A 72,089-nucleotide genomic window follows, 5' to 3' on the forward strand; every position below is an offset into this window, starting at 1 on the left:
CATAAGTACAACTAAAAGGATAATGATGTCAAGTTGTGAAGGTACTAGGGTATGCTTGTCTTCCTCTTCAAACATGAGTATGGAGAGGAAGAGGGCGAATGACAAACAGCCGGACTGTGGTGGTGTTCTTAGAGACTTGTCTTGTTTGAGCCACTTGGCTTTTCAGTCTCCACAGAGAGAAGGGAGGGAGGGAGAGAGGAAGTGAGAGAGAGAGAGAAAGAGAGGAAGCTCATCCTACAGCTCGAGAGTATTGATCCGTGAATCCAAGACGACATTTGTTAAAAAAAAAAAAAATATTCTGAGGCATCTAGCACCCACTGTACCATTGGGCCGATTCAGTCAACTAAGATAAAAAAAATATCAGGTTGTGCATAAAACATGAAAAGCCAGTGAACTGCCTTGTCTTTTCTCCCCTTTCTTTCCTTTTGACTGCAGCATTGACTGGGAGCGTCCAGACCCTGTTCTAATAGATACGGTTCATTTCAGAGTGATTTCTGTGCAGAAGGTAATGAGAATGACAAACAGCGACTCAAATCGCCACACAGGACGGGAAGACTGTCAGGAACTCTACTGCTGCAGCACCAAACCCACAGGGGACGACATGGCGAAAATGTTTGACGGTTTCTTACAACTCAACAACACATGTACTACTGTACACGATACAGGGTTCTTGCATGCATAACCCAGTGAGTGCATAGAAACCAGCACCATGTCGCCTAAATAACAGAGGCAAGCAACATCGACAATGATCAACGAGGGGCAAACTCAATCATTTATCCATACATTTGGAGGTAACTGATGACATCATTAAGCTGTTGTGGAACATTAAATGAAAAACAAAAACAATATCAAGACATTCTTCAGATACCCTTGATACAAATCACCTAATAAAAATGCCAGAAGGATAACAAATAATTGCTTCCAATAATGGCACCACAACCGTATGAGGCAAAAGCAAAAGAATCCATATGTTCAGCGTTGCTGGTCCAACGAATGGTATACTAGATTGAAAGTTGTTGGCATATTCTTAGCCAATTCACCTGAAACTGACTATTGCACAAATAATGCATCACACAAAGCTTGCCTACAGAGACAAAGTAACGGCTAGTGTACAAACAAAGCTTACAAACAAAGGCTGGAAAAGAAGACTTTCAATTGTAGGCAAACCCAGCATTGCTGCCACACATATAGTAAATAATTTGCATTTGAATTTGATTTATGATTTTTCTAAAAAGCAAAAGTAAGAGACTGAATGGAACAATCTTTATAAAACAATCATATGCGTATATGAATAGGGCCTATAGAGCAACATCCCCCCCCCCCCACACACACACACACACACACACACATACACAGCACCACATAATAAATGTAATTTCTCAATGGAATAATGTCTTGCATTTTTTTCTATTTGAATATGTGTGGTGGTTTAACTGGCAACATATAGCCATAGTTCATGAAAGAACTATTCAACTGTTACTGCACCTGATTATCAATATCCTTCACCTGTGTGCACTGCGTTGAGTTGCGTTCATACAACGTAGATGACCACTATGGCCGTCTACTGAGGCCATTTAATGTGTTAACACATCTTTTTTGTCAAAGAAATATTGATATTAACTTTTGTATCAATGCAACTCTTCACAAATATGCGTGTAGGCCTACAGCATTATTTTTACAGAACTGTTTAAACGGATAGTTATAAACTAAATGAAAAAAAAAAAAAACACTTCAAACTAAACAAACGTTAAAAACTAGTCTAATGAGTGAAGGACGTTATTGATGATGGTTACTTTACTATATGTTGTTATGTTACTGTAATGTAATAACAGTGTAAATAGGTATAAGTGCACATTTATAAGCTAACTGTTTGGCTGTTTTCTTTTTTGGAAGTTCACGTCAGGATAGCAGTGGAGCAATTAAAACCTTTTGGATCCAGATGCTGCCTACTGCTGGAAACAATTCACGTCAGTAGCCACTGTAACATCGGAGCAAGTGCCACTTACCCCCAATTTCTTACTCCGTATTTTCACGTAGCCTTGTTTCACTATGTCATTGAAGTTAGAAGCCATAGTAACAGGTTTTAGTCCGTTTTCCTTCTTTCGCCTCCTCCTCCTGAAGTCTGCCTTGCATTCAGAGACCACAGACAACCTGCCTCCTGTGTCAGCGTTCGGGCACCCGGCTCGGGCGGGTTGTTCCATCCGCGGATGGGGAGATGCTGTTCGTCAGCTGATGTGATTCAGTTGCAGCGCGGCTTCCTGGATCACACCACCCTGTTCCCCACGAGAGGGGGTGAAGTGAAAACTCAGCTTTATATGTGACTGCAGAGCCGATTAGGTTTGAATGTATTAGGGCGATGCAGAATGTGAAAGTCGAATCTTTCTCATTCTGTGCGAGATTAAAGCACCCTTCAGTAAACATGTAATCTTTCAGTCTGTGTATTAAGGAAGAGCTTAAGCTATTTACACCAAGGCGGGAAAAAAAGCAATTAGTGAAAGCAATAGAGGACCATTTTTGTGCTCTCACAAATTTGTTGACAGGTGAGAATTCATGATTACTGTAGGCCTACAGTTTGCATTCCTTATAGCTTACCCACCGGAGTCTGTGACATATTTTACAGATAACAAGGTGTTTGTTCTTCAAAACAGCAACTGCTGTCAAAAATGAACAGAAACTCAAAGATAAAATCTGAAACATTTTCAATCTGTTCTATACCCTGCCCATATAAAACTAAACCCACTAATCCTGGTTTGGGATTGAGAGATGCCATGCTCATAATAGAGCATGCCAACCAAAATCCACAGTATTAAATCAACAGATGGTTCAGGTGTATAGGCATAAGAGCTTTGGGTATGTTCATCAAATGGCAACAAGCCGACAGGATTATTATGCAATAGGTTACATAAACACTAGGACCAGACCGCAGTCTTGAGTCATTTGTTCTCCTGTGTTCGACACTGTTTAGGGCTTTTGGGATAAGTCACATCTGACACAATAGATGATCCCAACTGACTAAACATTGTTTATTTCTCAAAGCGTTGTGGGCAACGAACCACCAGGTCCTGTTCCATTATTGCATCACAAGGTATTCCCTCTATATTGTTTACCCCACAAACCCACTCCCATCACAAACACAAACACACACACACACACACACACACACACACACACACACACACACACACACAGAGGAATACTGTTGAAATACGACAAGTTGTTTATTTGTTTTACCGTGGATGATGGACACTTTGATATCTCTTAGTTGTCAATTTTCCACACTGCCCCTGTTTCTGCGGTATTCCCCCAGTTTGTCTGGTAGCAAGAAAGCATGACAAACAAGTGACATGTCTTTGAGATCTGTCATCTCTCTCTCTCTCTCTCTCTCTCTCTCTCTCTCTCTCTCTCTCTCTCTCTCTCTCTCTCTCTCTCTCTCTCTCGTTGTCCTAAAGCTTCAGACCGGCATCAGCCTCCTCTCTGACTCCTAAATTCCCCTGTAAATTAGCTGGAGACGCCATCCCAGTTCAACTCATGACAAACGACTGTCAGGTGCCCTCCCTGTTCATTTTCCATGGATGCCGTCTGTAATTCTAATATATTTACACAGACAAATTCACAGCCCTCTCAGATATAACTCCCCAGACACAATAAAGAAACATCATTACTGAGAGGCAGACAAAGAGAGAGAGTGTAAAATGATAAAAATCGATTGAATAAAAACAAAAATGTGATGGGCATTATAAATGTTGTTCTAGAAGATCTAAATCTATACATAAAGAAAATGAATCATTTAGGCATTTCATCTCTCATTGGCCTGTCATGGCAACCATTTGTCATGGCTACTCTACATGACAATCCATGTCCTATATGTCCGCAGTGATTTATATCGCAATTTAAACTCCCCTCCCAGGGAACTGCCACATTCATTTGTGTAGTCTAGTATACATAGACCAAGACCACACACTAACCCAGCCCGGCAACCTCCTCTTTATATGAGCCTGACACTGGGAGAAGCAGGTCCATCTTGCTAGAGATGGGGACGAGACCGCCTATGCCGAGTCCAAGACAAGACCAAGTCTTTGAAGGGTCGAGACCGAGTCCGTTGGTTTTCAAATACAGTCGAGTCCGAGTCAAGACCGAGCCTTTGAGGAAGCAAGTCCGAAATCGACCGAAGTCGAGACCAAGACCATAAAAACATGTCAGTTTTCATATGATTTAATATCACCCCAATTAATAATCAACAGTTAGGCCCAGGCTTGAATTTCACCATTTTAGGGCAAGGCCACTTGGCCTTCAGTTGGGCATATTTTGGTGGGGGCACAAAGGCCACATGTCAGGGCACCAAGGCCAAAGTTAACTATACAGTAGTAGGCTATAAAAATAATCAAAGTTGTATTTAGCCTATTCACAGCAGTAGACCTGAATCACTGTATGAAACATTACAAAAACATGAAACATGACATATTACATAGAACTGTAAATCATCTGATCATCTAATATTTAGATTTCTAGGCTATTTTTAATATTTATATTTATTTTATATTTGGCCTGTTATGGAATCGTGTATTGAACAATTTAAGCACAGCTCAGCTTTAAGAAACTGATGCAACCTAGATGCATGCTTAGCATTTTTTGATCATTAAGACTCCTTTCACAAACTCTTACTCAGCTGTATATCCTCTGATTTTAATATTTACTTATATCTAGGCAATATTTGTAACTAGTGATGTAGTACTCGAGTCCGAGACCGGTCTCGAGACCAATTTCTGCTTTCTCGGTCTCGTCTCGGACTCGTTCCTTCAAAGACTCGGTCTTGACTCGGTCTCGGACCACAGTGGGAGGAGAAAGACTCGTAATTTCAGATCGAGTCCTCGAGACCAACGCATTTTTTATGTTCATATAAAAAAAACACACAACACATAACAACAATAACAATAACAATAACAGACTCGGTCTCGACTCGGTCTAGACCCTTCAAAGACTCGGTCTTGACTCGGACTCGGCATAGGCGGTCTCGTCCCCATCACTATTTGTAACATTTATTTTGTATTTGGCCTGTTATGAAATCATGAAGAACGATTTAAACACATTTTGAAACCTAAAGACCAAAGTTGGAGACATGAATGTAGATCTTGCTGCAGATTACATTTTTAATTTAACCGGAATACTCTGGAACGGCTTACTGTACAGGGGACTGCTTTACACCTTTGTGTTCGGTAAGGTCTGCTGTTTATTCTGATATATGGTTTGTAATGTGTTGAACGAAGGTGAATTTGGACGCACTTTCTGTCTTGCCATGCGCTGTCATTTTCTCCACTGTGTAAGACTGAATTAGTTTGCGCTGTGATGCTAAGATTATTTTGACAGGCTATAGGCTATATAAAAATCGCTATTAAACGGACGCAAAGCAGAATATTGAAAGAAGGGGGCACCAAGGCCAACAAGGGTCAAAGACATGGCCGCCGTGAAATTTCATTTGGATTTTTTTTTTATATGAACATAAAAAAATGCGTTGGTCTCGAGGACTCGGTCTGAAATTACGAGTCCTTCTCCTCCCACTGTGGTCCGAGACCGAGTCAAGACCGAGTCTTTGAAGGAACAAGTCCGAGAAAGCAGAAATCGGTCTCGAGACCGGACTCGAGTACTACATCACTGCGTCTTGCGGTGGAATATTGATATCATCTGTATTGCGGTCCTAGCCACCTTTGTGCTTTGTCATGCGTACTTTCCATTACACATGTGAAAAAAATAATTAATAGATTGAAAAGGGAAAATGCCCCGACTGTTTGCCTCGTAAGCAATTAGATATGGGCCCACGCTGTCAGAGTTATGGTAATGTCGGAGGGGCCGGTGAGTGGCTTTTATTGTGCAGCGCATGAGGCCGATGTGAAAATGAGCACGTTGGGACTTGGGTTTGATTAAATGTCAATGCCTTCAGGAGTGCATGGAAGAGTGAAGTGAAAAGAGGAGAGGGAGGCAGGGAGAGAGAGAGAGAGAGAAGGAGAGAGAGAGAGAATGTGGGAAAAGGATAAAGAGAGATAGAGAGAATGGGAGGGAGAGATAGAGAAAGAGGGAGGGAGAGAGAGAAAGGGAGAGGGATACAGAGAGAAAAGGAGAGCAAGACAGCTGGTGGAGGAAGTGAGAAAGAGAGCAGGAGGGAAAGAATGCGAAAGATGAAAATGAAGAGAAAGATGGAAAAAGAGAGAGAAAGAAAGGAGAAAAAGAGCAGGGTTAATGCCAGTTCCTTGGCCCTCCATAGAGGACACTGGGTGAGGCTGAGAATGGCACAGAACCTCCCTCAGGACACCAGTGTCATATTTATGATTTACTCGTAAGCATTACATGAGGAATGGTTTGCGGCCATCTTTGTCCTTCACTCTCTGCCTTATCTTTTTTTAAAAATCACTGAATTGCCTGTTATGAGACAATTACACAGAGAAGGACATTGGTGTGGTTTGAAATGGTCAAATGAGATGGTGGTGACTGAGTTTGATACTGTCCTTTTATACAGATTCAGTTTCTGTTATCTGCTGCATTGACACATTTATGAGAAATCACCCTTTTCATGACCGTGTCATGAAATTATAAAATGACCTTTATTTTGGCCATTTCCGGTGAAAAAAATTATGGAAGCTATTAAATGGAATTATTAAGGAGCTCCGCTTAAATGATGCATTTTCATGCTTGCATCTAAAAAATTCAGCAGGGTCAGAAATCAGATGGAAAACTTTATGGACATGCAGGCTTTCACTCGCTGAGCCGAGGACGCCTGGCCGCCCGGCTGGCTGGCTGGCTGTGCCCTGGGAGAAAGCTCCGGAATAGAGGAGCCAGTGGCTGGAGCGTTGGGATCCAGATGGCGATATAAAGTTCAGTGTGATAAATTTGGGCTCGTGTTGTCAGGGGTGGAATCCGAAGGCTCTCTCCCTGGGGTGTCAACAGTTCTGCAGCAGTCACCTTCTTATCCCCGCAAAACAGGAAGGAGGTATCAGAATGTGAATGACCCAGTCCACATGAACGCATTCAGGACGGCCAACTAGGCACCGGTGCACTGTTATTCTAAACATAGAGCAGCGAATGTGTCAGTGAGAAATATATGTACTGTATATAACAACCACAAGAGCAAACACCCGAGTCCTGCTTTTTCAGAGTACACCAGAAATACCAAACATAAATACATATAAATATTTGATACCTAGCTGATATGAATGCAGTTTGTGTGAGGAAAATAAAAAAGCCTGGAAAGTAACTGTGTGTTATTATTAATTCAGGGTGGGAAAGCTAGTCTACAGATGAATAATTGTTTAAATTAAGACTGGGAGTGGAGAGACAACTTGTGGTTGTGCAACAGAATTTTAAATGTGAATGCTTCAGTCCCTGCCAAGTTGAAATCTAGTAGAGAATTTAAATGGAAATGGTCTCCCAAAATATTGAGCTAATGCAATTATGAACAGCAAAATGTTTTTGGTTGTACATAATTAATCAAAACATGTTTCTCCTTTAGGTTTCAGAAGGAGATTGATATTCTTTAGTCGTTGTTGATGCATGGACAGTATACTCCTTGGTTGGTTCTCTCTCTTGCATCGCAACAGTCAGCTTGTCAGCATCCCTGACATCCCAGAAGTTCACTGTTCCTGATCAGTGTATAAAAGAGACAAACGTTTCTGATGGTCAGGATCTTTGGAATCCAGATTAGTTATAAATCCAGTTATATATATATATATATATATATATATATATATATATATATATATATATATATATATATATATATATATATGTGTGTGTGTGTGTGTGTGTGTGTGTGTGTGTGTGTGTGTGTGAGTGTGTATATATATATATATATGTGAGTAAGTAAGTGACCCCAAACGTTTGGTCTGGTCAGTAGTCAAAGCCAATTCAATGTCAATAGTTTCCCTTCTATTGGGCTTTAGGCTATGACTCACTTTAACTATTCCCTACTATTGGGCTTTAGGCTATGACTCACTTTAACTATTCCCTACTATTGGGCTTTAGGCTATGACTCACTTAAACTCCCACTTTTCCACTCGCGTCCAGTGACAGGTCTCAGTGAATGGCAGAGTTATTGTCCTTAGAGATACAGATAGCAGTACTCTGAGCAATGATATACTGTATACACATCATTTTATTGATAGCCCAGTGGAGAGGATGAAAGTGAGTGGAAGAGAGATGGGGAGTGGGGTCAAAAAATGACCTCAGACTTGAACCTGCACTGGCCCACTTGCGCCTGCACTTGCTGCTTGCATCACAGCTCCCCCATTAATAATATAGGCCTATTAAATATCTTACAAACTTTAACCATATTAATCTGAGGTGGCTATCTTAAGCAGTGATTTATATTACTATACATGTAGGACTCTGACAATAGGTTGAAATTAAGCAACACTGACACCTGCTGTTTAGATGGAGAACAGTTCCAGTTCCAGAGTGCAGACTGTTTTGCCCTTGTTTTTATCAGTGCAAAATGGGGGTGAGGGAGTAGGGGTCATCATCAGTTTGTATGTGTTTACCTCACTTAATCTTTATGCTGCAGTCCTCTCTTCCCTGTGTGTTTCTGACCTGTTGTCTTACCACTGGGACACAGTGAGTTATGTGGGGGGTCACCCAAATTGTCCTTTAGAGGGCAATGTTGTCCTTCAGGCTCTCACTGGGTTTCTCAGACTATCCATCAGCAAGCCACTGATGGCCAACAAAAACTGGTTGACCCCTAGACACTTGTGTGAGAGTGTTACATAGGTTATTGTTATAGATGTGTCTTGTGATAGTGCAAGAACCATTTAGTTGCATTAACCGCAAGAATGTTATCTGGGAGGAGATGGGGTAAATCTGAGGATTAAAAAATAAATCCACCATCCACCTCAAGATTTCATCTGTGAGTTTAAGTAGAGTGAGAGGAAGAGGGAAGCGTACATTCACTCGGCCCAGTGCTGCAGTTTTACTGCCTTTCCAAGATTAATATGACAAGTTTAATATAAAACAGGTGAGACTTGTGTATCTATGAATGGACTCACTCCAGTGCCAGGGACGGTCAGCTCAGGATTTGGCACTGGCCCGTGCGCTCTTGCAAAGCCACTTCATCAAGACAAAGCCACTCTTTTACATCCCCGCGGCCCGCCACAACGGCTTATGTGTGAACGCCGACGGTGAAAAAAAAGTAACGAAACGAAAGCCCTTCGGTAAACAGAGAAAGGTCAGCCATGACGTGGACCGGCAGAGGCAGCCTCTCACGACCGCGGGCCAGTGGAAGGACGCTCGATTTGATCCCAGACTCTTCTGTTTGCGCTCCATGCATGCAAGCCTACTGTAAATCCCTTCTCAAATAACACAGGGCGAGTGCAATGTACTGTACAGAGCCTGTGACATAAGATGTGCTATAGAAAAGTTAATTTTGATGAATTTAAAAATGAAGAAAAAAAGTCTCTTTTTTGCACCAAACTTTAAAGTCTTTTAAAATAACTTTATTTGTTTTGCTGTGTTTTTTTTTTTTTATTATTGCTATTTATTTTTTGCCTCGACTTTGCCTTGATTGCAAACAAGGCAATCTGCTTCTCCATGATTGTACTCTTAGACTGACTGCAGCTCTTTACAACTGAAGCCATTTCCTCCCCTTTTGAGTTCCTGAGTGGTGCTCTCGTCCAAATCACCATATTTTGTGGTACTACAGCCACTCAAAGGTAGAGCCCCATTTTCACTGACTGTTGTTTGTAGTGTTTTTTAATGCTTTTCAGTCCATTTTCAAAAAAATCCAAAACTTTCAGTGATTGCAGGTGCCACAGCTGACGTGTTTGCAGTTTTGTAAATATTGCATTTTGTATTTGCACAGAGTGCCTCATTGTGTAAGCACTGTCGGCCATATCTATTCCTTCATTCTAGTTTGGAACAATAAAACAGTCATACTGTCCCAGCATTAAAACATAGTGTGAAAAATGTCTCAAAACAATATGTTTGGACTCTCTGGACTCTGTTAGGAAAAGTCATCCACAGACTGCAGTTTTGATTCGTAACAAACTTTAGCAAGTAGTGGAACTACCTGGTCAGTATTGAAAGAGAGAGAGCGAGCAGGTCTTCCCCCCAGGCAGTTCCGTTTGCTTGTTTTAAGAAGCCCTCGTACATATGGTGCACATCTGAATCCCAACCTTGTAACAGTGTCTCTGACGTCCATTGAAGGAATGCTACATTACTTTCAGTACAGTGTAAATGAACAAATGTGTCTGTATGTTTTACGCTTATTGCAAAAGCTTAGGTCAAATAGTTAAATGAATGACGCTTATGAATATGTTTAAACGCCTTTTAACATAATATGATGACGGCAGTCGATTTTTAAGTGTATGTCTGTATATTCTTGCAAAGAGTGTGTGGACTATGGGGGGAAGCATAGCCGATATTGCCCAAGCCAATTAAAATGGCATATTTATTCAAATTCAGTAAAAAAAAAGACTTGAAACTCCAGATGTTCTTGAGTCTGCTCACGAAACCGTTGATTATGTTTAGGAGTGGAGGGGAATGAGGCTCAGAGCTGCAAATAGTTTTCCTCCAAAGTGCCACAACAGAAATCAATCGCTATGGAAACATAAGTATGAAAAGTAAGGTTCTATAAATATTACATGTAAACTACTCAAAACAAAACACATTTGGAATACACAGATAAAGATGTATGGTTATGGTTATGGTTATGGATTTAGCAGACGCCTTTGTCCAAAGCGACACATAAATACAAAACAACATAATAACATTTAAAATTGAACAGGGAACAGATTAAAATGTAGGTCAAATATAGTAAGGAGAATAGTTGTAGTACACAATAATATCAATTCAAGAAATAGCCTAATAAAAAGCAATGTAAAAAAGGGGAAAGGCAATAATAAAACAATAATGTCAATTCAATCAATAATATAAAAACAATGACATGCTAAGACTACATTAAGGAGAATATCAATAATAAACAATAATGTCAAATTAATTAACAGCCCAATTAAAATAAAACAACATTATATAAACCATAACACATAAGCTTTAAACAACTAAGTATATGTTGAATAGGAATTTAGACCCCTCTTAAACGAACCCAAAACTACCACAGGAACGGAGAGCACTGGGCAGTTCATTCCACCAACATGGAACCACTGAAGAAAAGAGTCTGGAATTAGACCCAGTTTTCATGACTGGTCGACACAACATACACCATTCAGAAGACCGCAGGGCGGTTGGGGATGTAAGGCTTGATTAATGAATTAAAATAACTAGGAGCAGATCTAGTTAGTGTCCTATAGGCCAAAGTGAGAGATTTAAATTTAATTCTGGCTACTATAGGGAGCCAATGGAGAGTAACTAGGAGAGGAGTTACATGTGTCCTCTTTGGCTGATTGAAGACCAGGCGTGCTCCAGCATTTTGAATCAGCTGTAATGATCTTGTTACACAAGCCGGTAAGCCAGCTAATAGTGAATTACAATAGTCCAGCTTAGAGATGACCATGGTCTGAACAAGAAGTTGTGTGGAATCTTGTGTCAGATAAGGTCTGATCTTCCTAATGTTGTAAAGCATAAACCAACATGATTTTGCAATAGAAGCTATATGCTCAGAGAAGTTAAGTCGGTCATCAATTACAACGCCCAAGTTTCGTGCCGATCTAGTTGGGGTCAGTGAAGTTGAGTCAAGCTGGATGTTAATCTGTTGGGGAATAGCTGTTTTAGCTGGAAACACCAAAAACTCTGTTTTTGAGAGATTGTTGAAGGTGCCGATCTTTCATCCAGGCTGAAATATCCTTAAGGCATGCAGAAATCCGGTGGGAAACACTAGAGTCATCAGGTGGGAAAGACAGGTAAAGTTGAGGGTCGTCTGCATAACAGTGATAGTCAAATCCATGGGAGCGAATGGTATCACCTAAGGAAGTGGTGTAAATAGAGAAAAGCAAGGGTCCTAATACTGATCCCTGAGGCACACCTGTGGTGAGGTCATGAGACTTAGATACCTGTCCGTGCCAAGACACGTTGAAAGAACGCCCTTTAAGGTAAGATTCAAACCAGTCAAGAGCTTTTCCAGAAATTTCCAGTTCAGATAGTATAGATAGGAGAATGTCATGGTCAACAGTATCAAAGGCTGCAGATAAATCTAGTAGAATTAATACTGATGACTGAGCAGAGGACTTAGCTACTCTCAATGCTTCAGTCACAGACAGAAGAGCAGTTTCAGCAGAATGACCACTCTTGAAACCAGACTGCATAGGGTCTAGTAGATTATTCTGATGAAGAGAGTCACAAACTTGCTTGAAGACCACTTTCTCCAAAACCTTTGACAAGAAAGGAAGAAGAGAGACAGGTCTGTAGTTCTTCACCTCAGTTGGATTAAGTGTACTTTTCTTTAGCAGAGGTGTAACCCTAGCCTGTTTAAAAGAATAAGGAACTATTCCAGAACTGAGTGAAGCATGTGTGACTGCTGGTAGAACAGCGGGTGAGATAGACTGTAGAAGAGTGGACGGGACAGGATCTAATGGGCATGTTGTTGGACAACATCGCTGAAGCAATTGAGAGACTGCTTCCTCATCAAGAGGAGAGAAAGAGTCAAATGATGCGGTCATACTAACACAAGGCAAAGCCCTCCTTATAGGAGCATCAAACTGAGCACTTATTTTAGCAACTTTTTCAGTGAAAAATGTTGCAAAGTCATTTGCTGACAGTAAAGTAGTTGATGGTGGTGGTGGAGGATTGAGAAGAGATTTGAAAGTAGAAAAAAGTTTTCTACTGTCAGTGGCGCTCTCAATCTTGCTTTGATAGAATGCCTTTTTTGCAAGTGTAACAGTGGATGAAAAGGATGACAGCAAAGACTGGTAGTTACTAAGATCATTTCCAGTACTGTATGTACTCTATGTACTGTATACTATACAGTTTCAGAAACTGGCATTGTGTGGTGTTAAGGGTCTGTGAAAGAAACAATGCTATCACATGCCTTTAAAGTCATTTTGCTTCTGTGTTGTAGGACAGAGGTAAATGTTTCATTTTAAATACTTAGTAAGACCAGAAAGTAGCTGTCAAAGTTTACTTGCATACTGCAAATGTGGACATACTGTAACACATGCACTCACTCATTCTGTCCGTCTGTCTGTCTGTCTGTCTGTCTGTTCTAACCCTATCTCTCTCTCACACACACACACACACACACACACACACACACATGCACATAACCATAAACATATGCACACACACACAAAGAAAACACACATCACACGACACTTGTTCAAATAAACCATAGGCAGTATAGGAAAAAGACAAGCAGGTACTGTTTCAATGGCCAAAAAGAAAGTCAGGTCGTAATTAAAGGATATTTTAAATCACTGACTTAACTTAGATTTGTCAGAGGTTTATGTCTAAAGAACATTCAGCGCTAAAATAACCCAAATACTATGACTCATTTGGCAATCCAGGGAAATCTTTAAAAGCTCAAAAAGTGGGCACTGACTGCCTGAGAATATATTCATTCTGTATGTGTGTGTGTGTGTGTGTGTGTGTGTGTGTGTGTGTGTGTGTGTGTGTGTGTGTGTGTGTGTGTGTGTGTGTGTGTGTGTGTGCGTATGCGTGCCAGTGCATGAGTGTGTGTGACATATTTTTAGCTCTCCAGAGGGGAGGAAAACATCCCCACTCCCTGTCAACTCTGTGTTAACATCTTAAGCCAAAGAAAAGTCAAGTGTAAGAAGGGCAGACATTACCACTGGTTACCGGCGCTGACAACTTCTCCACACAGCCTCAGGGGGCTCACAAACGCCCCGGGATGGAGGTAAACACAAAGTAGGTAAACAAACAAATAAATAAATAAATAAGCTGACACACAAAAGCACCTCATTGAAAGTGGCGAGTGGTCGGTCAGAGTTAATTTGGCTGGCGAGCGGAGTGGCCGTGTCTTCCTGTCAGCTGTGCCGTGCCGGCCGGCCGGCTGGCTGCGGGCCTCAGGTTTTAGTGCGTCGGGGCCCAGGCAGACTGTCGCCTGCAGAAGTTATTCGCGGGCACGCTGTTATTTTGAACAGCCCACGGGGGTCAGCGTGGAGACCCGCTGTCTGTGGGCTTGTGTTTCACTCGAGCCCATCTGTCCTCACACTGTCTCCACACGGGAAGCAGCTGAGTGCGCAGTGGGACCGGTCCGGGTGTTAACAAGTGTGTGTGTGTGTGTGTGTGAGAGAGAGATAGAGAGTATGCAGCAGATCTGGTCCTGGTCTGTGTGTTTCTGTGTGTGTGTGTGTGAGTGTGTGTACTGTATGTACTCTATGTGTTTTTGTCTGTGTGCATGTGTCCTCAGGCCTCAGACATCATATACAACGTGTGTATGGGTGTAGATGTTTGTGTATGTGTTGTTTGTGTGTGCATTCATAAGCATGTGAATACATTGTATTAATTGTGTTAAATGTGTGTGTGTGAGAGAGAAGCAGAACTGGTCCTTTGTGTGTGCGTATGTGTGTGCATATGCCCGCAAGTGTGTGCACTCATCAGTATGTGTCTGTCCATGAACATCAAAGCATGCTATTCCCCCTAGTGATAATCCATGAAGGTGGTCTCAAGGTCAGCTTTCAAATTAAAAGAAGGTTAGAAATACTAGTGGGGAAATCTGGATTGTTTTGTATGAAATTATAAAAGAATAAACACTGAGCAAATTCTGCCTCTTCACTCATTTGTTCAAGTTTACACTTTGAACCCAGTGTATAGTATCTCCTCTGATACACTGCGAAGAAGCTCAACCCAGGAGAACTAACAGTTAAAGTGGAATGAGAGACATTTCGAAATCTCAGAAGTAGCCAAGTTTCTCTTAAGTGTGTCCAACTGAAACGTTATTGTTCACTGAGCTGTCGCCATCTGCTCAGTTTGTTGAAATTTCATTAAATCAAAATAAAGGAAAAAATTCTAAAGAAAAAATAACTGTCAGCTCCGTCTTTGGTGGGGTCTCATTTCAAACTTGATATGAAGTGCGAGGGCTGTTGATGTTTCTCAAACTAAAAGGGACTCTGTCCTCTAGTCTGTGGCGACCCTGTCGCTCACAAGCTGGTGGCACGTCGTGAGCGAGCGAGCGAGAGGCAGAAACGTGAGCACGCGTCGCTCCTTCGGCAGATCTGCGGTGCAGGCGGCAGGCTGCCCCTCGGTGCGCTCAGCCTCCTCAAACCAAAACCAACACACACAATGTCACTCTTTGTCTGGCCTTCTGGGGACGCTGCCAGGCAGCGCTAGTAAGTAGTTTAGCACATGAGTATTAGCGCACACATCTCTATAGTATCCCCATAGCCCAACGAGCCACTTTTCCCCCTTTTCCTGCCACTAAAACTTTTCATGAGCACTTAAATAGATGTAAAAACCCGTTGTTGTTTTTTCACCACCTGTTTTGACTTTGCTGTGTAATTGACTTCATAGCCTAAATATAGCAAGGCAGCACACCCCAATCAGTAGCGGGGACACATTTATCAAGTTGTAAATCCATGTCATTCTGTGTTAGCAACACTTTACATTACAAGTGTCAGCTACACGAGCCAAAAGCCACAATATAGTAGCCTTCAGCAGCTGCTACCTATGTCGTAACTCTGTCAGACGTCAATAAGCTGGCGACCAATTATGCAGGAGTGGATCCGGCAGAGTGCAAACGTGAGCTCGGTGAGAAGTGATTATTCTAACCCCTCCCCCCAACACCACCACCACACTCACACACTCCACTCCTCCGTGGGTCTTGAGGGGAGGCAAGAATGGGGGGTACATACAGTCTGTGGTCAGAGATTTGTGCGGGCGGGGGTGTACGGTGGGTTTTAAGAAAACAGCAGGAGATGGAGACACCCAGCAGAGAGAGGCCTCCTCCCCTGCAGACAGTGAGCAGGCCCCTGGTCTGGACTCTATCATCGTTGAAGAGTCGCAACTTCACTGCTAACTGGCCCCACACACCTCTGATAAAAGCTAGACCAACTTTTGTGCAAGCTAGCCTACTCTAAAGTTTGTCTCCAAAGGAATGATGGTGAGGATGAAGGTATTTGTGTGGAAGTAATCAACTCTTCATCTTTAATCTTTATAGTTGTTCTAAGCTGAGCATGTCTGTGTGGCAGAATAACTTTTTTTGTGCTGACAGTAATCTGTGTTGAAAAGGTTCTAAATAGATAGAACCATTAGCCATTTAAAAAATTAATTGAGAACCATTTCTTTTTTTTCTCCAAGAGTGCACTCCAATCAGTCCACTTGAATCTTCTATGCTTTACTGAGGTTTGTTTAAAGAATGGAGTTAGAATGAACCCTAAAATCCAGAGGTAATCATATTTCAACTTCAACATTATAATTGCTGTAGCATGTGTGAGGAATGAGACGTGTTAGCATTTTTGCTAGCTTCATTCCAGAACCCTTGGGGGAAATATGGCCCTGGCTACCCTGAGGGTGAGAGGCCATAAACACCAGATTAACTTTTCTTTTTCATTCCAGGATTCCAATTCCATGAGCATTGTTCTACTTACCGCATATTACATTCTGGAATATTTTTTTTAACATCCTGTGTATCGTGTATTGATCTTGTGACATAATATTTTGCGCCGCTAGAGGCTGAATCTGAACTTTTTTGTTTTTGGTGCAGACCCATTTCATGAGCGAGGTTCGTTCCTTTTTAAAAACCTCAGTAATCAAAGCTGATGGCTTGGTTTGTGAAAATGGCCTTATTTCACTTCCCAAACAATGGTCTGGCATCATGAAAGGAAACGTGAGCATTGAACATGGACAACCAAATCTATCTCCAAAGTACAGATTTGCACAATAGACCCTTACTGAGGGGTGAACAACTTGCTTATAATACACATACAAGAAATTTGAACGCATTCAGTTTCTGCTTCTTGTAGATATTTAACCCCCCATAATAACATAAAGCCATGAGACATACAGTAATAATATCTGGGTCTAACACAAAAGCTGGAAAATACAGAGCCAAGGGTGTGTGAGAATTTTTTTTTACTATAAAGAGTTTTACTAAAATAGGCACTCATTCTAGTAAATCGTGCACACATTTTACTAAAACATGTACTCATTTTATTATTTATTTTTTAATTTTACTAAATCGTGTACTTGTTTTGGTTTATATGCACTGGAACTAAGCCAGGCTGCGCATATACAAAGTTCCTCTTGATCATTGAGTCATTGTTAAAACACAAACAATACCTCTTTCCAAACGTAGTAGGCTAAGCAACACACTCAGAACTGAACAAATGGCTTGACACAGTGTAGAGCAGCCTTTCAGGATGACCACATAGGGGCCATCTCCGAAGTGGCTGCGACAATAAAAAATCACTTCTATAAAAATCACAAAATTGTTTTTTGACCTACTGATAAGATACTAATATACTTTGAAGGGGACATGCTATTATTAGCTTGTCGTCTTCCACTCACGCCTCATTAACATCTCGCACCATTGCAGAAGTTTTTTGGGGCCGTACTGAAGTACCTATCCCAAGGCAGGGACTTGATTCACGTAAAACTAAGTTCCAGTTCCTGCAATGGAAACAGCCCTATTTTAAAACATACCTTAAGGGTTTATGAAGGACCACTGCAACTCCACTGTTTACAAAAACAACAGAAACTTGTACTCATTTATTAATTACAAAATCAAACACTATAACAAAGCATACGTCAATAACACATGTAAAACACACATGAATACATTAGATGCACTGTTATAAATATAACATTTACACTTCCAAATACACATAGCTGTGGAACAGAAACAGCTGTGATGAGACCATGGGTATTCATTGGGTCTTTAAAGGACAAGAAGGAGTTTAACGGACACTACACTGTACATGTTACTCCTGACCAGCAGGAGTGTGGACTAGCCACCACCTCTCTTCCCATAATGCATTTCCACCAGGTCAGTGGCTGTGACAGCCATTGTGAAATAACACACCTGTATATACAGGGAATCTGCACGTGTGCAGACTATGCCACCCCAACAAATTCCACTGCAAACAGGTCCCTGGCATGCAGAGAGAGGTGTTGACAAATCTGGTGCAGAGCTCAAGACGGAGCTGCAGTGTGCATGACATCCACAGAGACGTTTGGCCAAGACATTAAACTCCCAAGTGCTGCAGGCATAAGGCCCATACTGTTCCCACTTTTGTAACAACACACATAACATGACATTACATTTAACTTTTGCTTAGGAATAACTTGATGTAATTTGTTACTTACTTAAATTTGTTACTTACTTAAAGACTCATACAAACACATACAAACACGCACACACACACACACACACACACACACACACACATCTACAAACCACATGGACACAAGCACCCACATACCATACATGTAGCAGCACCCCTGTAAATACACTTTGTGATACAAAAATAAAAAAAAATAGCTGAATTGCAATTCATTCTCCACATATTTATCATATTTCTAAGACACAGGGACAATGGACACAACAGCTCATCCATAAAACAGAGACAACAAAATGTGCCAGAGTGTGAACCATAAATTACAGAAGATTATAGACTTACAGTTAAGTGCTAACACATAAAAATGCAACATCTTCCAGGCACAATGGGTGATCTGACAACAGGATTATATGACTATGAGATCTGGCTAACCAAAAAAAAAAAACACAATTCACACATTCTACTCTTGGAACAGCACCAGACGAGAGAAAAAAAACTTTAAGGAATCTCTTCTTTGAAAGTGGATACTAAACAAGTAACCATGAGAGACCCTTTCCCAGAATGCATTTAGAGAGACCCCTTCCAAGAATGTATTTAGATTTTGTTTCTTTGTTTGTTTGTGTCAAGTGTTCTTTGCTTAGTCATCATCATCAAAGCTGATGATGACTTTCAGCCTTAAGCCTTTTGGAAAAAACAGCCAGTTTTGGGTTCCGCGGAGGCACGACTACAGCTTCACCAAACTGTTCACCCAGCGGGTGGCCACTGAGTCTGCACGCGCTCAGATGACGGCAAATACCCGGAATGCCTTGGCTCCAGGGGGGTTCTGCAAACTAAAGGAAGAAAAGGATAGAAAAAGGAGAAGATCCATGAAATACATTGCAGAGGAAGGACACTACAATAGCATAACACTTTTAGCTGCAGTATGTGACCACAGTCATGTTACACTTGGAGCCAGTGCACATAGTTTAAATTCACTCATGAAAGCAAATGATTATTGCAAACCCTAACACCTGCTGTGTGGACTCATTATTGCAGCCTGTGTGAACCAGAGAGCTGAGCGTGACATTTGCTGTGTAGGCAGAATAGTGTGTGTATGATCAGTGGTGCTGCATGTGCAGACACACACACACACACACACACACACACACAGACACACACAGACACACACAGACACACACACACACAACTCCATTTCCCGCTTCAGCACTCACACACATACACGCGCACGCACACAAAGATATGCACTCATGCTCAACCCCACCACACACGTATATATATATACACACACACACACACATACACACACAAACACACACAACAGCACTGCCAATAAGGCTGTGCTGTCGCAGTTTGGCCCAGTGTTGTGAGGTAATCAGCTGTGGTTTGATGAGATTACGGGGAGACAGGCAGCTCCTTTCCCTGCCCTCCACGCTAACTCACAGAGCCAAAGCACCTAAGACACACACACACACACGTGCTGGACATCAGACCTTACCACCTAAACTCCACCAACGTCACCTTCACTGTGTGTGTGTGTGTGTGTGTGTGTGTGTGTGTGTGTGTGTGTGTGTGTGTGTGTGTGTGTGTGTGTGTGTGTGTGCGTGTGTCTGTGTGTAAGATACCTCTTTAAATACCTTGGCCAGGGATGACAGATTACAGGGATTGCAATACTGTTAGATTAATTTGCAATGCCTCTTACAAAATAAAGCAGGAAGCAGGAAGAACAGAAAGAGAGATATTTGAACACCTGTGGCTAACTACTAGACCAGAGCATATGCATTAAAAAACTGTGCTGTAGCCCATATAGATTGGGCCTCAAAAGCTCTACTTCGGTGTATTATATACGTATTTTGAGAGTGCAATGCACCAGCTGCTGTGTTATACAGTGTAAAAAAACAATGACAGACATCTGCATGACATGGTTATGCTAATCTTGTAATAGAGCTTTTGAGCTACCTAGTGACATTACACTGTTAAAGACATCAGACAGCAGAGGACATTGAAGGATCATGTCTGTTTGATTGCTCCTTGATGGTGTGGACTGAGGTAAATGTGGCATTGCACAGGATATACTTTTTTGGGGTAATGGAGCACTGTTTACCTTTCTGAGAAGATGCCATTCTGGTAGGAGGCGATGTACTGTCTCCTCTTGTCCACAGACATCACATCAATGTATCCTCCAGACGCGTTCTTTATCACACCAGCATGGACCGCAGCTCTACAGATGCTGGATTTCTAAAAAAAAAATTTAAAAAAGGAAAAAACATGACAGGTCAAGACGTCATGAAATGATAAATTATGCATTTTTCTTTGTGCTAGTTGTATGACTCTATCGTAATGCTTACGTCTGAATAGATTCCGGTCCCAATGACTCGTGATATCTGAGGGTTTTCTTGCATGCAGTTCCGTGGGCAATAAATCCTACAAGACATCCAAAATGGTCTTCTTAATTGAAATCATTACACAGACTGTGTGCTCATTAAAATGAAACATTATACAATAACACCATTATGTATTATTATACAAACATTTTAAGCACAAAGCAAGTTTATAGCATATTCAATACGCAGAGTCGATTCAGTATGCATTACAAAGGGACATTCCAAGGAGAGAACATGCTCCAATGGAGTCAAAGTGCTCTCCAGTAGACTGGACGTAGCACATGAAGATTTCCAGTGACATGACTGGGTACTGTGGGGCAGGAGGATGATGATGAATATGTCACTGAATGAGTGCGGTCCCACCTGGGGCAGTATGTGTGTGTGTGTGTGTGTGTGTGTGTGTGTGTGTGTGTGTGTGTGTGTGCGCGTGTGTGTGTGTGTGGGGGGTCCCACCTGGGGCAGTGTTTGGCAGGCCTCTGGTAGGGACACAGCTGGGCCACCGTCGTCTCACATGTGACAACTTTTACTGCAAAACAGGGAACAAGTATGAGTGTGTATCTATGTGTGTGAGAGAGAGATAGACATGGAGAGAGAGTGTGTATCTGTGTGTGTGTGTGGGAGAGAGAGAGAGACAGACATAGAGAGACACAGAGAGAGAGAGAGAGTGTATCTGTGTGTGTGTGGGAGAGAGAGAGACAGACAGAGAGAGAGAGAGTATGTGTATGTGTGTGTGTGTGTGTGTGTGTGTGTGTGTGTGTGTGTGTGTGTGTGTGTGTGTGTGTGTGTGTGTGTGTGTGTGTGGCTGATTTGGCAACAAGGTGGCCAAGACAGTTATTATTAGAGCCCCATGGCGCTACACACCTGTCACTTTTGACACTGTGAACGCGTTGGCACTCTGGTACTTCCTGTGAATGACACATCCTGTTAGTGAAGCCTGCCATCACCAAGGCTCTGGCTGCTATTGCAGTTTGCTAACTGGCAGTGGCCAACACAATGCTCATTTACCCCAGAGACTGCACTCCATTTTTTAAGGATTTGATGAAAAACTCCTGCCTCCCTTGTCTGGACACGTCCATCCAGCCTCCGTCATTGTCAATTACTCCGTAATGCAGACCAGCCCGGCAAATACTGGATTGCTATAAAACAAAACATAAATCCCCTCAATATTAAAGTGTATTGAATATTATAAGTATTCAGGTTGAGACTGCTGCTAAGGTCCTCACCATTTCGTAATAAACAGTGCCAACGACTTTTCCTGTCGTATCTAGACACCCAGCTGGACACTCATACCTGCATTGACACCACAGAAAAAGTTCACAGAAAAAAGCATAATGTTGAGAAATTTGATCTTTCAAGTTTCTTTGACACCCCTTTTTATTTCACTCTAAGATGCTTTACCTGTTACAAGGAGTTCCCTTGCACTGATCACGAAGCTTGGTGTCGCAGTTCACAAGCTGGGCTGAAAAGACACAAAGCAGAGATCAGAGGTACTTGAGTTGCCTAAGCTCCAGCATGACGTCTTTACAGCATCCTCCCCTCCCTCCATCCCTCCCCTTTCCCTCTCTCCTCTGTGGAGGCTGGGTGCAGTGCACGGCAGCGCTGTGGGCTTGGGATGCCATGAGAGGGGAGTGTGGGGAGGACTTCCTGCTCGGCGGCCCTGGGGCTCTCCGAGGCTGGTCAGCAGCAGCGGCAGCAGAGGGGTCTCAGCTTTCACATGGGGCCTCCTCCGCCTCCACACTGGAGAGGAAGCAATTTAAGACCCGCTGGCTTTCAGCTCGCCCAAAGAAAACACACACACACACACACACACACACACACACACACACACATGAATGCTCACACACACACACACTTACAGTACTTACACTTTTACACACATTCTCACACAAACGCACACATTCACGCACATGACAGATCTACCAAAAATCTCTCAGCCTAAAAAAAGGTGACTTTCAATATCTTGTGTAGTAAGAATATTGAAAAAAGAAAGATTGGAGGGAGCAGGTAAAACATTTCAGCTTGCGCAAAAACCCGACTCAGCATTTCAACTGGTTATACCGCACCCTTCCATTTCTCTACTGATAAAAACTGTCTCAGTCTTAGCACTTATTGCCGCCACTGCTAGCATTCCTAAAAGCAATATATAGGTCATCCCTTTTTCAGACACCAGTTTGTGAAGTGTTCCTGTATTGTGTTTCCGGTGTGTCCATGTGTGTGTCCATGTGTTTCTGGTTATGTGCCACCATGCACTGGCCACTTTGAGCCTGAAATGTTAGAGCAGGGGCCAGCAGAGTGGAGGAGGCTGGCTACGGCTGGCTGTGGCACTTACACATCTGCTGGGTGCTGACCACCTCGTTCCTGTCCAGCTCCACGGTGGGGGTTCTGGTGGGCAGGGGCTGCTGGCGGGGCTGGGGTTGAGGCTCAGGCTGGGGCTGTTGGGGCTGGGGTTGGGGCTCGGGTTCGATGGAGTTGTTTTCCTCTCGGTCCTCAGAGGGAACCCGCCTGGACGTGCCGTCGTCTGTAAAGCAGCCAGTGGACATTGATTTTATGCAAACAACACACATACACACACATTTGACATTTGACTTACAGCAATTTCCTGTGTATAAAACGCATTGTGTATAAACAGCATGACAGTGTTTTATGCAAATAATAATTTTCCAAAAGTGTATTCACCGCACCCATGTAATAAACTGCAGCTTATTAAACATTACTTTATTGGGCCACAAAGCTCACTCATGCAAAAGTCCTTATGCCACTGATGCCACTATATTTTTCATAATACGCTAAAGATAGCCAAAGTCACTCATAGAGTGAATCAAATCTATGGAAACTAACGGTTTTGTGTGAAATTAAACACGGCATGCGGCTGTGGTATGCATAGAAACAAAGACAATCAGAAAAAAAAAATGTGTAGCCCACTCCTGTGTATTAACCTTATAGCTGAAGAAATGTTGCAAAATGAATGTATAAGCCTGTTACAGTTACAGTCATAAGCAAAAAATAACATTTTCATACTCCTGTTTTGGCCTCTGTCATTATATTGTACAGTATACACTGACACCATGATCTTGTTAATGTGATCTGTGGCAGAGGAACACAGAGGTTCCTTCAGTTAATGGGTGACGGTGCTCAGTCCTGGTGCTTCTGGTAGTACCTTTATAGCACAGGTTGTCCCTGCAGCCTCCTCCGTAGCTGGGCGGGCATGCTGAGCATGGGGTGCCGTGTTTATACGGAGAATGGCCCCACCAGTTCCCCCTACACGGGATCAGTAAACACACACACACACACACACACACACACATACACACACACACACACAGGCACACACATACACAACAACCAATCAGTTTCAACTGTAACACACCAAACAATTTTGTAATTTCATCTTTTTCCATTTTAATATGCATGGGGGAACCTATGGAATAAATGGCACATGGCTGAGGCGGAGGAGAAACAAGTTGCTTACTTAGGCGAGTAATTGCAGACCAAATAAACAGCCTTGGACCAGACCTGGCCCCAGACATTCATGTCGTAACACAAATTGATGGCACAGCCGATCCGGTTACTGGTGGCCCAGACGAGCTGAAAGTACACACACACACACCAAGAGACAAGCGCTATGAGCAAACACCACCTGAGAGAAATCCTACGCACCTGCATACCTTCTCTGGCAAGAGTTGAAATAAAATAAACGCTTGCTCCACCATGGTTCAGTTTTCCATGCAGTAATCTACTTTTAATTGCTAATCTTGCAGCCAGAAATGCAATCATGGAAATGTTACCACAGGAGTGTTAAAGCTGTGTGTACCTGTATGGGAGTGTAATTTGTACAAACTGGTCCTGCACTCCTGAGTATTACTATGAGCAAAATATATAAATGTATATCATAGTGGCATGTTAGCCTGGGTTTTCCCATGCTGCCTTGCGCGTGATTTTATTTCTAGGCACCCTGGATTCCATGGACTTCGTTTTCACCTCAACGAAGGAACCAATCACAGAACGGGGGCAGCAAGACGATGACGGCACACCGAAGCGGTTATGAGCTACGTACAGACGCATTTGATAGACATTTGTAGCGCCCAATAAACGGCTTTGGGCATTTGTAAACCACATTTCAAATACGAGGAAATTAACGTGTAGTTCCCAGACCCCATCTCAATGAGATGAGGTCTGACGTTAGCCAGGCTAGTGGCATGTATGCAATACGTAAGGGATAATGTATAGAACGCCGGTCATAATGGGAAAACCGACCCCAACGCCACCCCAGCCGGAGGGGTCTTGTTGTTCGCCCCTGAAGGGACTTATTTTCCCATAATGACCGGCGTTCTATACATTATCCCGCTTATTATACGGCTACTTGCCAAAACGAAAAAATAAACTCCACGATATGTCTCTTTACACTTAATTGTTAAATCAGCAGCACAAAACCCGTTGCCATTGACAGTGGTAATTATATGTTTGCAGCGGTAATTACATGAATTTATTTTACCGTAGAACGTTGGGAAATCCCATTCAAGTCAATGGAGCGTTCTACTAGCATTGTGAAGAGCCGTATAATAATAAACAATATTCCCATGTTTGTTGTGTACTTTCCTGCTGGGTAGATTTTGTGCTTACCTACAGTATGTGGTGTGTTAATATGTTTAATATTCCAGCAGTGTTGATCTTGTGTACACCTGAGTGTAAAGTGTTGTTACTCCCAGGATCTTGTGTGTACTTTAGTGTAGTGTGCATTATTACTCGAGCAGTACAGGTGTGTATGAGTGTTACCTGAGCGGTGTCGAACATTTGCATGGGTGTTACTCAAAGCATGATGACTGTGCGTGTACCTGTGTGTAGCGTGTATGAGTGTTACCTAAGCGGTGTCGACCATTTGCATGAGTGTTACTCAAAGCATGATGACTGTGCGTGTACCTGTGTGTAGCGTGTATGAGTGTTACCTGAGCGGTGTCGACCATTTGCACGGGTGTTACTCAAAGCATGATGACTGTGCGTATACCTGTGTGTAGCGTGTATGAGTGTTCCCTGAGCGGTGTCAATCATCTGCATGGGTGTTACTCAAAGCATGATGACTGTGTGTGTACCTGTGTGTAGTGTGTGCAGACCGGTCCAGAACACCTGAAGGGGCAGTATGGGTTACACTCCTGAGGGTATGGGAAGGAGTAGTCCCTGACCTCATCATACCACGCCTGCACATGGGACGTTGGAGGACGGTATCTGAGAAAGGACATATGAATGAATGAATGAATGAATGAATGAATGAATGGGTCAATCAATCAATTATTTGTTAATTCATTCATTTAGTGTAGTACACAATCAATCAGTCAATTTTTATTTACTATATGTGGACGTTAGTAATGTCATTGCAGTTGATCCATTCATGCTTGTATGCAGTACTCATTTCTTGATGAGCTGTGCTTGTTTTGCTTAGTAGATGCTTCACAGTTAGAGAGGAGTTACAGTTTTTCTTGATCGCTTTAATGCTTGTGTCAACTTTGACATCACGTTTTCAAAATAATTAACTCTCAGGTCTAAAAAAAAGCACCAAAATGACACATTTTGCTTGCAAAAGGCTCTTACTCTCTCAAAACATTTAGCATGCAGAGAAAACAAAACATGCAGCAAAAGCAAATTTTCAACACATCTTGTAGTCAAATCACTGTGTGATTTCAATCAATCATTACACACTGGACAACAACATTTGTTGCCTTAATTTTTGCTATGTCTGTGACCTTTGTAGCCTTAATTTTTGCTATGTCTGTGACATTTCTTTCTAATATTTATTTTCTGGTATCAGAAAAACTGTAAAAAGACTAAATGTATTGAACAAAAAAATTACCACATAGACAATTAGCACCTAGACAAGACAAATTTCATTGAACTACAACTATACTGTAGATCTAAAGTAAACACATTTTGTACTGTTTTCTTCACCAAATAAGCAGTACAGTACTTTCTCTAAATGTGCCTTAGATCCATACTTGTAAAAAGCAACACGAACAGACATAGTATCTCTTATGCTGTTCATTGACTTCAGTTCAGCATTCAACACTATCATGCCCTCTAAACTGATCACCAAACCCAGTGAACTGGGCATCAATACCTCCCTCTGTAACTGGATCCTGGACTTCTTAACCAACAGACCTCAGTCTGTTATAGGTTAGATAACCACACCTCGTTAACCATCACCCTGAATACCAGCGTACCACAGGGATGTGTGCTGAGTCCTCTCCTTTACTCCCTCTTCACCTACGACTGCACACTTGTACATGGCTCTAACACCGTTGTCAAGTTTGCAGACGACACTACGGTGATTGGTCCCATCAGCAACAATGATGAGACGGCCTACAGGGAGGAGGTCCAGCACCTAACATCGTGGTGCACTGACAACAACCTGGCTCTCAACACCAAGAAGACCAAAGAGCTCATTGTGGAATCTAAAGCTAGCACACACACCCCCATTTCTCATCAACAGGACTGAGGTGGAGTGTGTCACGTTTCTGGGTATCCACATCTCTGAGTATCTCTTTTGGACCCTCAACACCTCTTCCCTGATCAAAAAGGCTCACTAGCGTCTCTTCTTCCTGAGGAGACTAAAGAAGGTCCACCTGTCTCCTCAGATCCTGGTGAACTTCTACTGCTGCACCATCGAGAGCATCTTCGCCAACTGTGTCACAGTCTAATATGGCAACTGCTCTGCCTCTGACCAGAAAGAACTGCAGAGGGTGGTGAAAACTGCCCAACGCATCACCGGTTCCTCAATCCACCCCCATCAAGGCCATCCTGTTCTCACCCCAACCACAGACTGTTCACCCCACTCCCCTCCGGGAGGTGTTACAGGTCTCTCCGCACCCGAACCAGCAGGTTCAGAGAAAGCTTCTTCCCTGCGGCTGTCACCTAATGTTACTGCTACTACATTGCACATATCTGAACATGTTGTTGATACATTGCTCATACTACATAACCATATTTATTCTGCTTATAAGATAACTGCTAATACACTGCACATATTTATATTTAATTGATATCACTGTCTACACTGAACTATATTTCTTGTCCTGTCTATGCACCACCTATCTATACTTTGTATATCACATTGCAATGTTCTGCTTTTTTGCACTTCTGGTTAAAAGCAAACTGCATTTCGTTGCCTTTGTACTGGTACTCTGCACAATGACAATAAAGTTGAATCTAATCTAATCTAATCTAATCTTATGGATAATGAATGATTGCTGACTGAAGAATTGTACAAAGGAGTTTTCACACAGGTGAAAGATTCAGAGAGATTCAGACTTATGCAAGGTCTCTACCACCTGCGAATATATGTTTTCCTATTGTTTAGCACAGGGAAACAAATAGATTTTGGGGTCTTTGAATGACATCTGTTTAAACTGTTTTGCAAAAGGGTGTAAGAAATGTGTGAACCCAATGAAAATGTGTGAGCACATTTGCAAGAGATGACTTCTGCTGTGCAAAGAAGGTATTAATTAAGATTAAGTGGATCTCTAAGTAGGTTTAAGCAATCGAGAAAAACTGTATTGCAGAGCATCACCCATGTGATAGTGCATCACATCATGGGTGCAAACAGTACTGGACACTAAGGCAGGGATCACACTGACCAGCAGCAAGCAGTAAGTTTCCTATTGTTCTCTACGGTTCGGCAGCATAACGGTGGCAGCGCTAGTGTAACGCTAGCATTAAACTTGGTTCAACTTTCAAAGCGCAACGCAAGCGTATTCAATTGTGAGTTTAGGCAAACCATTTGAGTTACTTAGGAACGAGATAGAACTTATTATAGTCTGAGTGTTGCGTTACGCTTGCCGCTGGCCAGTGTGATCCCCACCTAATTTATTTTTATTTATCCTTTATTTTATCAGGTGATGTCCCATTGAGATATTCAAATCTCTTTTACAAGGGAGCCCTGGGGCAACAAATACACAAGTTACACAGAAACATGACAAGACAGACTAATAAGGACAGAATAGCATAGAGCTAAGAAAGACATCAGGACTAGACAGACCAAAAAAAAAACAGTGACACAAGTCAGTGACACAACAAACAAAACAGATTTACAGTACATGTAAAAACAATTTAAGAATGGCATAAAGGGGTCATTGGAAACATATGCACTGTTCAAATTTGGATTGTTTAAGTAATTGTTTAAAATGGTCAAGTGGGATAAAAACAGAAAGCTTCAAAACTTTTTGGAGCAAATTCCAACACCAAGGAGCAGCATAGCTAAAAGCAGTCTTACCAAATTCAGTTGTTATACATGGGATATTTAGAGCCAGAGTGTTAACGGAGCGGAGATTGTAAGTGGAATAATTGCAGGTCAACAGACTAGTAGGATAGCTGGGTAAATTACCGTTAATAGCTTTATAAATAAAAATGTGCCAGTGGAACCATCTACGCAGACCTAAAGAGCTAAAACCAGTCATCTCATAAAGACGACAGTGATGAGTGCGTGACTTGGCTTAGTAATGAACCGTAGTGCACCATGGTAGACTGTGTCAAGTGTGTGCAGTGTGGTAGAGGCAGCATGCATATAAATAACATCCCCATAGTCCAAGACTGGTAGGAAAGTGGCACTGATCAGTTTTGTCCTAGCTTGGAGAGTAAAACAGGATATATTCTAAAATAAAAGCAGAGCTTTACTCTCAGCTTTCTCACTAATTTATTAATATGAACTTTGAAGATTTGCTTTTCATCAATCTTTTAATTACTGAAATGTGATGTGCCACGATTTTCTTGGTTTTGATGTATGTTCTGAGCAAAGATTCTTAGAGCGCTCTGCTCTAAGATCTTTGGTTCTTGGTGTGCTAACGATCAATGTTTTTTGTTATTATTCTAATTCTATTACAGAACTTTTAAATTCTTCAAAAAGAAAATAGAAATGGACCCAGACTATACTGACCTTCCCCAGTGGACCCCCAGGTTCTGTCCAATCTGAGGCAGAAGTCCAGCTGGTCCGTGCTCCCAGAGGCAAGTCTCCGCCCACTCTTCAGCTGACCGCTCCAACTCAGTGTCCCACACCTGACCAATCACAAAAGAGGGGCATTTGCACCATGCAGTACAGTGTAATACAAAAGTATTTACCAACACAGAAAAAAATGTATTGCCATTAATAGTATAGTATAGCATAGTATAGTCCATATAGTATAGTATAGCATAGTATAGTCCATATAGTATAGTATAGCATAGTATAGTCCATATAGTATAGTATAGCATAGTATGGCATTAGTACAGCTATACTATGTACAGCTATTCTATGTAGAACAAACTTTGGATTCCTGACATTTTTTATCCCACGGCTTACTGGTAGGCTACTCTCAACCCTTCTAGCCAGAGAGTGGTGGTGGTGGTGATAATTAACTAATCCAGACAGCTGGCACTAGACACTGTGGTGGATTTGCAGGCACTCTGTTCTCTGAAACTAGTCTCCACGCCTCTGCCCTTCTCACTTGCCCACGCTGGACTACTGTATGCCAGCAGCAGCAGCATGAGATACATTACAGCAATCCACCAGTAGTCCCTCAGCATTCTACTGCTGCTGAGGTCAACAAATAACCAAACACGGAGGGACCTCGAGGCCAGATGGAAGGACCTGAGTCAGTTGACGAGTCCCATGAAGATTGATTGATTGATTGATTGATTGATTGATTGATTGATTGATAGATAGATAGATAGATAGATAGATAGATAGATAGATAGACAGACAGACAGACAGACTGACATACAGACTGACAGACAGACGGACAGACAGACAGACGTCTGTCTCTCTACATGTCTGTCATTCCTGTCAAGCCATTGGTTTACTACACTGCTGTCCCTTTTTTAACTATGTGTCCTGTTGCCAATTCGGTAAAGAAAATGCATTATGATTGATTCAATTACAGCTGAGTGCCAGGCCTTTGATGCCAGATGCTCCATTATGGCTGGAAAAAGAGACCTCAGTGTCCCAAATAGTACCCTTGCCAAAACACTGTTTTCTCTAAAAATGTATTGAAATGCACACACACACACAAACACACACACACACACACACATCCACATCCACAAGCACATACACACACCCACCCACCCACCCACACACGCGCATGCACACACACACATTCACACACACACACTCACGCAGGCACACCCACAAGTACACACACACTCACACACACACACTCACACACACACACAAAACAATGCTGTCCTTGTTGAAATGCCTTCCACATGTTGCTGAAGCCTGCAGGGCTTGGTTTCTGCCCTGCCACTTGGACTGCCCACTCCTTCAGTGGCTGTTTTACAGTTAATATCGAGTTCCCATTCAGCAGACCCAGGAATGTCAGTCAGTGGGTACCGCGGCGCTCACTCAGCTGACCCAGATCCAGAGAGTTTAACACAAACACTGAGCGCTGCTGTTACCCTGCTTGGTGACTGGTTTGCTTAGAAGTGCACCTTCACTTCACTCAGAGGAGTGGACAACACAGTCTAGAAACCTGTTGAAGTAGGAGCTTGAACCAGTGAGCTTGAGGGGATTTGGTGCCTGTGTGTGTGTGTGTGTGTGTGTGTGTGTGTGTGTGCGTGTATATGTAAGAATATGTGAGTGTTAGTTTGTGATGTGTGTGTGTGTGTGTGTGTGTGTCTGTGTGTGTCTCTGTGTGTGTGTGTGTGTGTGTGTGTGTGTGTGTGTGTGTGTGTGTGTGTGTGTGTGTGTGTGGGGTGGGTGTGGGTGGGTGTGTGTGTGTGTCTTTTGTGAGTGAGTAAAGGTGTGAGCGTAGATGTAAGATATGTGAGTGTTAGTTGGTGATGTGTGTGTGTGTCCATTTGTGTCCATATGTGCCAAAATGTGTGCATTTCTTTGTGTGCATGTCAGTGAGTATACATATGTGTGTGTCTGTGTGTGTGTGTGTGAGAGAGGGAGATGCTGGGTGCCTACTCAGTCATTTCACACCTTTCCGCCTGGAGGTCCCAGCACTCTACAGCATAGTAAAGTTGCCACTGAGCCTGCAGTAAAGTAGCTGTTGTGCCGAGAAACAACGGCTCTGACACTAATCCCAGCATGCACACCTGGCCAACGGATGTCTGGTCCACTGGCATGTGCACGTTTCCCAGCATAGCTTTTTTTCTGGCATAACACAGTCACACACACACACACACACACACACACACACACACACACACACACACACACACACACACACACACACAGAGTTGGAAAATGTTGCAACGAGTTCCTCTTATCTCTGATGAAAAAAAACTAAGAAGTTTTCGAAATAGCTATTATGAGATTTTATCTTGCCCGATACACATCTAGCTCTTGCAACAGGTACAAGCCAAATCTGACTCAATTTCCATCGGCAGCAATACAATGTGCACATACACAACCTCTATTTAAAGAATGTCCATCCATTGACCTACACAAGTAAACTGGGCCAACATTGTCCTTTAAATGAACCAGCTAATCCACTATGGCCGCCTTCTCCTCAACGCCACACGAAATGAGAATTTCAAGACGTTTTTCTGCAGGATACAGGACTCCACAGCCACTGATACATAATCAGAGTTGGGAGAGGGAAAGAGTCTACACAGCAGAAAACCCGAGCGTGAACCGGCCTCCCCTCCCCTCCCTCTCCCTTCCGAGCGCCCCAACAATCACAGCAGGGGGGCCCCCAGTTAGACGACCGCACTTAGCTGGGCTCAGTAAAGAAAAACATGCCTCCTGGTCCCCACTGGCCGCTCCCACGCAGGCCATTGTTTAGGTCATTTAACACCTCATTAGGAGCCGAGGTGGCTCGCTCTCATCTGGGACCGCTCCAAGTTAGCCGACAGGCCAAAACATGAGCGAGTTGTGTTTTTTCCATGTCCTATGCTAAGGCTGACAGAAGGTATGTTGAAGGTGTGTGTGTGTGTGTGTGTGTGTGTGTGTGTGTGTGTGTGTGTGTGTGTGTGTGTGACTGTCCATGAAAAGAAAGAGGGAGAGAGTGCAAAGGACGGAAAGACATACACTGGCAAAAGACTCTGATTGAAAGATGCTGTGGTCAGGAAGAGAGAGACCCAGAAAGAGAGAGAGAGAGAGAAGAAGAGCGAAGAAAAGGACAAGGAGAAAGAGAGAGAAAACAGAGGGTTCTGGTTCTCCCGACTCGACCGGCTCCTGTTTCCCACAGACGCCCCCCTATGCTGATTGTTGTGAGAATCCAGACGTTTATCAGCTCCATCTGCGCTCCACCACTGGGCTCCATCACATTCCACATGCCCATATCCATCACATCCTCCTTATCAAATCAGCTGCACTCGCGGCCCAGGCCTGACCCACTTTCCCCCGGCACCGGAAGACAATAAGCAACGCTGCATTTCCTCCTTAGATGAATGTGTGCAGGCCTGAGATTTATGGCATTGTGTCAGTGGCAATATTATTTTTAGACGGGTTTGGGACACCGAGAGGCTAAACAAACAGTTGAAATAGAAGCCTAATCCTCATTTTTCCATGTGAAAACAATAGCCTGAGTCTTAAATAAGGGGCTTGAGAGAGCCCATCTGCACATGTGATGGTATGTGTGTGTGTTTGTGTGTGTGTGTGTGTGTGTGTGTGTGTGTGTGTGTGTGTGTGTGTGTGTGTGTGTGTGTGTGTGTGTGTAGATATATATGTGGATTTAAAGAGATGCAGTCAGACCTCTCCACTCTCCACTGCTGGCTAAGTGTGCAGCCTCTGGAGATGATGGGCATGAGCTGAAAGCTGCAAAGTGCCAACACCTCTTAAAAGTGACTCATCCAGAAAACTCCCTGGTCCGAGGATGTGAGCCGGTGCCAGGGCAGGCGTGATGCCAGGCGGGCAGCGGAAGATGGAGTGACCACAGTGCGGGGGAGGGGTGACATCACACCCGGAGATGTTGCTGCCACACACACACACACACACAGAGAAACATGCTAGCATGCAGGCACATACACACAGACACATACACACACACACATCCAAAAGCACACACACAGCAGTAAAAGACAGTCACTCCCTTTATTTTCCTCAAGCATTCTACCTCTCGCTCTACACAGCTCAGGCATTATCTCTCTCTCACTCTCTCTCTTGCATTCTCTTACAATCTTTGTTTTGCTTGTTTTCCTCCTGCAATCTCTCTTCTCAAATACCTTTACCTGCCTTCTTCATTTGAATCTCTCTTTCCATCTCTCCTCTCTTGCTCTCTCATCATCTCTGTCTCTGCCTCTCTTGCTTCCTGTTGCACTTATGCACTTATAAACACAAACTCTTTTTCTAATCTCTCTCTCTCTCTCTTTATTTATCCTTTTCCTGCTTTCATTTCCTCTTTTTCCATCTACATCTGTTCCCTCTCCCCACCTTCCTCTCTCTCTCATCTCTCTTTTTATCTGCCCCCCATCTCTCCCCTGCGTTTACGTGTGAAGTGGGTGGAGCAAACAGCATACCGGTCACACTGGCACCACACGAGAGAAGACAGATGAGGAAATAGATCAGCCCTTTTCTACTGTGCTAGAAGTGCAGAGGCAGTAGCAAAACCCTCTGTTGAGCCTCATTAACATTGGCACATGATTTGATTTGGAGAGAGGACAAGAGACAGTCTTGGAGGACGGAGAGATACCGACTCAGGGAATATCCTAAGATGACCCTCTTGTCAAGTACTCACATCTCCCTCCCTCAGTTCGGTTCTCTCAAGCTGCATGCCTTTCCTTATATTCCCCCCATGGTGCCTCCCCTGGCTAAAAAAACAACCCATTGTAATAGGAGACACTCTCTCTGCAATTTGCTGGCTAAGCTTTCTCTCTCTCACTCACTTTCCTGTCCCTCTCACTTGTTTTTACCTGAACTGACAAATTAAGAGAACCTCCACTGGTGTTCTGAATGAGATCCTCCACAGATCACAGATCAATTATATAATTGCACATCTCAGCAGTTATTACAGACTCTGAGGAGCAGACATCTGCTCAGACTCCTGCACTGACACGTTTGTTCAGCTTGATCCAGAGGCAACACACTGTGATTAACGTGCTTAACATGGCACAAATATGGTAGCTGTTTTGCAACTCTAAGTGAAGTGAAGTTAGTTTAGCATGCATTTTGATATGGTAGTAAGGTATTAACACTAAATCTGAGTTGTTTTTAAAGGATTTGCCAACAGCGCAGCCGCAGTCAAACAAGTGTGAATCTGTCTTTACTTGCACATGCATCACTGTAACACCTGAAGTGTTCGTCCTTCATAAAACTGCGTAATGAATAAAATATGCATCTACCATGTGCTCCATGTTGGAAGACTGGGGGTACACCTGACCCCTGAGTTTGTTGTGCAGGTCCAGGATCGCTTGCATGTCGCTTTGACTGATGGCTCTCTTCCCGCGTTGTTTCGCCTGCCACCCGTCCCCGTCCTCATCCATGTACTTCTCCAACAAGGCGCTCAAGTCAGTTGAGTTGAGGAGAACCATGGACAACACGGTCTGGGAAAGTATCAGGAGACAAACGCATCGGAGCCATTCGTGTGGTGAGCTTTTCATTTCTGCGTGAGGCCAGTAATTCCACGACTCTGTTGAACAAGAAGATGTAAGAGGTGTCAATCATTTGCATCAACTCTGGCACCAGGCGTGTTCCTGGTTATCTTTCAAAGTAACAATCTGGCGCCGAGGTATCCTCGACGTGGCACAAATATCTGCATTTATTTTTTAAGACTTCCTCCACATATTTCCCTAGTTAGTATTGAGACCAACACCAAACAAAACAAGACAACTTCCGCAACGATCAAAAACAGGTTCGAAAGTCGCGAGTATTTCTTGAGAATGACATGCAGGTGTTAAGCGCTACTACCACCGTATGGGGTCAGTTACGCATGCTTAGGATTTTTGTCACAATCCTATTTGGCACACACGTGCAGAAACTCAGTAGACTGAAGCTCAAAATAAACGAACTTAACGCTTTAAAGGTGGCTTGCTCGTGATCATTAGGCGTACTCTTACTTTGCTTCTATTCCGTGTCGCAGATCCCGTTCCCACCGGCAGACTTCAACTCATATGTATATCGTGAACTGCAAAGAAAGTAAATTTGCTAGTTCGACTACCTTGCAAACAGCGTGCGTTGCCCGGGGACTCGGTAGAGTACGTTCCGAAATGATGATACCAGTAAAGTGATGCTGAAGAGCTAGTTGCATGTGATGAAAAGTCAGAAATCCTGAGATGTTTCTGCGAGACGCTTTGTTTAAGCCTAATTCGATTTTTCAAAAGTGAAATTGCAAATGAGTTTAAAGTGCGCTGAAGGGCTGATTGAAAACTCTTGGGAGGACTAAACTGGGCTGGACGAATGCACCTAGACTCATTCAGCAAACCACAGAATATCACGTCTTATTTATCTAGTACTTCAGTGTAGTGACAAGTGACGTCTTAAAACCACACCTCTGACTACTATTGCTCCAGCCCATCTGTACCCAGAACCGTTCCAGTCTGGCCAATACTACAATACATCACCTATACAAAAGACCGTTACTTGAGGTCGCAGGAAGTGAAACGCTGGGTTGTTAACTGTGTGTATGTGTGTGTGTGTGTGTGTGTGTGTGTGTGTGTTTGTGCACGCCTGTGCGCCAGTAGGGAATGGTTGTGTTTTTGCGCAAACGTCTCTCTCTCTCTCTCTCTCTCTCTCTCTCTCTCTCTCTCCCTTAATACACACACACCACACTGACCACCTGTATAGTTAGGATAGAGTATGAGCGATTGTTTTATTCCGTAAGACCGTATATATACCTCTCTAGTCTCTACTGAAACGTCTCCTGACGAGCCAGACCCACATCAAGATGCTGCAGCTAGGGTGCGTCTAGAATACATTTCTAGGCTAAAACTGTTGATTACTGTCATCTATTCTAGGCTATCCAACCCTGCGCCCATACCATAGGCTAGTAACGCAGCCTACCAGAAGACACGTTAGACTACTTAATCAGTGTTCTGTAATATATAATGGAATTGAAGCTGATTAATATTTGAGGTTATTTTCCATGTTTGTAATTTATTCATACCACAGAGTCGCCTGACACCCCTCCCTAATCTTGAATATTTATCTAGTAATCTAGCCATAGGAACACATGAGAATTACTCTTACGAAGAACACTTCCCACTCAACTCCTGAGTTTCCACAGAAATCAAAATGTTCACTCTGGCCAACATCATTACACGAAACACTAAACATTCAAGCACTGGTTTTGAATGAACACGAGTGTATCTGTATTTGCTGTCATTACAAGTTGGAAACAACTCTGTTTTCTCTTCAATCATGCTCCACTGTACACACCAATAACAGACGAGGTGGAGCAGACGAAACAGCGGAGACTGCCGCTGGAGCTGGAACATGTGAGCGCACAGCTTGCAAGGGTCTGGTCTGGTGCTTCGGAATGACACATCGGCTGACCGGCCTGGCTACGGCGCAGTTCGGCCCCGTCTGTCCACGTTAGCACTTTCCACCCGCAAGTGTTTTTCCTCAGTCGCATTCGTCACTACAACTTCACTTTTCTGTTAATCCCTAAATGGACCTTCTATACCATTATGCACAGGGACCCACCGCATTCAGAAACCCTATTAAACCTGGGTTTACTGTCAGTTCGCTAGGTCACTGGCTGAAGCCTTTGACCACAACCATCACAGCAATGCGCAGCTTCGAGGCCACGGAGGACCCTCTGCTTAGAGCAGCTGAAAAAGCAAGGCCAGCGTTTTACTTTAGATTCCAGAGGAGGCTGACCAAGTAACAGTAATTCATACAACAGTGTAAGGATTTATCTACACGTCGACTGCTTTTTCTCATATTGTACAAATATTGAATCAGACACTTAAAACATGCGCTTATTTTTAACCTAACCACCTACACCGTGTTTTATAGTTGAAGCGAGTCTTGTTAAATTAGGGAATCTGGGGTTGTTTACTATGTGGGTCTGTAGCCTACTAAGCATGCACCAGCTCGTTGTGGGTTAAAAGAAAATATTTAGCGACCTCTCGGGTTTCTCTCCTCACGTGACTTACGATGTAGTGGATTTACATTAGCTTAAGTATGGCTGACATTACTTGACAAATGTCCGTTGTAGACTAGTGGCGCATGTTAAGATGGAGAGAATACCAATCGCTGTAATTTTAGGGACTCCCTTAGTTTTGTTTTCATTCATCTACAGTGAGTCCATACAGAGCAAAGTTTCCCATTGCTCTCTCTCTCTCTCTCTCTCTCTCTCTCTCTCTCTCATGCACATAAAAACAAACTTGCGCGCACGCACACACACACACACACACACACACACACACACACTCGTGTGTACTTCCAAGGAGGAATGCACCGGTTGAACCCAGTAGAAGTTTAATGCCAGTGCTTCAATAGCACCCTCCATTGGTCGGTTTGCATAACTACAATGACTGGCTTTGCTCTCCCTTTGTGTTTTGCATCATTATTGTTAAAATACATGTACTGCACACAATCATGCGACCTAGATATTTTTTATGACACGAATCTGTTTCCAGACTATCTTCAGAATATTTTTTATATCTATATGCAAATGATCGAATGCCAGTGAATATAATCTTGAATGGATTTGGCCCAGAAGACAGATCCACGCCAAATGTCGGAAGTTACGTGGATTCACAATCACGACTGATAGTTTTAAACATGTACCAGCAGATGGCAGTCTTATCCAGAAAACCACAAGCGACTGTCAAGATGCAGGTTTAAGCACGATTCTGCATCTGCACAGGTTATGCTGTATCATAGCAACTCTGAACGTGTCAGTTATCACAAATTATTATTTTCCCCTTCTGTCCTGTCTGTCTTTTCTGTCTGGTTCATGGAAAATTGAACAGCTGTGAAGACAATTGTACAATAATTTAATACATGTAGTTTTGAAATAAGATTGTTTCGGACACAGATCCATCATGGCAGGAAAAAAACACTTTAAAACTGTGCACGCACAACTAGGTTAATGGAAATACTGATACTTCCGTGGCAACAGGGTCAACCATGAGTCACTGAATATCCCATAGGAGGACAGAGATGACTTGGCCGTGGTCAACAGACACATCTGTGACAGGTAAATAAATAATAATGGTTTGTGAAAGTGACCCCACCAATAAACTGCAGCACAAAGCTCAAAGGCCAGTGTTCATCTCTCCTCTGTGTGTCTGTGCATCCATCTCTCCCAGGAGTCAGACACAGCCTCTATTGTTAGCAATGATGGGGTTGGGGGGTGAGGGCGGTCATTTGGGTCCATCGAACGAGCGCTGCTATCGAGAGGTGACTGGGTTTGTGTGTCACAAAAACAACCTCGGTGACACTGGGTACATAAAGATTTAATATCAAAGACGGGAGTCACATGGACAAAGTATTTCTATCTCTCTCTCTCTCTCTCTCTCTCTCTCTCTCTCTCTCTATCTCTTTTTTTCTGACCCTGAAGAGGACGTTTGAAATTCATGGGAAAGCCCGCCATCAGATTTTGTGTCACTTTTCTCCGTATAGTGTTTCTGTGCGGACATTGATCTTGGCCCGCAGCGATGCTCAGGGATGTGTGTGATGTGCTCCCAACATAAGCCCCCAGGCCTGTGAGGCCCCTCTCTCTCTCTCTCTCTGGGGGAGCACTGGTCCAACACAAAGAATACAGTAGGACATTCAAGGCAAACACAGGACACGGGTCACCCCTCTTCACCGTTTATGTTCTTTAAGAACTCATTCAACACTGTTCTCCGAAATGACAGCCGTGAGCCTTTTAGCATGAATGACCTTCCTTTCCCCAAGCACAGAGACGATGTCTAGATTTTAACACATGATTACATTCATGTCAGGTCCAAGGAGGACATAGACTATACATTTCAACTTAGAGGTTTGCCAATTCCATCGAATGTCCTCAATAATACCTCCATAAAAATGACTGCCAGATTTTATATGTGTATACTGTATTCTGTGGTATTTGAGGTGTATATTCAAACGCTTTGCACTGAATAGAATGAGTCGATTGAAAGACAGCCATCCCTGGCACCAAATTGTATTTTATTACATGCATGCTTTGTGAAATATCCTTTAGCTTACTGGGCCTTTGCCTCTCACTTCATCTTTATGGCCCACATGAAATAGAACACATATGAAACTCATTCACAGTTACGTTACAAAACTGATGGGCTGACGTCGGTGAGTTATGAGGACGTTGACCCAACCAGACTGCATGCTGGGAATGAAAACAAGCATCCTGATAGCCCGGCTGATCTCTGCGCCTGTTTGGCATGTAGGGCTGTATGATTTTATTTCAGCGGAGGTGAGAGGGGCCTCTGGGTTGGTCGGTCAGTCCAGGGGGAGGTGGAGGCGGAGGGCCCCAGCAGATGCCCCTGCAGCCGCGGGCACCTCACCAGCAGAGGAGATTTACTGCCGTGAGAGCTTTCACATCTACACGCCAACATCTGCAAAGATCTCAAAACACACCTCTAATCTGAAACATTAGCCTCTGTCTAACAGATGTGTAAACACACAGACACTCATACACACACACACACACACACACACACGCGGCAGGTACTCCCCGCTGACCCTCTCTTGAATCGGAGCAAGGAGAGGGGGCAGTTGTATTTTCAACACATTGACTTCTGTATGGGTGTTTGGCCAGCGAGGAAAGATTCACAGGTTTGTATGTGGTGGAGGTGATGGATGAGGAAGGGGAGTCTAACAGGTCAGTGGGAGAAGGCCCCAAACATACAGCAATATAGATGCACTGTCACTCATAAGGATCATATGGATCTGTAAATTTGCTGCACCTGAAACAGCTGGCTGATTTGGCAGCAAGCAATGCACTGTGTGTGTGTGTGTATGAATGTGTGTGTGTTTACTGTCATTTTTTTGCCTTCCCTCTTGCACACTCGGCCTGGTGTCTCTCCATCCGGATGCTACAGTGCCGCCTCAGGCCTCCTCACCCTCCATTTACTGCGGCCTTTTTACCCAGCCATACCAAGCTTCACCTCCACACCGGCTGTGCAAGCTAATTTATGGCCGTGTTTTTCAGCTCCTATTTTGACTGGGCTTGCTTTGAATTCAGGGCTTAATTTTTTTTTACCAATCGTTTCATTTTGTTATTTTTTATTTTATTTTTTTTTTGTCTAACGACTGAGGGAGCGGAGAATTTCAGGGGAGGTTTTAAGGACAAAAAGTCCAGTCTGAACTTGAATACCTTCTGTCAGGCTGGGAAAGACGTTGGAATGAGGCAATGGTGTTGTGGTCTCTGCCGAAGAAGAGGAGGAAAGACAAGGACTTAGAGAATGCCTCAGCTGGACAAATGACTCCTCTGAGAGCGGACAAAAAAAGAGGGGACCAGGGGCCAAGTTTTCATTAGCAAGCTGGCCAAGGGCTCCTATACTTGTGGCCTTGAAGAGTCAAAAAAGTTTTTTAATGGATTTGGCTCTAGGAGGTCCGACACTGTTACTGAAGTGGCTGGGCTTGGTGCAGCTTGCCCAGTCTCTCGCCCATCTCCAGTCAGCCGCAAGTCAGCCGCCTGGCATTTAGTTGGATGAACCATGGCCTGTTTGGAAAAGCCTCACCAAAAAGCCGACACGCTCGAGTAATTAATCAGCCTTCCGTTTGATACTTGGAACACGGGAAGACTTACAGAAACAAATTGTCTGCCATCTCCACGTCAGACTGTAATTTAATAGTTGTAACAGTCACGGTTTATTTAATGAAGCATTAATTAGATGCTAATTAAGTTCAGACAAGCATTACATACTTAGAGATAATGTTGCAGCTCTTTAGCAGACTTTAAGCACTTTACCATAATTATACAACAACCATGCCAATACATATTTTATAGGTCCTTGAGGGGCTTCATATAGGCCTCCGACCAAAAGCAATGAATGGTACAGAATAGCTGATCCCCATTTTTGCTGTGTGGGGTTTGGAATGAGCAATGTAACATACAAAGCGGAAACGAGCCTATAACATGTAGGCTCAGATTAAAGCTTTTTATTTTCAGAGGGTCCCGCTGATTGATGTCTTCAGAGTTTGCTCGGAGAGTAAGTGCATCTGCAGGCGAGACACTCCCACCCAGGTGACTGATGGAGCCGAGCTGAAGAGGAGAAATAGAAAAGCCATCATTTGAACTGGCCGGTGCTGTGAATTTAGTGCTGAAGGACAGCATTTTTAGTGTGCCTGTGCCCCTGCTAATGCTAATTCAGCTGGTCTGCATTCCGCGTCGTTTCCAAGGAGTATGATGGTCCGCTAGTCGTGGTATGGTGCTGGCAGAGGGCCAGCCTCGAGCTCTGTACGCCTCCCAGCTGGGCGCCTGCAGAGGAACTGCAGTGTCTGTCCAACAGATCAAAACATTTATGGCATCAGATTTCCTCCTCTGCTCTCTGCATACTTCCCCCCTGTCTGAGGCATGGTGGAGTTGAGAGACAAAGCTGCTCTCCTCTCTCTCTCTTTCTGTGTCTCTGCTGCATGGGAGAGTGTGTGTGTTTCATTTTGACTGCTCTCATGGCATTGCTCAGCTATTTCTGTGTGTATATGTGTGCATTTGTCTGTGTATGTGTGTACCTTTGTGTGTGTGTGTGTGTGTAGAGTATGTTTCACTCTGCATATTCACACAGGTTCCCTGCAGTGTGGTACGACAGACTTGAGTGTATGGTGTGTGTGTATGTGTGTGTGTGTAGTGTGTTTCATTTTGTACCCTCTCACAGGGTTCAGTGGTTTCACAAGGCACCCTTGAGCTCAGCAGATATTGCTGCAATGTATTGCTTGCAAAAGTTTATGTGGACATGGGTCGATGGGGCCAAAGTCAACGTTCGCTTAATAAGATTCAATTGTGGCCCGTGTTTTGATATCAGGGATGTGGTCTTGCAATGGCAGTGTTTAATTGAATAGGAAAACATGGTATCAAAGGGAGCGGATGAGAGTGGGATTCTCAGCAGATCCCATAATTATTATCAGATCTGCTCGATGCTAGAAGAGAAGAGAAAAGAGGAGAAGAGAAAGAGGGAAATAAAAGGAGAAATGCAGGACACAGCCATCCGCCAGCCCACAACCACAACAGGCCTCACTGAAGCTCAATGTTTTCTTTTTATTATTAAAGTATAAAATACAACAGCAAGCACATTTCATTGAACATCATAAATACAAAAAAAGGAACTTAAATACAGTCAGTGCTAATAAAATAATATTTTTGCTCTGGACACAAATAAGACCATAGTCTTATTTTTTGCCTCTTCTAGATGATTTGGTTCTTTATACTCCTTTGCTTTCAGAGAACTGGACTCAGCGGTTCCAAGGACCGCCTCTGGAGCTGCTAGTCACAACCTGACTCAGCTGAGGAGACCCCCAGCCCAATAGCTAAATGTGTGCTTTCTTCAAACATCAAAATCTCAGTGGAGTCTACTGCAATGGTGGTGGCCAGTAAATTAAAAAGAAACACTGAAGTAAACACTTCATTGAAAGATTTACATGTGTCATCACATATAAATCACAATACTTCCATTACAATATACAGTACATACACACTATAGTTATTTACAGTTTATGCCAGAAAATAAAATATCTTAAATTACAAATTGATATGAAATGATACAAAATGAAGACATATTATGTATAAGTGATCTATGTACATTAGGCAAGTATGTAAATATTTTGATTATTTGGACATATACTTAAGAACCCTTAAGGTGCACTGAGGTCTCCAAAAAAATAATTTTACACTAATATCTGTGTTTCACCCCTTACAATAGTTTATGCCCCTATGTTTATACCTCTATCCATACCATCTTATGAAATACATACGGCATTAATGCACAACATGTTACTATAGGCACACTAAGGGAGAATTGCTATGCTTGTATCAAAATAAGAAACCTACACAATGTCATATTTGTGCATAAATAAGCAGTCAGAACTGGATCATGAACAAATATGCAACCCAAAGATGCTTTATATCATATGAGTAGAGTAGAGTAGCTGTGAAACACATGAATCGCAACTTCACATTGCTAGGAAGCAGGACTGCTGTGGTATGAGTACTATCAAGACAGAAGCTGACCTGGGGACAGACCTGGGCTGCATTTGGGACCATCTGTGTGTTCAAATTCAGCAAATGTTCAAGGCAAAATGGTTTAAGTTCATGTTTTAACTTCTAAATCAAAATGTTGTTGTCTAAACATTCCAATTTGTTCGATGTAAATTGTAATCTTTAGGCCAAGGTCCAGGTTTGCCTGGTGTGAACGGACGTTTAGAGTGTATGTTCGCAAATGTTTGCAGCGAACCTAATGAAAAACTGTTTACGGAACATTTGCCTTTGTTTGCTGTTTTGAACACACCTCTGGGCGCAGACCTGGCCTGGATTTGAGCTGGACCTGGCTCTCATCTGAGCCACAACCTCACCAGAATCAACTTCCAACTTGATAGGGTTGTACTGTCTGATTGCAGCTTCACTTTCTCCGAAGGTGTCTTCTCTTAAGCCAAAAATACCCCTTGGAAGACTAATACACAACCAAACCAAATTTGCAGGTTAACCTAAGCTAATTGCATTTGGAATCATGAATGATTGCTCTCTGATCCTGGATGCATGAGGCACTTTGAGAGAGAACAAGGTTGCACTGTGTCCTCTTCTGCCCCTCAACTATCCCAACCCCCACCCCCACCCCTATCCCACCCCTCCTCTGACACACTTGCCCTGGACTGAAAAACATCTTAAGACCATCTTGCAAGTCTGGAGGTTGGTTGAGAGAAATGCACAGTCGTCAGAGTGCACCTTCCCATAGCACCAGTATACGGTTGAAGAGTTAGCAGCAACTGTGTTTTGATACTAAAAAATCAGCACCATTTCAATGTAATTACTGTAGAACATACATTACCGATTATCATGGTGAAGGCAACATATGTCTATAAAAAAGCAATACCTGACACACAAGAACTAAAGTTAAAACAAAAAATATTCATATACATTTTTTTTATCTTTCAATGCAAATACCTGTTGCCTTACAACTTAGGGTCATATTTTAAATAGGCCCACATATACAGACAAGAATACCTCCAGGAATGCTGTGCAAATCCTTGAGAGAAAAGTCTCTGGGACAGGGACGGGGAAGGAGGGCTGGAGGGATGTTTGTGTGTGCATCCCTGCTGGTGTTTATTTAAACCAGTGCAGATAGTTGGAGTTCACAGCAGGAAAACACATGTTGTTGCTGCACGAGCCTCCATAGCTGGGAGGACACATGGAGCAGGGCACGCCCACTTTGTAAGGGGCCTCCCCAATCCAGTTCCCTCTGTGACAGAACAAAAAAGTCAAGAGACAGTTAATGTCAGGACATGGAAACACAGACTCAGAGGAAAGACTGAGCAGGTGTCCATATTCAAGGCCAAGAACAGATTTCCCTAAGCTGGATATTGATTCTTGCCTAAGTCATCGGCCGAGTCTCTCCCTACCTGGGAATCACAATTAAACAGCAAGAAGCACTAGTTTAACGCTAATTTTAATTTAATAAGTCTGAGTCTATTTTTCTTGGAATATATGGGTTAATGAAAATGAGAGCCTATATATAACTCTCCACGCTCTCTCAGAACGAGATTAAACCATTAAGGTCATGAGCCAGCCATGGAGCGCCCAGGACATAAAGTGCAGAGCTTTGATTTGAGGATTAGCCGCAGGATTCCTCTGAAATTCCGAGAGTTGCTCTCGGCCGGAATGGTGCTTGTGTGCACTGTTTTTAGAGGCTGGGGGTCACCGGAGCCTTTGAAGTGAAGGCTACCGTGTGCATTCGTGCTTACTCTTTCTTCACACGAGAGTGACATATTGCACCAAGAAGACACTATGACTATGTGTGTTGAAGTATCACCTCTTGGCCTGCTGCGCAGTCTTGACTTAACTGAACCGTACGTGAACGGGCATTTGTCCATGTAAGATCAAACGCTGCATTCGCTGCAATACACAAAGAGTAGTGTGCAAGGACAACACAGCAGTATACTTACTTTGGAGAATAGTTGCACACAAGGTATGTTGCCCTCTTCCACACCGACCCCCACACATTCATATTGTGGCAGGTATTGATAGCACAGCCTACTTTGTTTGATGTGGCCCACACCATCTACAAGAAAGAAAAAAATAGCTATATTAATGCTGAGCTGTTTGTGTGTGTGTGGTCCTACATGTATGTTTGTGTGTGTGTGTGCAGTACGTAGAGCAACATTCCTGTGTAACTTACCTGTGTATAGTGTGTGCACATGGGTCCATAGCACTTCAGAGGGCACCGAGGGTTGCAGTCACGCGGGTAGGGAAAAGAGTAGTCTTTCACCTCATCATACCAAGGCTTCACTAGCTGAAGGATGGATCTGTAACTGCGATTAATACACAAGAACTCTTTTTACACACAATCCTAGGTATCAAATCATTTATTCAAGGTCATTCAAGTAATATTATTTTCAGTATTGACTTTCATAACCTATGTTCTAAGAAAGGGGGGCATTCTATAATCAAGTCTTTTCAGGTCTTAGAACAACCGATATAGGTTCTGCTCTTCAAAGTTCCAACATCTAAGAACTCTCTGATGAAGGAATCTTGGACACTTAAATTTATAGCGCTTTTTAAACTGCGGGAAACCTTTTTTCAAGACTCTGAAGTCACTTGTTGCCACTAAACAGTTCTTCATGATGGGAAAATAAAGACTTCTGCGTAGTACATTAGGCTTTTAACAGAAGAGAATGTGTGTTGTACGAGGCACTGATACATACCGACCCGTCCGGACGGAGAGGTTCTGACCCAGAAATCGGAGTAGACTCCGGGGTCCGTGTTCCCACAAACAAGTAGCAGCCCAGTCCTCCGCGGTTTTGGCCAGGGTTTCATCCCAGACCTACGAAAAAAAGGAAAGAGAAACAAGAGAAGGGGAAAAAAGAGAAGCATCACTGAATATGCATTGTGGCTGCATCTTAATCTGAGCAAGAGCAGTTTCTGCTGCTCCACTTCTGGCTCCACACAGCTGCATGAACTGGTTGAACCCAGACATACGGACAGCAGAGTAGTGGCAGGCATCACAACATCAAAGGGGACCAACATGGACCCACAGCAGCTGATGAAATAAACCAGCCATATCAGGTGCTGATAGGGGCAAAGTAGCACCCAAACATTTGTAGTGCTTGTATTTGTATTCTCAATCTTGGATGTGCGTGAGGTGAAAGATGCCTCCGTTTGCCAGAGCATTGGGCGTGCCAGAAACACTCGAGTGTGATCCAGCGGCCGTGCAGCATAGCACAGCGAAGCGGAGAGTGACCACTTTGGGACTTGGCGGGTGATCTGCCTCGCCCAGCAGATGACCTCATAGAGCCAAGGACTCAGCACCAGACCTGGCACGGATCTGGCCCAGGTCTGGCAAACTCACTCTGAGCCAGGTGCAGTCCAGTGTCTACATTGCAATGTCTTGATCTCTAATCGTTCTTAAAGCATGCAGCTCGTGACTCAGTTTCAATTTCGTGAAAGGCTGTTGATATTGTTGCAGGCAATCAAATTACATCACATCATTCCATGCTTCTGAACCACCATATTGGCTGACAATATGACAAAATTAAATCTTAGACTTCTCCTTTAAACCAATCACAAGCTCCAGTGTCTAAATTAATCTAATTATGCACTTCATCAATAAAGTATCTCCGTCATGCTACAAAGGGGCATAAGGTCTAAGGACTTATAATAATACAGTCCACATCCAATCCACATCTTGCATCACTAATTACTACACTGATGTCTAATGGGGTTCGGACTCAAGCTCCGCCCTATGGCTGACTTGGTGTCTACTTCAAAGGCACGTGAAGACCAGTGCGGAGGGTTCCGCGCCAGTTTGGCATGGTTCCTGGCTTGGGATGGATAACCCCTGCGGTCAAGGCACTACTTTGGTGGTCCACCACCAATCAAATCTGTTCAGCAGTTGGTAAAGCCAAATGGTCAAGCACAGTGACATTTGTCATGTCCACACTGTATGGCTAACCCCCATTCACACACAATTATGTAAGAGTAGTCTGTGGTTTGAGTTACCTCACCAACTTCATCACAGACAACTTTCTTACTGGCAAAATAAGTATACACTGCATGCACTTGTTTAATCAATTCAATATGGGAATACTTCTCAGAAAAGTCCAAACTCTTAGTCGTAAATTTGGTAAAATTAGTCAATTCGTAAAAATAAAAATTGGTAATGAAAATGAAAGACTTACCATATACTCCATGTTCGACGCCGGAGGGAACACTTTCCCTCTAACTTTATTATGGTAATCGAGAATTGCAAGCATGTCATTTTGGGAGATGAAGCGCTTCCGTCTGGTTTTCGGCAGGCTCGCAGTCTCAACTCGATAATTGATGTCTGAGCCAATATCGGTAAAATTAGTGACTGGCAACGTTGAGGACGGTGAGGGCTTGTAGGCAGCCAACGCACTTGCTCCACATGATATGCACAACAGCAGAATATCGATGGCAAAGCAGTTTTCATTCATGATTGGTTCCTGAAGATATCAGCTTTATATTCCGTTGGGATGTGTCTGAAAAGTAAAAAAAATCAAATTATGAAATATCTTTGCAGAATATGTAATATCCTTGCCTTCCCATTCTGGAAAAGTAAAGTAAAAACACTGGCATTATCTATCAGTAACATACTTCACGTGTCCTTAACACATCCCTACCTTCTGTTGTGGTCAGTCAAGATACTGTGCAGCAATAGATTCACAAAGTGATATCTCCAAATTCGGATATGTTCTTTGGGATAGCGGGAACGATGGTCTGTAGGCGTCTTATGTTACTCCAAGCAAACAGGGAAGAACTCAGTTAGCAGACGGAGTCGCTGCTTTATATACCGCAGAAGTACCGGTGCAGGAAGTGTTGTTGCTTTGAAGGTGTGCTGGATCCCTCCTCTCCCCCGTCACCTGAAACGGAACATCATTTGGAGACGGGGTGTTTAGTTACTTTTATTCCTCTTCTTGGCGCAGCTCGCCTGACCAAATCAAAACATCGGTTTTTCGTTTGTGCAGCTGGCGAAGAGTGAAAGCAAAACATATGATAAGACGAATACGCATTACAGATCAGTGCGTGTAGGCTATGGACTGAGAGATGCATGCCAGGACTGATAATCGTCAGTAAATACAAGGCATTCTGGTGAAAAGTTTGTTTAGTTGTTCATTGGTTGTTTATTGTCTTGACACACTGAAATAACACAGCTGGTACAACAACATTGAATTGGAGAGTAATATTTTGTTTGTTGTTTTCTGTTTGTTATAACTTTTAATCTGTATAAGGGATCGGAAAATAAACCAATACATTTGAAATCACCATAACATCAGAGAATATTTATTAAGTACCCTTAAGATACTTTTACAAGTTTAAAGTATTTTCTTTTTCTTTCATAGTGCTGTTATCCACATTGAGATCATCAAAGCTCCTTGCACAGTATAGCATTATATGTCATCTCCCATAATCCATACCATGGTGTACTTGACTGCATGCTGTTCAGTGACATCAAACCACAGTGCGCATAATACGTCACCTGCAGCGGTCAAGGAGTCAGAACATACACACATAAACACAAGAGGGAAATCCAGTAGTTTTATGGCTGGGAGTTAGCACAGGGTTGGTTCACTGTGTTTGTTTTTCTCGATTGCATGTATCACACTTTAAAGACTGCACTTGCTCAGTGTTAGCTAGCACCCACTGCTCCCCTGTGCCAGAGCTTCCAAGCGTTGCCAAGTCTGGAGTCCCTTCAGCAAGTCATCATTTTCTTTGGCATCCACTGAACAAATTAAAGCAATGTGACGCAGGAACCATTTTCTTCAGCCCCCCCCCCCCCCCCTCGAAAACTCTTTCTTTCTCCCCAACTTTCTTGGAAGTGGGGAACCTCGCTGACCCAAACTCCTGGAATGGTGACGCTACAGTGTAAGGCAATCATTCCTCATGTTGTGAGTGAGGTTGGTGGTGGTGTGTTGATGGGAAACATCTTGACCGATGTCCCCAGCTGATTTTAAAGACCATTTGCTGTTCGACACACTCCATTTGTCGGGAGAGTATAAATTACTCTCAGCGTATGGGCAGAGATTCATGCAATGTTTGGGTTCAGTGGTTTGAATATCACAGGTCTAACATGCTCTTCAATGAAACTGCCCTGAAACGTCAAGCCCTTATGGATTAGAAGCTCGAAGTGCCAGCAGGCTGTAGTTTTTGCTGCAGTGGAGCAGAGAGTTATTGTGTTAAAAGCTGATTTAGCGTGCGCGCAAGGCTTCACAGTGTGTTTGTGACCACAGCTTTCAGCACCCTGCAAGATCTCTGTTTCAGATGTTCCCAGTGTGAGCAAGAATTGGAATGGGAGGGACGAGGAGCCGTGAGCTCTGTCTTCAGTCAAGAGGGGTACTAAGAGGGATGAAAGTATGAACGTATCTCTATTGTTGCATCTTTTCAGGTGATAGGTAATCAGATACAGTATGATACACACGCACGCACACACACTTGCACACAGACATACACACACAAACACACACATTAAAAAACAATAAAGAAAAATAGTGACAGAGACAAATAGTAAGCCACAGAAACAAAGACAGAAAGGAAACTAACAAAAGAAAGAAAGACAGAGAGATCCTCATTTAATTCATTTCAGTTGTGACGGGTTCCTGCAAGAGCTTGTGTAATTCAGCCAGTACAGAATGCTTGCCAGAGGCTCATCTCAACGGTCAAGTGTCCTTTCGAAGCCTGTGGTTTTCAACTGCTGCTGTCAGGACTTGGCACAGTGCTCATGAATCCAAGGAGTGAAACGCAGATTCGAAGAGCTCTAAAGATGCCCAGGGAACAGGGGGCTTAAGTCCTCTCTGGACACGCACTTATGGACTGATTAAACTAAGCCCACATATTTTATGTCTCTGATGTCAAAACACACACATACACATGCACACAGAAAAACATACACAAATGCATACATACACACAAACCCATACAGACAGTCCCCCCACACACACGCGGACACATATGCAGATATACAAACATACCACATACACAAAGAGAGAGAGAGAGAGAGAGAGAAGATCTTTAAGAAATAAAATACTTTAGTCAGAAAGAGAGAACACAGTCCCCTATAATTACTTTCTTGGAAGAGAACATATATTATCAAATTAGCAGGAGCCTAATCAGTCGCTGTTTGGTGAAAGGGGCAAACAGAGGCCTCAAGCACTCTGCTCTGTTTTGGAAAAGCATTCTTCCTCAGATGGAACATTTATTTACTTGCGATACATTTGTTCCAAGCCTCTCCCCTTTCTCTCCCCCTCTGTCCCCCTCTCCTTGGCCTCCCGATAGCCCTGGCCGTGCCAGCGCTGTTAGACGCAACAGAAAGTGCACATCGCGAGCGGTGAGGGCTTGCCGTGTCCATCACCGTTGCAATCAGACACAAGCTCACAGCTGCAAAGACTCCACCCTGGACTTCGGTTACCAAGTTGGCAGCACTCCCGTCCAGGAAAACCACTTAGGTATACACTAGTGTGTGTGTGTGTGTGTGTGTGTGTTTTCAAGCAGGAACTTCATGAGTATGTGTGTGTGTGTGTGTGTGTGTGTGTGTGTGTGTGTGTGTGTGTGTTTGAGGGTCTGTTTCTCTCTGCATCTCTATTTCTCTCCTCTCTTTCATTCACTGCCTCTGAACCCCCCCCCCCTCCCTCTGGTGGTGTGTGTGTGTGTGTGTGTGTGTGTGTGTGTGTGTGTGTGTGTGTGTGTGTTGTGTGTGTGTGTTGGGTGTGTGAAGACAAGAAGATTTTTCAGCTCTTCTCATTCCTGAGTTTGTCAAAGAAAAGCTAACCCGTACACAACCCCAACCAAACTTAAAGAATCCCCCAAGTATTGTCTAGTATCTAGACATAGCTCTATGGTCCTCACTGTCAGAGGAGTTTCCAGTAGCCCCGGTTAAATAAATGTTACAGAATAACAACTTTAATAGTAGATTTTATTAAAACATTTATGTGAAAACAGCTGGTTAAAATATGTTGTATGGATAGTATATTACAGCACCAAATTACATTCATTCAAGGTCATCCACTGTGACTGGAATGAAACTGAGGTTTCCCTATCACATGTGAGTGTTAACAGCTAAAGTTCAGCTTGGGGTTTAGTAGTCCAGTTCTTCCAGAAGTCTGTGGGCTCTTTTCAGAGAGGAAAAAAGTGTGTGATAAATCATGACCTATTTATCTTTTCTTATCCAGATGGAAAAATTAGTTGTAACAACAGCAACTGGGTTTTTACCAGCCTTGCTCAAGCCTTTCATCTGTTAATAAGCTGTTTATCCATGAAGTCAATGCGAAATAGATGACTATTTCACAGAACACAAACATCATTCTTCCATATGAGGTCTTTAGCACATGTGATCTCTTTTTCCTTAGATGTTGAGAGAAAAAAATAGATGTTTATCTTGCTGATTTTCAACTCTGTCATCTATGCACACAGCCTTGTTGTCCTTACATATTCTGTAAGGTTAACTTAACGTAGTGTGTTGAAGGACTGTCACACTAACAGGCTGTGTGAGGTGGAATGTTTACTGACTTTGTTGTCTGGGCAAAAGAGTGGTATGATCGTATCCTTGTACAGTCTGCACACTCAACAACCCCGTCAGAGACTTTACTCTTGAGTCTTGTCGTCTGTCAAGTGCACAAAACAAAGGAAAAGCCTTGTGAGACAAGCTCAAGAGTAAACAGCCCACCACAAAGGCCTTTGCTATCGAAACCGTGGTGCCGTCTCTGGAATTCACATAACCTCTGCCATCTTTGGGACGGATGATGCCAATTTTAGTGAACATGTTAAAATAATACCCTTGTGTATGTTACATTATTGACAGTAGCAATGAAGCAGGCTACAAGGACAACATAGAAATTCATGAAGAAAATTCATGAAGAACATCATAAAGGGCTCATGTAACCTTTTCTCACATTTCACAAGATACATTTGGGGAATCAGTGCTCCTAATTTATAACTGCCTCTATTTACAATGCGCAAAATGTCTGTCCTTTTAAACACTCACTCATCTATGAGACATTCTCAACCATCTTTGATGCTCTGGCCTCTAAAGGACGAACAGGCAAAGGGTTGCGGTTACGGACAGACATTTCACAAGAAGTTCTGATGTAAACCTCGAAGAAACACGCAAACATGAAAACTTTCAGGGTGTCTAAAGCTAACTGTGGGGGCAGGGTTTACGATGGTGTTTTATGACGACAGCTTTAAAGTCCACAAAAAAATATTTATCTATTCTAGATTTAAATCAGGTGGTTTATGATGGCATTCTTCTAACTTCTGCCCTGTCAGGCATTCTCCAACAAACAAATACAACTCCATAATCCAGTCAAATCCACAGGATCAAAACATCTCTTGATGTACATGAGGAATCCTCGCCTCACTGAACTGCTTTGATGTCATGTGTCCACCCCTCTTCCATATAAGTGCGGTTTCTAACCGGGTGGCTGGCGAGGCTTTGCTGGGCTGTGCCCTTCGCACTGAAGGTCAGCGCCAACCTGTGAGTTCGCCGGTAAACCCGGCGGTAAGCGCAGCCAGTGGGGGAGAAGCACGAGCATAGCAGAGCATAGCAGAGCAGGGACCACAGGCTGTCTAGACAGCAGATGAAGGATGGGTGGACGGGGCTTGGCAGATCGGCAGGCAGGTCTGCGGCTGTGGCCACCTCTCTGGGTTTCGCTCCTCTGCTCAGCTGTGCAGGCTGGCTGTGTGTATAAATGGTTTCAGCCCATGAAAGTGTCCATGTACCTTTGCTATGGAGAGAGCAAAGCCAATGGAGTGTGTTTGTAGTATCATGCCAAAGAGTTTTCAGACTTTGCCAAGAAGACCATGGTATTTCTTTAAAAAGAGTAGGGGGGAAGTCTGCTGTTTTTTGGCATTTTAAGTGTTGATTGGCTGTAAAGTTGTATGTATTCCCGTTTTCAGTTTGGTAGAACTACTCTTAAATGAAGAAAGGAAACCTACTAGTTTCAACATCACTTTCTCAGTTTGCAATGCTGGACAGCTTTGCTGGACTACAAGCAACTCGGCAGGCAAGTTCCGCATCATCACTCAACTGTTCGCTGAATGGCTCGGCTACATGCGAGCCGGATAATGTGGGTTGGGCCAGACTACGTGTGAGACCTAAATCAAATTTAGGGCGGAAGTACGTAGGATGGTAACGACCAGGCTAATAGAGCATTGTCCTGCTGGGAAAAAACAATCCTCAGAGTTTGGGAACATTGTCAGAGCAGAAGGAAGCACGTTTTCTTCCAGGATAACATGTGTCCTTCGCAAAGACAAATCTGCCTGATTCCAGCCTTGCTGAAGCACCCCCAGATCATCACCGATCCTCCACCAAATTTCACAGTAGGTGCGAGACACTGTGGCTTGTAGGCGTCTCCAGGTCTCCGTCTAACCATTAGACAACCAGGTGTTGGGCAAAGCTAAAAATTGGACTCATCAGAGAAGATGACCTTACTCCAGTCCTCTATGGTCCAATCCTTATGGTCTTTTGCAAACCTCAGCCTGGCTCTTCTTTGCCTCTCATTGATAAAGGGCTTTTTCTAGCTTTACTTGAACCCTGCCCCTCACCCTGACGCTCACTGTATCCCTCTGCCAGTAAAGCCAGAATTGAACCCTTCTTTTCCTCACTCAAATGTTTTATTTTCAACTCTTTTGCCATGGTCAATAGTTATTTTTTTATTCCAATTACATTTGAGGTACTACTAGCACTGTTTTTGCCATCCAGCTGGTCCTATTGCAAGACGATGCAGTGTTTTTTATACCTTTCCTTGTTAAATAAGATTTGGTTCAGATGATCACCTTATCAGTACCTCAGATGCTGATTTCAGAAAATATTGTAACTAGCTGTACTGTATATGAAAAGTGCATAGTAATAGGCTCGATGGTGTTTTAAGCCCCCACTGTCGACTTCAAGGCAGCGCTGCGACTGTCGACTTCAAGGCACCTAACCCTAATCCTTGCCTAACCCTAGTGCCTTCCATGCAGCGCTGCCTGGAAGACGACGTTGGGGGCTTAAAACACCGAGTAACTAGTAATGGTGTCATGCTGTTTCAGTGTCACAAGTGGTAGTGGGCTAAACACATGTCCATGACTGCTGGCAGCTTATATGCAAGCTCATGCAGTTTTTGTCCCCCTATAGTACAGCTGGAAAGGCATTTACATGATGCCGAGATCGACACAGCAGACACATTTGAAGGCTCACCATGATAACGCACCTCCAAGCGGCTGTCTGTCTGTCCTGTGCAGGCCCGTCGCTAGAAGGCAAGTAAACCAAGCAATTGCTTGGGGCCCCGAGCTGGCCAGGGGCCCCAAGACAACGACTGGTTAAGAATAAAATGCAACGACAAACTGTGAGCGCCCCTTTGATTGCCCCTTTGTCAATGCAGTAAAGTGCAACGACATTGTTACCGGCAATACCGGGATCCCTCTCAAGGGGGCCCCTCTCAGTAGTCGCTGACAGCAGCCAACCAGTCAGGTTTGTGAGCTCTGCTGCCGGGAAAATATAAAACCTCGCAGTTATGTCTATGGTCATAATGAAGCGAAGTTATGCGTCTGGAAGCCAGAAAAGAAAGAAGAGAAAGGAAGAGGATGACAAGAAAAAACAAGATAGTGGTAAGTGATAAATTACACTGGATGAAATAGCTCTACTTGTCTTGTACAAATGGTGTAATGTCGCAGCAGGAAGGCTAGCCTAGCAAAAAATGTTTATGTTAACTACCTGCCTGACGGTCCATGCTGCTTGTAACAAACCAGAACAGTTAGAGCAACTTTTTTTTTCCGAACGGACGGAATATGGTTACATACTGTAATATGTTTATTAACGGGATAAGGAAGACGCAGATCTGTTCCAGAATCACTGTTTATAGTATTTAATGACATAACATTGCTATAGCTTTGTAAATAGGTTTTGATGAAAGGGGCATAGCTTCTCTGCTATACTAACTATTCGACCATGATAATCTATTTGCCAAATGGGGGTTAGGAAAACCACACGATAAATTCCGTGCATCAAAGCAGACTGGAACATTCATGTCTAGTAGTATCATGCTCGCCAGCTGTTTACTGTCTTTAAAGCACTGTGCGTCTGTCTAATTCTCAAACAGCAGAACGCTTAAATGCTATGTTAAGCTACAAGTAGGCCTAGGTCAATGTATAACATTAGCTTGGGATGTTTTTACAGTAAGCATTGGTAGTTGTGAAAGTAGCTGCATCCCTTCTAAATATCAAAATATGGAAATGCTAACATATCTTTTCTTGAATTTAAACTGTATGGCTATGCTGTGGTTTTCCTGTCAACATGCAAACGTTACAGGTGCGGTGGAGGGAAGGACATTGGGGGTGTGGTGCCTCCATGTTTTGCATTTTTTTATTTATATAAAGTGTGGGTGAATTTAAACCCCAAATTCCTTCCTGTAGGGCGCTATGCGGTGGGCCCCATGTTCCTGTGAAAATTCATGACTAACCTCCTGTGAATCCCTCTGCCCTGTGACTGAGAGTCTAGGCGCAGATTTATGACTGCACTGCATTTATCATTAGGAGAAGGGTGCGTGGGTGTTGGGGTGCGGGGGTGTTGTATGGGGGAGGGGAGGTCCGGTGACAGTGGCCAAAGCACGTGGGGTGAGGAAGTTCTTGGTGGGGATGTAAGTGGATGGCTGCTGCTGTGTCCTCTTCACTCTGCTGACCTGGCGTCTTTGGAGGGCCCACTCCTTCCCACCACTTGTTCTCATGCCTCGTTAAGAGAATGTCGGATTTGTTTTAGGATGTGCTCTCTAAACTCCAAAATTAGCCAAAACAGTGCTAATCTCTTCGATTAATCTCTCAGGACCTGATGTACTAAGGCATTATGGCCTGTTTCATTTGCTCCTTAACACATTTATGAAAACTGTCAGGCATATTGCGCTTTTCTTACTTCATACATGCATTTATGGGAAGGCTGTGTATGGAAGAAGTGGGAGTATCACATAAAAATAAAGGAGAAGTGTTTTTTTTTTAAACAATACGCTCAGTGGTGTGGCAATTAGTGACCTAAGGTGTGGTCTAGCGCATTATCTAAAAATCGGATAAATGTCCTTAAGTTTTTTATTTAGTCGTTTAAATATTATTGGGGTAAGTGTTGCTTTTTTCAGGCTATGTTTTCGATGGTAAGCCATGTTCAGTCAATAGTGAGAGTAATTAACTGTGTAACTGTTTTGTCGTTTACTATGACACCACGGGGAAGTTAGTTTCACTTTGCCAGTACACGCAGATGCATGTAGGCTATTACTGCTAGGTTTTAGTAAAGCACGGTTTAGTGGAATACCTGTTCCATATGGTCGCGTGTGCAAGCAGATTCCTTTAAATGCGCCGCTGACTATCAAAATACCGATGCGCTGTTTGAAGTTGCGCTGCTTGTTGTTAAAGGGAATGACAGATGTCATTTTCGTAAGGGATAATGTATTGTCCGCCGGTAATTATCAGAAAATAAGTCCCGACAGGGAGAACAGAACCTGAAGGGCTTCGACCTGAAGGGACTTATTTTCTGATAATTACCGGCGGACAATACATTATCCCGCTTATTACACGGCTACTTGCCAAAACGAGAAAAGAAACCTAACACAATGAATCTTTAAAAATGATTTTGCTACCGTTTAGGTGTCTTCCGTGACAAAATAAATAGTTCGCCACACAGATAGAACTTGACAGTTTCAAGTGTTGCGTGGCAACGTCTTACTAGCTTACTTTCCCTTTCAATGAAATTCCATTGCGCGAACGGAATTCTTGCGGAGGGATATGAAAGACGTTAATCAAACCGTATCAAAAGTAAACATATACTTTGCCGGTGATTTATATAGATTTAACATAGGCCCGAACGTTGGGAATGCCCATTCATGTGAATGGAACTTTCTGCAGCACTCTGAAGAGCCATGCAAATTGGTTTAAAGGATGTTACGCACAAAACACACCCATGACTGATTAAGATACATACGTACCGCCTTTTTGCGCCTTTCGCCCGACGTTTGATAACATTTGATAACAAAACCACCGTGTTTGAATGGGCTTGAGGAGATGCAACTGCATGTTCTATATGGTGCTGAAAGTGTAGATAATGATGGGGTTGTCATTTCAAGATAATTACAAAGGCCATTGCGCATCAAATCCATATCTCTTCTCTGAAATTGTTCTAAAATAAGTATGCTCTCTCTGTTCAACTGTGTCAACCATGAGGGGTTATGAGGGGCTCATGGTCACTGACGGCAGTGGGTTTCTGTGTCTCAACATTTCAGGCCATCTGTACACAAATAGGGGGCTGTGAACTAGGGCCACAGTGTGTTGCAGAGTAGACAGTATATGCTTTCCTGAGAGAAACATTGGGAGGAGAGACTGATACTTTAGGTGATTTAGGTGATTATTACCACTTAAAAAAGATACAGCATAATAAACAATTTAGACTACTTGCTCTCGTTCAACTCTAAAAGGAATGACAAACATAAAATTAAAAAAAAAAAAACATCAAACCATTTAGCAGCATGTAGCAGCCCATAAATATCAGGAGCTGTGATAATAATAGTAGGCTAAGTCTTTTCAAAGTCCAGTGCTTTTCTGTTTGTCCTAAAAGCATACCACCATAAGTAAACACATTCCACAGGGCGGGCATATTACCATATAGAGGTTTGCAACCCATTTGGGCAGAGCAGGACCAGTGTTTAAATGTGTTTTATTCCCCAGAGCAAGACAGGAGTACAATACAGTGATGCCCCGAATAGACTAGTAGCTGTCCAAAAACTCAGACTGTTAGACTGTCAGTGTTTGTGTTTGAATCAGGTCTCACTATTGGACCATGCACATTGGCTAACCAAACCAGACGGTTTTGATAGAATTATTCTATTGTTAACCACAAAATAAACTATGGTGCCAACTCGTTTATGAGACATCTGTAAGTATGGGCTGGGGCAAGATGAGTGAGGCAATTTGCTGTCATAGACATTCTGTACTATGGAAAACAAAACCCTTATCTTTTTCCCAGTGACCTATTTTCAAGAGACAGATGATGCTGTGGACATGATTTGAACCCTGGTGAGTCTTACATCAACTCTTATCATTAATGGAGGAGGTTGAGGGTCAATCAAAGTGAAATAACAGATTTTCGTCATTATTTCATCACTTTTTACAGGAAAAGCCCTTTTTCATATGACAGTGACATGGCGCGTTAGCATGGTGCCACTGGAGAGGGTCTTTCCTATTCTTTGTCTTACTCCAAAGACTGCATGAGAGACAGAACAGTCGCTTAGTGACTAAACACGCACCAGCCACTCTTTGACTCATTGAATTACCTCAAAACTAGCGTTAGCGTCCAGTAAAAACAATTTACAGCGTGGAAGCCAGTAAGTAATGAGTAATGAGCATCATAAGTGATTTCATGGCTGCGTCTTGTTTTTTTTTCTTTTATTCGTAACTCTCAGGCTTATTTAGAGGTGTTTGTAATGGCTCAGTCCTAGCTGGGCACACACACACACACACACACACACACTCTTCAGGAGTTGTCGCGGCGACGTGACAGGTGGCCGTTCGGCCAGCCATGTTCCTATGAGGATTTATAGCTTGCCGCATCTGTCACTGTACAAACACTACTCTGAGGTCTGCAGAGCCAACACTGAGAGGGACCTTTGTGTATGAGCGTTTTTGGATTTTTCTAGTGGTTGAGTTTGTGTGTTTTTTGTGTGTGTCTTTATGTACCTGTGTCTCGCTACTGTGACAGCTGTAAGCAGGTGATTCCAGACAGCTCTTGCTGTGTCAGACTCTGTTTTCACAGACAAGACAGCAGTGTGTCACTCATGTCCCTTTTATAGTGTCTTTATATACAGGTCTGCTATCTAGCACAAACACAGAGGAAATAATGTCCTAATAATGAACCTTTCATTCATTTTTGTATCCTTACAAAATCTATATGAATACATTTTTCTAAATATTTGTTTCACGGTAGTTTTCTAGGATTGTTGATATGGAATGAACTGTTTTTTGTGTTCCAGCTGTCCTGTGCATTCACGATCAGCACAGGAAATTGTGCATCCAATCAGCTGTTAGCCCATTTCCTGCCTTCTATCCTAGAGAAATCTCCACAAAGTACCCCCCCAATACTGACATCTCTCTTCCTCCTCTGTGACAGCTGACCTAGAATCAGCTAAATTCTTCAGTCTTCATGTTAAAATCAAATTACAAACAACCAACAGGCAATTACCCGCTGAGAGAATCTTTTATCTAAAGACAGAGAACAGTGACGGAATGCACCTAGCCTTAGATTTGGTGTAGCTGTCTGTAATATTCCAACCTAACATAGATTTTATGTTTGAATGTAATGGGATTTTTCTGTTGGACTTGAAATGAAGCTTTCGGTCATGTGTTGGTGGGTGTTCCCCTTTGTTCTGACGATTTATATCTATTTAAAGTTCATCATCTAAGTTTGTGATTCTTTAGTTTCTGATTCTCTAGCATGTTACACCACGGATGAAGTCAGTCAATGTCCGACTTTCTCCTTTATGCACTCATATGTCACCATATTTGCTTGTTTAATGAGACAACCAAAACTTGGCCACGCTGCCCAACACACTGGCCAGCTACCAAAGACGACCATGAGAATGTTGTTTCAGGTTTGTCTCTCAAAAGACCCGTCATCCCCCCCACCCCTTGTGTCAGTTCTCTGTTACTCCTGTGGCCTCAGTAGACATTTCAACCGGCCTTGCTTCCTCATGTGTCTCAACTGTTTTCTACAGTTAGTCCTTTTCCCTCCATTTCTTTCCCTTGGCTCCCAGCTCCACAGGCGATCAGCTCTGCCAGATGTTTTCACACAACACAGACACGGCTTGTGTTCCTGCAGCACGCTCACTGGAAATAGTAAATTAAGCCGAATCCAGCTCATGAATATGCATGATAGCGTTAGAGTGCCGCTGATGCCAAAGGCGTGGTCTAGTCCCATGACACGACTCCTCGAAGGGATGGGCCCTTTAAACGAGACTGAAAAACATTACATCATCCCGTCTTGTTGCGTCTAGGCCGTATTTTGCTCGCTTCACGAAGAACTCGCCAGAGGCCTTCTCTTATTTTGTGTCATCAGACCTCTCGCGTCACGACCGCGTCACTGATGGCTGCACACCGACTCGAGATTCAAAGGATTGCGCGATCAACAGAGGGATGTTTTCTTCAACTCTCCAACCTTCAAGTCCAAACCCATTCGCTGTTTATATCATCAGAGCTGTTTTGTGGTCCCAAAATGTCATAATAACTCCCATTCATATCCACCTGAGGTGTAGAATAACCTTCCAGAGAATGAAGTCCAGTAGAAGTATTAAGTAAAGTCCACATGCTAGAGCTTATGCTGTATAACCTATTCCAGAAACCAATAAAGCCATACGCATGGGAACTTGCTTCCAAAAGCTCATATCACCATGTGTGAATCATTTCAGTAGAAAACCAACTCTGAAAGCTCAAATATATCATATGCCTGTAAATTCTTTTCAGTTCAATACTATCTCACAAGTCAGAATTCATTTAGAATAACATCTCGCTCCAAAGTGTCTATCTTACAGTATGTTTGTGCATTTATTTAGTCAGAATACCAACTCGCTCCTAAATCACATATAGCCATCAGCACAGTGACTGTCTTCAGGAAGAACACATGGTTGCAATTAGTGAGGGCTCTCTTCATATTGCCTGTTTGCTTTGCCTTGGAGCATATGGGCAATGGTTCTGAATAGCAATATGAGGCAGGATGGGGGCGGGAAAGAACCCAGCAGGCGTTTGTCAGGACAGCCCAAACTTGACATGGCAAAGAAGGAAATTTCCTGCAGCCTCTGAATGCCCCTGAAGACAATGAGGAGTTGAATCTGAGGGCAGCTCACCAGTGGACACAACAGCTGATCCTGCACCAACCAAGGGCCCTTTAAAGGAGAAATCCGGCAATTCGATTTTTAAAAAAAAAAAAAAATCGGTTTTACCTAGTTGCTGCAGCCAACAGTTAGAGCTTCCAAGCAGCTATGGTGCTACATTCAAGGGGCATGTTTATGAGTCCCCATGTCCCCATGTTCATGCCCCCAGAGTGTAGCGCTGTAGCTGCCTGGCTGCTTTAGCTGTTGGCTGCAGAAACTTGAGCTAGGCAAAACCGATTAGTTTTTTTTTTCCGAACCGACAGTACGAGAAACGTAGATCTGAGGGAAAAATTGCTGGATTTCTCCTTTAAGGTGATGATACATTAAACAACTGTTTAAGATATGTTGCTGGGCAACCACAATATCAGTTCTATGAGTTCTGATCGGATGATCATGATAATTTGGCTACAGAATGAAGTGCTCCAGAAATAGAATGATAACAATAACAATGTCAATATCAATGAGACACCCAAACAACAACAATACTCCTGAGCTTTGGACTCCCCCGTAGTTCTGCCTCAGCTCTAGCTATAAGCGCCAGGTTAGGGCTTCTCCCCACCCAGCTGCTTTCTAGACACTGCTGGAGGACACACTGTGGAGAGATTAGACTGCACGTTACTTCACAGCCTTTGCTCTGATGTATATATTATTACACTTTACAGCTAAATTGCTTTGCCAAGGCCCTCGTGCTAGATGAGTTGAGTGAATATGATCATATACAATAATACATTTTACTACCTGCAGTAGTTAGTTTGCCAAAGCCATTATACGGGATGTGGTAGGACCAGCTACTCTGCAGTGCACTCAGGTCCAGTGGCACAGTTCTGGAAACACTAAGCAGAGAGGCGAGTTGAAATACTTCTCTTCTCGTCTCTGGTATTTTCTAATTTCTCCATGACACATCTGGTGTCACTATTTGCAACTGAGCTGCCACTTTTCCTTCAGCAGAGGGAGAGAGAGAAGGAGCAGAGGAGGAGACGGTTGCGTCACCGTCACAGCTGTCCCGATGGCCCGGGCCTGGCCGGCCTGCACCGCACCATCGACGTCCGTGATTTACATTCCACGCCATCTCGCCCTCCAACGCCGGCCCCCGCCACCACCACTACCACCTCCTCCTCTTTCCCAGCTCATGTTGTTTTTGCCCCACGAGGCACGTGGGAGTTCACAGAAGGAGAGGAGTACCTAGCCCCACGCCCCCACCTCCCCCTTACACACACACACACACACACACACACACACACATATCCTCTTCTACACCCCCACCCCACTCAGCATTTCTCTGGGCTGTTGCCATGACAGACCTTCTGGTGACCTTTGACCTCTGGTAGCCAAGCACCGAGCGCACAGGAGCTGAGTGATTCCAGATGCGCGCGGCTGGTGCTGTCAGCGGTTGGTGGAGGAGGTGGAGGAGGAGGTGAGAGTGTGTGAGGACACGTGGCGAGGTGCGCGCAAGGATGCTCTCGCTGACGCCTCTCATCTCCCATCATCCTCCACTCCCCTCTCTCCCCACCTTAACTCCGACAGCTGGGTGAAATGGATACGGCGAGAGAGCTTTCACAGCACACCCGCACATCTGTGATGATTTTCCATTCGCTAGTCGGCAAAAGGAGTATCAGTTTTTGAAAAATGGGACATTTTAACTAACCCTATACCCTTGTCGTAATGGTCTTAACATCTTAATTTGCAGCGTAATCCAAGACAAATGTAGTATACTTTGCAAGACCTATGCTGTGCAGTAGGGCTCCCAAATGACATTAGCAGAGAGACGGCAAAGCTAGGCCACACGAGAAGAACCTAGTGAGATGCCTCTGCATCATTGCCAGTAAATCTCTCTCTCTCTCTTTCTATCTCTGTCTCGTATGTCCAAATATGGTAAGGGCAGTGGTCTCATTAATCATGCGTAATGCATCGGTTCAGACGCGATGACACAGACTCATTAGCTGCAGCATCCCCTCATCCGGCCCGCACGTTTTCTCCTTTATGGTGGTCATTTACAAGTACTGGAAGTCGAGTCAGAGGCTGAAACATGACGTTTGTTGAGGTGACCTCCTGACCCTAACGACGATGATGACCAAAGCAGAGCTATTTCCCAGAGTCGCTGAAGTCAGTGAGTAAATGGCCTCTGGGCTGACCATGCAGAATTGAACTTGGAACACAGAGGCCAGGTCTGGAAGCTGGCAGGCCCTGAGGATGGTGTTTTTTTTTTCACGTGGATGGAGAGGACTGGGCTTCCAGTGGGGACTGCAGTACGCTGGACAGAGAGGCCTGCGTAACCCATTAACTTTATGCCAAATAACTCTCAAATTTGACTTTGTCATAAAAAAACAGTAAAAAAGGCAGGTAAAAACAAAGCACAATGGATGTGTGTATTCTAGGGGTCATGGAGTTCCTCGCGTAGCATCATGCAAAGACTTCATCTGTCTTGCCACACAAACACAGCACGTGCCCCACAAAGACTTTACTTTAACAGTAATTCATTTAAAATGTTTTATATGAAGTAGCCTACATTAAGTTCCCTGGAAATCCAGAGTTCCAGAGCACAATTTGAATTGTGTCTGCGTTACTTTTGCCCCTTGCATCGCGGGGAACCAATCACATCGGTGTATCTGATATAGGCGGGCCAGAGGCGAGCTAAACAGATGACGACAGCGCTGCAACGTTGGAGGTCAGTAAACATTGGTCGTAGTGTTATCCAATTGCGTCGAAGTCCGGACTCATTCAGAGTAAACATTGGTCTAGTGTTATCCAATTGCATGCAGCGAGATTTTCAAATGCATGCTTGGTGCCGCCCCTCGAATTGGGCCATTACATTGTTCGTGGCCAGACCCTTAATCTTTCTAGATTACCAGGGTCTGGATTTTCCAGGCTATACATTAAGTACATTAAATATAGTATGTAAAAAATAGACATATACCTACATACATACATACATACATACAAACATACATATACACATGCATATGGTGCATACATCACTTTGAGTCTCAACCCCATATCCTTTGTGATGTTAATACCCTACTCTACCGATGGAGTTGCAGAAACAGATAGACTTGTGTGGCAAAAAGTACATTTTGAATTCCTGACAAGCAAGAGCATACTAAATTCAGGAATATCTTAAGTCTAGGTCCTCAGGGGAAACCCATGCTGAGGTGATAATGCATTTGGTGTGTAGAAACGTTTTTGGACTCATGCCTGCTTCATCATTTCAGACTCAGCAGGCAATTGTAAATGTAGTCAGTTCCTGTGCAATTAATGAGGGGGGTTACAGAGAGGAACACACATTTCTCCATTTGCTGATACAAATATTTTAGAGAGGACAATTACATTCTAAAATGTTTGGATTATCTAGTGTGCATGGCAGAATACTATAGTAGTATCAAATGTGGGATCTGAATCTTTTCTGCAGATAAGTCATCCTTTAGATCTGTTTGCATGACTTTTAAATGGGAGATGTGGAGCGAGCAGGACAGAAACAGCCAGGATGTCACAGGTTTTATGACCCCAAACTGATAAGTCTGAATGATCTTACACCAACTGGAGAAGCACTCTGAAGGAATAATACGCCTTGGGGGTCGTAAATTTAGCCCAGCAGCCTGTTCCACCAGTTTTTCCTTTATGGTACATTCATCAAAAGGAGTAGAGTTGTGCAGGATGTTTGACATATCAGATGTTCCAGTTGTAACTTGTGTGAGATGCATGCTATTGAATGTGGTACCAGATTCTGGCATATACATTAGAACATTATAATAATATATGGCCTACGGTTTTAAATTCAAGCATAAATCATAAATCATTTTAATTCACATTGGGGATACACCTGATTTTCAGGGTAATTAATTTCCATTAATGTAACCCCCACACACACACACACACCACATACAGTACACACACAGAAAGTGAAAAACAGGTCAATTGAATCTACATTCTTTCTGTAGAAAACTGTACTTTGCAGAAAACTGTTTCCAATACACCAGTGACCCTCCCCATGTAGTATTCTATACCATACGATGCAAAACCTGCACTGTTTAATTTCACTGAAACATACAGCATAATTATATAAAGCTGTGCTGAAATAAAATGTTCAAGTTGTTCTGATTCCCAGAAAAAGCCACCAGTGCATCGGGTAATTTCACAGGAACACAAACACGTGGCCATTAAGTGCCATTTAAGTACAGATCTATGGCCTGTCGTGTGCCCACTGTTTGGACTGGCATCCCCTCGTCTGTGCGTAAAAAGGATTATTTAAGAACGACTTATTTTTTCCCCAAAGAAAAGTCCTCGCCATGGTTTTTGAAGTAGGGTAACAGGAGCAGGGCTGGTTATTACTTAACACTATTTGTGTTTCTTAATCTGTTAAATAGGAATTTCCAGATTTTCTGCCTCATTATTGCAGTTTATGGGATTTACGTTTGGGGGATTTTCTTCCACTGACCTGCCCCAAAACCAACAGGGCCCAAACACAGACACAGGCAGGAGAGCAGGGCACAGCCACGCCATTAGCAACTCTGTGTTGAATGTCTCTTTCCCTCTCTGACTCAGTAAAGTCATTCTTTACAATTATACAGCACAACAAAGATTTTGCTTCCTGGACACTTTTGACAGTATTTTAGGCTGATGATCACAAAAATCACCAGAAAAAGTTCATGTCACGTGCTGTTTAGTAGTTATAGCCTATTTTGTAATTTCCTGTTATGTAAGTGTCCTAGTATACTGCCCAAAAATCAAGCAGTTTTAACTTTTTTCATGTTAGAACAACAGCCTTTTGTGCGCGTTCCTGTTTTGTGCCAATCGTATATTCCCAAGCAAAGGTGTCATGACCTGTCCAAGCAAGCTTTTGTATGACTTTTGGATATATACTATGGATTTTAGGCTGTTGATCATGAACATCACCTCACAATTTTTGTATTACTTAACAGAGTTTCTGCACTGCTCTTATTCACCAAGCCTTTAACACCTCTTACAAATTAAAGAATTTTAGCACTTCTTTGTATATAGAATTGATTGAAGACAAACCCTGAGTTCCTAACATTTATTGTGAAACTATACAGTCAACCCGAGAGCAACAAAAACAAAGCTGCTGCAAAAATATTTGAAACTCAGTTGATCTCAGTTGAACACAATGTGATAGCATTATAGTGATATTGAACATGTTAAATTCCATTAAAGCTATTTCAGTGTTTCACTGAATTCCTTATAGTTTTTTCAGGAAGCAAAGCTTTAAAAAAACTGTTGTCCAGTTCTATCAGGAGGGTATATTATTTAATATATATAATTTAATATATATAATATATATAAGTGTTCATCTTGAACGTTTTGTTATAAGCCTAACATAACCATGTAATAAACCATGTCATGCCGGATGTGTCCATACATGCTATCAGTATTTCCCATGATATTTAGGGCTAGGATTATCTTCCAAGTATGGACGTGCTTTGCTTCAAGCATCTCTTCTGTAATTATGATATGACAGCTTTTTTTCAATGTTAAAATAGGGGTGTAACTGTACACAAAAATCATGGTTCGGTGTGTACCTCAGTTTTGAGGTCAGTTAATTTTCAGTATTGTAAGCCTGTAGGTACTGCTAGCCTAAAATTAACTGACAATATTGCTGATGCGCAACAGGAATAGTAGGCTATTTAGGAAAGGTGTTAAATGTTTTTTGGTAAAGTGTGTTGAAACATGATACCGAGTGTGAATGTATGTCTCATAGCTCATCTCGGCTTGTCCCCTGCACTCCGAAATCTGGCGCTAGTTAGCTGATGCTATCAACAGGTTTTCAGGGCATCGGCCTAGCCATGCAAATAAATCACTGTTTTACACCATTTACGAGGCTCAAAGTAGCTCTGACATTTAAAACGAGACATTGAGAACTTTGAAAAAGCACTGGTAGTTTATTTACAAGACGATTTATACAGACAGTACCTTCAGGAAGTTTACTGTTCGCCGCCATCTTGAATTTAGTCACGATAAGTCGAGCGTGATATGGTATGGTATGATAAAAATAATTCTGTGAAAATGTATGGATTCCAGTTGCTTCCAGTAGCAGCAACTGAAATCAATGCATTTCCACAGAATTATTTTTGGAATCTGATCCCTTATCATACCAAGCCGAGATGAGCTATGAGACATACGTTCACACTCGGTATCATATTTCAACACACTTTAGGTCAATATCACACCGGAATTCTCCTTTAAGCCTGCCCACCGACTCTATACACGATGGGATTGGCCTGACCAAAGTTTGGTTTTCCAGCTCGCAAGCCAACGTAGAGTTGCTAAACAACCCTGGCTGCAAATTACATTTGCTGCTGCTAGGATGTGTCTAGATTTCTAGGCTATGGTATCTAACATTAAGATACCTGTTATGGCAGTGATAATCCAAACTTATCATTGTGGTTTCATTGCATGCTCACTGTCATAACAGGTAATGACAGCATAGGGAATCCACCATAAAGTGTTAATTACTTGATGTTAATCTTCAAATGGAGAGTTTAAGTGCTGTTAAGCAGTCTGTATATCACACATTTAACTCTCTGTTAACATGTTTAAGTATGTGGCTTGTTTTAAACATGTGCTAAATGAGAGTTGTTATCAGTGAGACCACAGACCTCTAGGATCTATGCTGCCTGCAAGCATGATATTTACATTTCATCAAACAATATTGCTGCTCATAAATCCTTTTAAAATCATAACGAGAATAGTTCCTTGTAGGATTATGAACAAATGTACAAGTATCTTATTATTGGTTTCCTATAGAGGACCAGTGTCATTGTTTTTCCAACCCCCTCATGACGGCAGAGTTGTAGCCATGTGTTTTCACTGAAGAGGGTGCCACTGAAATGACCCTTGTCATCAACCGTCGGTCAAAGCAACACATTCCTATAGCTTGTCCATATGTGGAGGAAAGCCGTGGGTGGTAGTGACGTAAAAGCAGCTCAATGAACATACTATTAAACCCCCCAAACAACATTCCATTGATTCTCAACTTGTTTTCGCTCACATTGTTTGCCCCTTCATCTTTCAATGCTTCGACATGTCTCAATACTGCCATTTGAAAGGCCACTTGACTCGACCCAATTGACAGAAATAAAAACATTTTTTCCCCAGGTCGGCAGACTGCGGAGTTACTGGCTCTTTACAAGTGCTTCATGCTAAATAAAATATCTCAGCACTGTATAGGCTGGTTGTCAGGAGAGGCCGCACAGTGCAGTTGTATCTATTGCCTGTGGAAACCAAAACAGTGTCAGGAAACAGTCAGCGGTGGGAAAGCGCTTTCCCCCCGTGGACAGCCTGCAAGGGTAAGTGGCACCCCAGAGCAGCACGCAGTGCCACAGGCAGTGGATGATGGGCAAAACAGACACCGCCTTCATGATTCCACACAAGAGCCAGACTGATCTACACTTTCTGCTTGACCTGGCAGATGCACATGAGCAGAGAGAGAGAGAGAGAGAGTGAGAGAGAGAGAGAGAGAGAGACAGAGGGAGAGACAGGAAACCCCTTTGATGAGCTTTTATGCAGTCAGCTGTTAATTGAGATAGTGTGTACCACACAAACACTGTTTGACCATACCATGTCTGAACTAGGCTAAAAGTTAACATCACATTAAGCACTGTGTTGTGTTCAGAATTAGAGCCTTTAAAGAATGAAACATCTTTTCTTTAACAATAACAGGAAATGATAACAATAGCAAATCAGATTGGTTGAAAGTGAGTAGAAATGGCTATGCAATTACAAGTGTTTAATCACTGTGTTTAAACTATTTTAAATAAACAAAATAATGTAATTAATTGAAACATTAATCTACACTCACATAATCCATAACCACACTGACCACTCTTAATAAATCCCTAATATCTGCAGGACAGATATTTTCTCTCTTACGCAACTGGGAGCAAAGACCCTGTGTAGTATAATCCATCACATATAGGCTCTGCACTGTCAGTAGGAGAAAACCTATTTCTTTGAACTCAAACAGGGAGAGTTGATTCAGGAGTTTGCTTGGAAACCAGTGAGTAAAGCTTTGCTTTGTGTGAGCAGGGCATGATTTCTCATGAAATGAAATCTCCATGAAATCTCCATTCTCCAAGTTAGCCAATACTCCAAGAGTACCGTTGTACCGTAGTACTGTAGAGTACCGTTGTGATTGTGTTCACCACTTACATTTTTTCATTGTGGCTGCTTTGCCAAAAAGTGCTTAGAAATATGATTTATACAGAATAATTGATATACTGTATGTTATGCTGCTCCACCACCAAAAAATGAATATGTTACCATTTATAGTGTCACATTTGAGTGCCTCCTGGCAATGAGACCATCAACATAATTTCTTTGCTAAAACAAAAATAGGTAAAACTCAAGAGTAAAAAATGCTTTTAGGGCAAGGTAAGACATTCTACGGTGTACTCGGTTCATGCTGACTAAGCACTAAGAGACAAACTCTGCTCTTTTGGTCAGTTGAATTTACAACCTTGGGGGGCTGCGAGCACATCCAAGCCTCATTATTCAGGCAAAATCTGCCTCACGTTGGCTTGATCAGCGCTGCTGTTTGGGACGTCATCAGAACAGCTCCTTGGCCGTGCCTGGCTGCTTTTACGAGCCTGTAAACGTGTTGACACATCTCGACCTGGACGCTTCCCAGAGCAAAGCGATGAAATCCGCTGTCAGAGAGTGAAGCCCTCTGTTAGTATAATGTGCACCCACACTCCTCCTGCATGCAAGTTGTACTTGTGTGATATTTATACGCTGTTGTCAGTTTGGCAGAAATACATATTGAAATGACATCTATGGAAAAAGAAATGACCAATTGCACCCAAGAAGGATAGAAGCCTGCTGGTGCAAATGTTCAGCTATCCGTATGCTTTGTGTTTCAGGTCTACATCCATCTTTTATATCCATTCTTGGATTGGAAAGGGAACAGAACCTAGACTCGCTCATCAGAAAAGATATGTACAGATAATGGAACTCTCTTGAAAGGGTCTATAACCTTCATGCCTTAGTAGCACACAGAGAACTGACCGAGCCTTGACGGGAAGCAAACGGGACTAAGAAAACACCCTCCACAACGTCATTGAGATGGTCAGAGAGAGTCCAGATAGCAGTCAGTGCACTACTGGGTCCGGTCCAGGTCTATCTCAAGTCTGGGTCATATCGTCCCACATGAGTCCACGCACTTGGTTGTGTAACACTGCTGAGAATATTACTGCTTCATTACTCTTGATGTGTTGATGAGTAATGCGTTGCATCAGTATCTCAGGTTCTCGGAGACACGTAGGAGTGAACGTCTCTCTATCGTTGATAAGGATAAGCTCTGGTTCACAACCCCATCCTGCTCACCCTGGGCCCCTGGAGTGGGTGGGCTTACGGCTGAGGGAGGCAGTTGAGTTGGATGGGAGAGCAGCACATCCAGGTCCCCGTCAGCACGCTGAGATGGAGAGGCCTTTAATCTGTTAGAAAAAACTTGAAATACGCTTAGTGCACCACAGATTGGCAGAAACCACTGGGCTGGAGTAAGCAGCAGGGAAATGTTTTTTGTGGATGACAGCTGGAGAGTTGAGCTGTGTCGTATGTGTTTATGTCAGGACATTTGCTTTATTATTGAACTCTGAATTCACAGCATCAGATGATAGAACACTTTCATCAAATTGACATATAACAGAGTATATTGAATTATGGTTGTTGGGGTCAGATCATGCAATATTTCTACATGTGTAGGTGTCTACCAAAACACTTTAAATCAGAATGAGTCCTAAAACATACAAATGAAAGCAGCTCTGCTACTTCACACAGCCACAGGCTTCACATAGGCCTAAAAGTATGATCTTGAAACTTTCGAGACGAGGTGACCAAAGCCAGTGTAATCTTGTTAAAAGCCTCAAGTAATGGCCTAAACTGTATTATGACATGTATGAGAGTCCAGCGCGGTGACTGTGCCATAGGGTGTCCCAGTGTCCACCGGTCAGACGCTCTGATGTGTTCCGTGGTGAGACAGTCTGCAGCTGTGTCTGTGAAGATTGCGCCCATCACTCTGCTTACATTATCTGTCACTTCAGACAGACAGACAGACAGCATCACTTCAGACGAATCTGTGACACGCAATTACTTCGGCCATTTTTATATTTTTAAAGGTTTGTTCCACTCACGTACGGTTGGAGGGGGCAGCAGTGGTTTATTTTTGACCCTTCTCTTGTTATTGGGATCAGCCCTGCCGTGGAGTCTGCCTGCACAGGGCCCACATGAAGCGGTGCGGTTGGGCTAAGCCGGGTCAAGCCAAGCAGGGGTGGGTCACAGTCACTCTGGGCCGACTTCTGCCGGGGCCCTGCACGTGGTGTGGAGGTAGAAAACTCTCCGGCTTCAGAAAGACCTGCCATGTCTTGGATCCAACTGTGCACTTAACACAGCTAGAGTGTGGATTTCACTCATTAGCTGATGTAGATTTCATATACAGATAGATTTCTAAAAGACAAGTAGCCTATCTACCTGGTCAAAGAGCTGTGCTAGATAGAATCAGCTGCTTGAAACAAATGTGTTGTACTTACCTTCTCGAACTGGAGCTCTCCACCTCTGGGCACGGGTGGGTGAACTCCAATGTGTGTGTGTGTGTGTGTGTGTGTGTATGTGTGTGTGTGTGTGTGTGTGTGTGTGTGTGTGTGTGGG

General features: G+C 43.1%; 3 protein-coding genes across 5 annotated transcripts in view; all 3 read right to left on the reverse strand.

Moving 5' to 3' along the window:
* dok6 (docking protein 6) overlaps positions 1–2,212 on the reverse strand; it is a 47,901-nt gene extending 45,689 nt beyond the window's left edge. The window contains exon 1 of the mRNA XM_048265686.1: positions 2,007–2,212. Coding sequence (XP_048121643.1) covers positions 2,007–2,201 — 195 coding nt within the window. The 5' untranslated portion in view covers positions 2,202–2,212. The remainder of the gene's footprint in view (positions 1–2,006) is intronic.
* Positions 2,213–17,596: 15,384 nt separating this feature from the next.
* Positions 17,597–36,903, reverse strand: crispld1a (cysteine-rich secretory protein LCCL domain containing 1a). 3 transcript variants are annotated; one of them, XM_048266356.1, is made up of 15 exons: positions 36,828–36,903; positions 34,796–35,082; positions 29,463–29,581; positions 25,633–25,765; positions 24,015–24,130; positions 23,703–23,803; positions 22,875–23,063; positions 21,944–22,004; positions 21,769–21,835; positions 21,551–21,681; positions 21,407–21,450; positions 20,999–21,071; positions 20,510–20,585; positions 20,266–20,399; positions 17,597–18,994 (listed from the first exon to the last, which is right to left on the reverse strand). In XM_048266356.1, exons 2-15 carry the CDS (start codon positions 35,051–35,053, stop codon positions 18,943–18,945), a joined length of 1,554 nt encoding a protein of 517 aa, XP_048122313.1. In that variant the 5' UTR covers positions 35,054–35,082; positions 36,828–36,903; the 3' UTR covers positions 17,597–18,942. The 3 variants fall into 3 exon arrangements, with proteins under 3 accessions (XP_048122313.1, XP_048122312.1, XP_048122311.1); XM_048266355.1 differs by lacking the exon at positions 36,828–36,903 and adding an exon at positions 35,611–35,846; XM_048266354.1 differs by lacking the exon at positions 36,828–36,903 and adding an exon at positions 35,510–35,846.
* A 7,286-nt stretch (positions 36,904–44,189) lies between these two features.
* On the reverse strand, positions 44,190–48,325 carry pi15a (peptidase inhibitor 15a). The gene is made up of 6 exons (XM_048266483.1): positions 48,189–48,325; positions 47,727–48,047; positions 46,254–46,372; positions 45,728–45,860; positions 45,495–45,610; positions 44,190–44,791 (listed from the first exon to the last, which is right to left on the reverse strand). Exons 2-6 carry the CDS (start codon positions 48,000–48,002, stop codon positions 44,656–44,658), a joined length of 780 nt encoding a protein of 259 aa, XP_048122440.1. The 5' UTR covers positions 48,003–48,047; positions 48,189–48,325; the 3' UTR covers positions 44,190–44,655.
* Between the last annotated feature and the right edge of the window lie 23,764 nt (positions 48,326–72,089).

This window comes from Alosa alosa, chromosome 16 (genome assembly GCF_017589495.1).
Source record: "Alosa alosa isolate M-15738 ecotype Scorff River chromosome 16, AALO_Geno_1.1, whole genome shotgun sequence".
NCBI lineage: Eukaryota > Metazoa > Chordata > Actinopteri > Clupeiformes > Clupeidae > Alosa > Alosa alosa.

Coding starts and splice junctions, on each gene's coding strand:
- pi15a (XM_048266483.1), bottom strand. CDS start 48,002: ATGAATGAAAACTGCTTTGCCATCGATATTCTGCTGTTGTGCATATCA. Junction 45,861..46,253: donor CTCTCCGTCCGGACGGGTCG/GTATGTATCAGT, acceptor TATTAATCGCAG/TTACAGATCCATCCTTCAGC. Junction 45,611..45,727: donor TGTGCACACACTATACACAG/GTAAGTTACACA, acceptor TCTTTCTTGTAG/ATGGTGTGGGCCACATCAAA.
- crispld1a (XM_048266356.1), bottom strand. CDS start 35,053: ATGAAAAGCTCACCACACGAATGGCTCCGATGCGTTTGTCTCCTGATA. Junction 20,400..20,509: donor GGACCGGAATCTATTCAGAC/GTAAGCATTACG, acceptor TTTTTTTTTTAG/AAATCCAGCATCTGTAGAGC. Junction 18,995..20,265: donor AATGGCATCTTCTCAGAAAG/GTAAACAGTGCT, acceptor TTCTTCCTTTAG/TTTGCAGAACCCCCCTGGAG.